Source organism: Triturus cristatus, chromosome 3_1 (genome assembly GCF_964204655.1).
Source record: "Triturus cristatus chromosome 3_1, aTriCri1.1, whole genome shotgun sequence".
Classification (NCBI taxonomy): Eukaryota; Metazoa; Chordata; class Amphibia; order Caudata; family Salamandridae; genus Triturus; species Triturus cristatus.
The window spans coordinates 883,166,909-883,238,997 of record NC_140583.1 but is presented as its reverse complement, the minus strand read 5'-3'; positions in this window follow the sequence as shown (position 1 = coordinate 883,238,997).

Sequence of the window (72,089 nt, the reverse complement as noted above, 5' to 3'; positions counted from 1 at the left end):
GTTCTGCTAATTTCACTTGTGCCCACATCATCTTCTCTTTTAACTTTTTATGTCTGGCTTCAATATCATTGCCACAATATTTGGCGTACTTCAAAATGTCGTCAATGCTTTTGCTCTGCCAGCAAAGCATATGCTGGTGAATCATTTGACTAATCTCTGGTTTCAAGCCATAACAAACCGACACACAAAATGTCCCATATCCTTATCGCCAATATTCTCAAAACTGCTGTACTGCTTGAACACCTGTAACAGCCTCTCATAATAGGCATGTACAGACTCATTTGATTATTGAGTTGTCTTGTCTATCTTTACCCAATCTGTCTCTTTTGGAGGAATTTTCACTTGGTGATACCTTTTCATCACATCATCTGAGGGTGCTCCTGTTTTAGCATCCCTTGGAAACTCCTCACTTGGCCAATCAATTGTGATTTTACACTCTGTACACAAATATGCAGGTACCACAATGTCAAACAGCCCATCCAGGTCCTTCAACAAAACCTTCAACACCTTCACGAACCTCTCAACCTGCTTGTACCACTCCACAGGTTTTTCTCTCAATTTTGGAAAATCATTTGTAAATGACAAAATATCATGTTGGCTCCATGGGACAAGAACATATCCTCCACCAGGTACTTCTCTCATGGGACACAACCTTTCTACCTTTTTTATGTCTTTCAATAAGAAAGCAGATGTTGGCGCTTCCCTATCCTTTGCTTCCTCTTTCTTTTTTGTCCACCTAGTTTTTCACTTGTCCATATCTCCCCACTTCTGCAAAATGTTCTTTAATTCTTTTACTTGTAATTTTCTACCAGATACATTCATGTTTTCCAAATCCTTATCTGTGAATTCCACTCAATAGGGCTTTTGAAACGCCTTAGATTTCCATATGTCTATTCCAATTCCTGCAGACCTTTCCATCAATTTTTCATGATACATCTTTGCGTTTTGCGTAATACTCCTACATACAAACAACAATTCTTCTTCATTGTAATCATTCAATCTTCCTAATCCCACATTTCCAGCAATCATTTCCTCTAACTCCACTTTCAACTTATAAATGTCTAAAATCTTTGGGACTGAACTACGTCTTTCTATTCCCTGTGACCACCTTTCCAAATTCTCTGGAGAGACCGCTGTTCTTCTTTTAGTGATTGGAGGTGCCACTGTCCCTCTTTCCCTCCCATGATCAGGTAAACTTCTTTTTGGAGTTCCAATTACTGGCTCTCCTATAAGGAGACCCAGTAATGAAATGATTGAACTGCACTCACTGGCTTATTCTTCCGCAATTATTATTTCTGTTCTGGAGTTGCTCAATGCGGCAGGTACAGTTTGAGAATTTTGAACATTCGCTTTATACCCGAATAATGGTATAACAGCAGCTATAGTTATAGGTACTGACAGGGCTTCTGCGGGCAAATTTAATTGATATATTTTCTGTAATAATTCTTCTCTATTTTTGTTTAAAAGCTCAATTTCTTTTTCTTGGAGTACTCTATTTATTGAATTATTATGCAAAATTTGCGGCGCTAAAGGAGTTCCTAATACTGGGGCACTTGGGGTGACTGCTCTATTGAGTCCTTCCTGATATGGGGTAGGATTTTTCGTTAAAATATCCTCTAAAATGTCATCCTCTGATTCACCATACCCTGTCACACTCATGTGCTTTGTTTTCTCTCTACACTTACTTCCTGTCTGTTCTTCAGCCGTCAACATTGGATATAAGTGACTCAGTACTCCACCCAACATGGTTGCAATATAATGCTGGAGCAAGTGCTACCACCCACTCCTGCGTGTATGTATGTTTTAAGTATGTTGGAAAGAGGTCGGAAAAAGCCGGTACAATTACAGTTTCTCCCTTTGGGCAATCCATAACAATTTCAGGCTGCCAATCTTTTTCAGCTAAAAGGATGTCATAACCGTAAGTCAGGTTCTCCCAAAATAGCCCTGTAATTTTTCTGGGTTTGTCCCCCTCCATTTGGAGTGTTATTTCATGTAACGTATGTGGGACACTTACCCTAGTATCAGGTGTCTCCACTGTGATATGTTCATTCAACTCCACTGTCACCAGAAATTCCATCAGGTTCTGGCAAGCTATTGTTACTTCTGCTGCGCTGTCATCGTCGGAGCCCATTCCCCATTCAGAAGCTGAGTCCTCAGAATTCTGGGCAAGTCTAACTTTAAGACCTGCTACTTTCTTCTTTTTAATTTGAGGTTTTGATTTTGGTTTTTCTTCTGTTTTGGAAGTATAGACTGAAGTGCGTTGCATGTCTCTGGACTTTGTACACTCTTCTTGTCTGTGTTCTGACCGTCGTTCCCTCTCTGAGTTTTTTGAAGAACCCTGAAAGGAATGAGAGGAACGTGTATCAGTATCTTGATACCTGTCAGGTTTTTTAATTTTATCACGATTCCTAAGTTTGTACCCCCGTTCGGAGGGCTCCAGTTGAGGAGACCCACCCCTGGATTGTGATCTATTCTCTCTATTCTTTTGTTTTTTATTGTTATTATAGCCTTTCTTCTTTGGAGAATCAGGTGCTTGCTTGGTGTTCTCGTTTTCAGGACCACCCATGAGTTGAGGTTTTGTTGCTCTAGCTCCCAAAGTATCTCTACCTAAATTCAGCGTAGGTGTCTTCAATAACTTTAGGTAATTCACGGTCCTGTTGTAAAGGAGTGAAATCCCTCAGGCGTATTACCGCTGTTGCTGCCTCCCCTTCTTTGTTTGCTAATATAATAGCTGATACCTGGGCAACATTTCCTGACAATTTCATCCCTAAGTTCAGAGCAGGTTCCGCTCCATACTCATTCTGTAGTTGTCTTAATACATCTGGTATTACTGCTATTGAAGGGATACCATGAGTTCTGGTATATATGGCAAAGAAAACTGTACCCCAAGAGGTGCAATCCTCTATCTGGGGAGCTATCCCCTTTGGCAAGCAGATTGGTAGCATTCTGTGTTTTTCTTGCGGGCTTGTGTGTGGAAATACTGCCTCTAGCTGTGTTATTTTTTGGGCTATCCAGAATGCCATTTGCTCACGTCTAGTGGGCATTTTAACCATAACTGCATGTAGTGTTTGTGGTGTTATTTTAGTTGTACATCCCTGAATTTGTCCTGTAGATGTAGCCCTTGCTGGCTGAATTGCGAGTGTTCTCACTGTGTCAGGTTTCTGTAGTTTTATTATTTCTTTATGAAGTGGATGTAAGTCTGCTACTGGTATTGTGTCAATGTCTGTATGCTGTGTGTAAGTCGCTAGGACCAGCCAAGTCTCTTCCTAGTGGACCGAGTCTCACTTTTTCGTTTGTGTGTGAGAGGGTGCCTTTAAACCAGTTTATGTGCTCCTGGTTGGTGAGCGGAACTTCAATGTACTCATATGGACAGTTTTCATTTGGTGTTTCATCTTCAGTGTAAGAATGAAATGTGTTTCATTGTGCATCTTCTTGTGGGAATTTAAACCATGAATAGAATACCTCTGTTCTATATGATTTGTGTGCCCAAGTCACAAATGTGACGGTCCCAATCCTAGCTGTGACTCCATAGTCTGCTAGTTTTAGAGTAAGGGCAGTTCTAACATTTTCTGAAATGTGTATTTCCCCTCCTGTTCTTCCTCCCTAGCTGCAGCATGTTGTGCTGGTGTAGCGGCGTCTTTGTCAGCCATTATTGTGAAAAAGAAGAAGTGTCAAGGAAACTGAGGAAAGGTTTGATGAACAATAGGAACCAAATGTCCTTCAAGCTTGATAAACCTACAGCCAATACATAGGATAGCTCAACCTACAGCCAATACATAGGATAGCTCTACTCAGCTGTGGCGGATAGTTCCCTTCCCACTCCACACGTCTCTGGAGAAATGTAAGTAGGGGTCTCTGAGAATAGCACGACTGAACTACTCAGATATGACCGTTAAATAAGTACAAAATGACCTAGAAGGTCAGCAACATTCTTCCACGCCAGAACTGATGCAGATCATGGTCGACTTCTTCACACATCTCTACTCCACTGCCCAGGGGACAACCCCCCAGGTCTTCAGGCTTACTTTGACGCCATCGAGTTAGTATGGGTGTCAAACTCTCATCGGGAATCCCTAGATTCCCCTATCACGGTTGAGGAAGTCCAGCAGGCAACTCCCCCAGATAAAGCTCAGGGACGGGACAGGCTTACAGCTGCCTTCTATAAAGAAAATTCAGATCTCCTAGCTCCTAAACTTCTAGACGTCTATCGTGAAGCATTGGAAATGGGCCTGCTCCCCCTTTGATGCGCGAGGAAGTAATTTTTACACTTCTCAAGGCAGATAAACCTGATCACCATTGCGAATCCTATTGGCCGCTATCGTTCATTAACATTGATAATAAAATATTTGCTAAGGTCTTAGCAAACAGGTTGGAACTTCTGCTTCCGGTGATGATTAGGCCTGATCAATTAGGATTTATACTGGGCCGTTCTACAACCCATAACCTCCGAACCATGTTTTCGGTGATACACTTTTGGAATTCCCAAACTCCTGCAGTAGATGCACTGCTCGACGCCACAAAAGCATTCGCTGGAATGGAACTATATGTTCTCGTTATTGGATAGAATAGGTCTCGGCCGCAACTTTCTCGCCCAGATCCGCCTTCTATATACCTTGCCCACTGCTCGTATTTGTCTCAGCGGTCAGATAACGGGTCCCTTTCCAGTCGACAGGAGCATGCGGCAGGGATGCCCGCTTTCCCCTTTAATTTTTGCCATCGCGATGGAGCCCCTGGCAGCACAAATCCAGCAACATCATGTGAATCGGGGACTGGGTTTTTCCACTTGTGGGCTGGTCGTGTCCCTCTATGCGGATGATATCACCTTGTACGTGAACCATCCCGAACACAATCTTCCGGAGCTTATTCACAAAATTATAAGCTTTGGAGGCATGTCGGGAATCCAAATTGACTGGGCTAAATCCACGCTGCTTCCCCTAAAGGAGGCTACAGCTCCATTCCCAATAGAGTATCCACTCCAATGTGCGAACGGCCCTGTTAAGTATTTGAGGATCTATGGGGCAGATTTACCAGCCCCATGTGCCACATTTACGCCGCCGTTGAGTCACGTTGCGCCTTATTTACAACGTGACGCATCTAGGGAGATGTGTCACGTTGTAAAGCCCTGCGCCACATGAATCAGGGTTCATGTGGGCGTTCCTGCGCAGGGTAGGCGTTCCGTCGCAGGAATTCTTCGTAAAAGTGACGCAGTGAAATCTACAAGATTTCACTGAGTCACTTTCCCGAGGGCGCTGCGACAAATCCTCATGCCTGCTTGAGGCAGGCGTAAGGAGTTGTGCACCACGTTATGTAGGGGTGGCCCCTGTGCATTGCTGGAGCCGTGTCACGCTTGCGACACGACTCCAGCAATGCTCCGCCCGTACGCCACAGGATGCTACACGCATTGCCCTATCTATGCGCCACGGTGCGCCATATTGTAAATACGACACATTCCCTGTAGTGCAAGGAGATAATTGCGTGTCGCATCTTTTCTGGTGCATCCCTGCTGATTTGCAAAGATGCGCCAGAACTTGTAAATCTGCCCCTATGTGTGTAACGACATGGAGGAAGTTTAGAAGGCCAATTTTGGCAACACAATGACTTGTCTTGAAGACCAAAGTTCCCATATGGACAAAGCTCCCACTGTCTGGCGGGACGAATCGCCATTGCAAAAATTGTGATTCTACCCAAGTTTCTTTATCTGTTTGTGAACATTCCTATACAAATCATGCAGGGTTTCTTCAAGAGACACCGGTCCAATCTTATCACATTAATCTGGGTAGAGAAGCAACCTCGTGTAAAATACGATCTCCTAACAATGCCACAGTCACAAGGCAGAATGGGTGCACCAGACTTACAGATGAACGCCCTATGCACCCAAGCACATTTTCTACACTACTGGACGCATCCCACACCCTTCCAGCCACACCTTACGGTGGAAATAGACAAAGTGTCCCCATTCCCACTCTCAACAGCACTATTTCTTCCATACAAACGTCCTGACCCCGAAAAAGACACCCCACGGTGCTTAAGGTGGGCGTGGATGGGTTTGGCACGGTGCGCGGGACAAGTGCGCCTCTATGCCACATCTATCTCAGTGGCGAAACACACAATGCTGCCGCCTGCACTCATGCCGGTAAGATTGGCATCCACACCATTCCAGATTTATACTCGAATGATCGGTTTCTTGACCCCCGGCCCAGGATCCCGCCACAAGCACCCCCTGGACACTCTCCTGTACTACCAACTATGCGCAACTTGCAGGACAGTATTTGATACATTCCCGACCCCCCGCAAACACTTACAGTGCTAGAATACACATACACGTCCAGCTCTACACGCAAGCTCATCACGTCTCTGTACATTCAAATGCAACATTCAGCTCCTGCGACAGACACAACTGCCCAGGAATCATGGGGAAAGGATCTCCTCACTTCCCTTACGGACAAGCAGTGGACATTCTGTTGTGGCCAACTTGAGTTTCTATCCCCCAATTATAGATTGCGCCTCATTATTTTCAAATTCTTACACCGCATATATCGAATCCCTTTTCAAACACATCGCAAGGGGCTATCTCCAGACCCGTACTGTACATGCTGCCACTCGCCAATGGCAGATTTCCTCCACCTTTCCCGGCAATGTCCCGCTATCGCTACCTACTGGGGATAGATATTTAATATCATTAGGAAAGTTATAGATCGTCTAATAAACCCCTCCCCGATATTTGGACTGTTGGAATATGTGGCGGATGTGGCCCGCGGCAACTGGAAACCTGTTGCTCTAATGTTGCTTCTTGCAAAACGCAGAATTGCAATGAACTGGGGGCGCCCCCGGGCACCACTGGCCCAAGATTGTCTCAAAGATATTACATACTGTCATGAACAACTGACCAACTACTGGGAGCTGCTGCCACTGAAGTCTCGCCCTCGTGATATATGGGAGCCCTTCACTGCCTATCTCCAGCTATCGGAGCCCCCCCTTTGGATCTCGATGAACAGACCACGTAGCCTCCATCTTCGAAGACAAATGGCCCATCTCGTTCACTAGGCAACATGTTTTTGATCTCCGCTATCCTTCTGACAACCCCTCAGAATTGAAATGTACTGTATCCTGGATGAGTGCTGGGGAAGGCAACGAGTGGGCCGTGGTGGGGGGAGTGGGACTCTTTTGGGATCTTGCAAATATTTTGCTTTCTCCTTGCTGTGTACCTTGATTGTAATGGTATACATTGTAGTGGTATCTATGATGTATGTGTTCTGTCACCCAACACACCGTCAAGCAGAATGTTTGTAACATTGCAAACACTTTAAATAAAAAAATTAAAAAAAATAAGTACAAAACCAACGTTGGCGGCGCCGAATAGGATCTGCACGTTTAGACAACATAGACTGTGGGATTGGTGATCAGACTGTTTTCAGACACCCCCACCGAGAAGGTTCGCCTGTATACCAGCGAGCTCACAGTGCCACTAGAAACCCCTCTTACCAAGGAGAGTATAGTTAAACATAACAACTCTGCTCCATCAGGGATCGTGGATACAGTACTTTTCGCTCAGTCACTTGTGCTCACTTTGTCTCAGAGAGATACCCAGAATAAACAGTGGGGACGTTTTCAATAAGCATTTATTGAACCAGTGTCCTTCTATTTGTAAAATAGGTGTGCTGATCAGCCATTAGACAGAAACAGATATGAATGAGTATGAGCACCAACAGGGTAAAAGGATGGTAGATTTCTACCATAGTGCTAAAATCAATGAATACAGGCAGGTATAAAAATACATGACCGTAAAATGCATACTGCTACGATGCGACCCTAATTAGTATACCCAGCATTTATGTAGGTGTAAAGCCAAGAATCCCTCTAGGATAAAGTCAACCCCATTACCTGAAGTGAGAGACTGTGGGACCCCGTCTTATATAACAGATATTATGCATATGATAACTAAATCCATATGCCACGTATCTACCTTAAACCATAAACTTGCCCTTCAAAAGGCTGCATAAGGTTTTTACTACCAATATACCATAATATTAAGTATTTGTGTCTTTCTAGCAAACTAGTGTATGATGTCCTCCTTTTCAGTCATCTAATGAGGTCATACAATGTCTGAGTTATGAGGGTTCCCTGGAAGGCTTTTGAGCCATTGACCAGGCCTAAGTGTCTGATTACACCTGCTCTTATTGGAGTGATTTATTAATATACTCTACCTATAATTTTAAACCCTCTCTTTGTCAAGCTGCATGTCTACATATTACTTCACCAACCTACTTCACAACAATGGTGAGGAAAATGGGAAAAAATCAGGTGGGACATTTTCTACAGAAGAAACAGGCAAAAGAGGACACTGAAGAAATGATGCCAAAGGGGGAAAGGCGTGGGAAGAGACTTAAACTGCACTGCATCGACTACACTAGGGCCAAGATAACAGGCATCCCAGAGATTAAATGTGTTGTGCTACATGGCATCGTTTATTGCTGTGTTCCAATATTTACTGTTCAACTGGTAGTTGCAAAGCTGTAGAAGGGTACCGAACGCGATCCGGCCGGAAAAAACTACGAGCCGTACGCGTGTTTTCCGCCCGACTCGTACAGCTGTACGAGCGAGCAAGTACGATGCGAGCTACATGAAATTCACCAACCGAGTCGTTTCCTGGTCCGAACTGCTCCGTACGTCTCGGTCGGAAGCTAACCGTGGCGTGCAATGGATGCGATTCATGACCAAGCCAGTACGATGCACGCGTCGGACAGCCTGCACGAGCCAGAGTGTCCGGCTCGCAAATCGTCCGGATGGTTGCCTTTGGGGATCCGCATCGGACCTCCTGTCACCCGCAGCCCTACGACTCGGACACAGGGGGAGACCCATGGGTCTCCCCAACACAGGCATGTACGGTGCGGATGGCACCGACGCGTACTCACTGTAGGGGGCGCACTAGTCCACGACGTACCCATTCAGTCAGTGGGAGCCCATGTACGTGTCGTACGACCGGCTTCCATTGATTTCTATGGGAGTCTGACCGAACTGAGTCCGACAGCATACGGCCGCATCGTACTCGCTCGGTCGGACTGCAGGACTCCGGCTCGGTCGGAAAACACTCCGGATCCGGCTCGGTCAGAGTGCTTTCCGACCCGGATCGGGATCGGAATCGGCCTCTCAATGATGTATTAATACTATCCATGTAGATGCCGAAGCTTAAGTTTTCTGCAAGGCCGAGAAGAGAGAACTTAGCAAAGCTATATATACAGTTGAGTCACCAAACCGCTTCACATGTATATGCTTCATTTTGAATTCTGAATACTAAAACACCCTGAAATGGGTAGGCGAAGCTGATCATGGAAGGGATTGTCACCTGGAGCTGTGCGTCTGAATTGTGGGCTCAACCAAAGCTGATACAAGTGCCTGCTGTTGGACCGTGTGTCGCACAAGAGGACTCTGTGCCCATGGCACTGCTTAAGGGAGCTGTTGGTTCAAGACCAGCTCTGAAGATCAAGAACCCACAGGAGTGCCCCTTGAGTACCACGTGAAGATTCAAGGTTGTTGCATCACGGCACTTTGCTGGGGTCACAGGATTGTTACGCTCAAGAAGAAGTGCCAACTACTCGCTGGGGTTTCGGAGGGAGCCACTCTGTGAATCAAGTACCCATCAGAGTGAGCCACAATGTGAGTTAAATAACCAGCAGAGTGCTGGGGTGAGCAGATATCTAAAGCCAGCTGGCTGAAAGAGGGCCACCAACAGAAGCCTCTCCTCCTCCTGTAGTGACCTTCCGAGACATGCATTGTGCTGCTGGCTGCTGTGCAGCTAACTGGAAGGATGCTGTGTGCTACCTGGAAGCTTTCTGCTACCAGTGAGTTTGAAGCACACCCTGATGCTATTACGAACCTGGTGAGAGACTGAGCAGGCCCAAGCCCAAGCCCAAGAGACAGAATGCTAAGAATAAGGGGTCGATTAGGATGTAGGGCGGATCGCCGCCTCCCGCATGGCGGTGGCGATCCGCCCTACATCCTTCCCCGCCTGCCACCCATTTCCCCCTTCCATATTAGTATTGCGGGGGGGACCCCGGCGGACGGAAAGACCGTCCGCCGGTTGACCAGTCGACCGGGTGGAAAAGGGTCTATATATGGTGGCGGTGTCTGCTAGACACCGCCATCCATATTAGCATGGGCAGCGGTGCATGGCTTTCCATGGCGGAGACTGCTTTCGGGGGCCCGTTGCCCCAGGGTATTGGGGGTGTGGGGGGTGCACATGGGGGGTATCTACAGTACCCCCTGCATTGTCATGGACATGGTGGCAGGCACCTCGCAGTGCCTGTCACCTTGTGCATGACAATGCACACAGTGCAGCTCACAGCACCGCCCACCACAATGCTGAGAATGGAGAATGCCACCACCACGGTGGTGGTGGCATCCTAATTGCAGGTGCGGGACCACCGCACCACAGCACCACTAGCAGCCGGTCCCAGCACCGCTAGGGTGGCGGGCGGACTAAAGTCCGCCCGCTATCCTAATTGGCCCCTTAATGTGGGGGAGCACAAACTGCACCTTTAGACCATACCACACATTTTGGTTCACTGATAGAATATCGATGCTGAAAACATCGATGTAAAAACATTTGAAAAAAATATAGAATGCAATATTATTGACTCCATATACTTAAACAGGTAAGTACAAAAATATTGAATCAAAAATATTGCAGTAAAAAATAAAGATGTAAAAAATATCGATTTGAAGATATAAATAAAATAAAATAATATATATTGAATTTATAAAATATTAATATTATGTTTAACAAAATAAAATATAAACACGCACACGTAATAATTTATACATATACAAATCTTTATTTAATTTTTAAACATTTAAATTAAATAAAAATCAAATATATACATATATCAATAATTTTTTTATTTTAAAACCATTGTATAATTAATTGAACATTAAACTATTAAAAACAATTAAAACAGATATTTCGCAACTCAATAAATAAAACAGAAGGCAAAATGTTGAATAGTGCAATAATTAATTTTACTATTCCAACTCCAGTGAGTGCAACAGTAGGGAAAGTGTTGTATAGCAGAGGGGCAAAAATTACTATTCCCATTCCAAAGAGTGCAACAGTAGGGAAACTGCTGGACAGCCGAGGGGTAAAATTATTATTCCCACTCCAGTGAGTGCAACAGTAGGGAATGTGTTGGATAGCAAAGGGGTAAAAATTACAATTGCCACTCCAGTAAGTGCAACAGTAGGGAAAGTTCTGGATAGCGGAGGGGTAAAAATGACTATTCCCACTCCAGTGAATGCAACAGTAGGGAAAGTGCTGGATAGCAGAGGGATAAAAATTACTATTCCAACTCCAGTAAGTGCAACAGTAGGGAAAGTGCTGGATAGCGGAGGGGTAATAATTACTATTCCCAACCCCGTGCGTGCAACAGTAGGGAAAGTGTTGGATAGCAGAAAAACAAAAATTACTAATAACATTCAAACAATTTAAAAAAAATCTTAAAAATAAGTAAACAATATTTTAAAAATATACGATTAAATATGTTAAACATATTCAAAGAACACATATTGTAATGTTAATTACATATAACAAAAAAGTAAAAATATTATATAAAATACATTAATAAATACATTTATAAACAATATTTATTTAAAAGGAGCAAATATTAACAAACAAAATATTTAAAGCATAAATGTATTTATTTTATTTCCTACCCTATAACACCACACTAATAAAAAAAGACTTCAACATTTTTATTTACATTTATTTCCATAATTCACATAATTAATAAAGAATTTTAAAAATATTATTAATAAAGTACACATTTTTTAAAACACTATACCATCCACAACACACAGCTAAAATTAATTACACAATTACCATAAATAATTAAAATTAATTATTTAAAATTAATTAACAACTAATTAATAATTCATCAATAAAAATGAATTACTTCCCACCCTTCCCACCATTTACACCTATAAACACAACACACATCTAAAATGAATTACACAATAACCATAATTAATTACTAATTAATTAATTTAAATTGATTAACAACTAATTATTAAATAATTAATAATAAATTAATTTACACATTTAACACTATAACATCACAATTAAACAAATATTAATAAATACAAATTATTCAATACATTTTATATAATTAAATTACTTCCCACCCTATTCCCCTATAAACCCACAGTCAGCTATGGAACTAAAAGAGCAAAATTCAAATTCAAAAAATTAATAACTACTAAAAATAATCAATACATTTTATATAAATAAATTACTTCCCACCCTATTCCGCTATAAACCCACAACTTGCTACGGAACAAAAAACGCAAAATTCTAATAAAAACAAATTAATAACTACTATAATTGTAACACATATAATAAAAATACAAACAATTCTTATGCAAAAAAAACAAACATCACACACATGTAAAATATATACTAAAATGCATACCATTAATAGAAAATTGATATTTTTAACAACTGTGGGGCCTATTAGGATGGCCGTCGGAAAACCAACCCGACCGCCATGGTAGCGCTAGTGCCGCAGCAAAACCGGCGGTCCGATTAGGATCAACTGCCACAAAATTGCGTCCACGGCGGAACGATGCCACAAAAGACTGCCAGTAGCAGGCGAAGCTGGTGAAAATCTGACCGCGGCGGTCAGATTCGCGGAGGAAACCCACAAAACCGCCAGGAGGCCAGCGGAGTGACCGCACAGAAAATCAGGATTCCATTGAGGTGACAGCGGGACGATCTGCTGTTTCTGACTGCCGCGATCGCCAACAGTGATGAATGGGAGAGCCGGTGGAAGGGCTGTTGCATTGCCACCGCCGCGGACGCTCCTGACAAATGGCAGTCGACAAAAAAACACAAAACAAGGCCACCAAGTGCACACATCAAGTCATCTCTGCCCCCAAAAGCACCTAACATACCCCAATGACACACCCCCATGGCAACTTTAAAAATACAAATCCCAGGACAACCCACACAACACACCTGACAGCAATACTCCATTGTGACACACCCACATAGGTGAGTATAAAACCAGCCCCTTCTCTGACCAGAATCCTTTGCACTACTGAAGGAACTAAACCCTGCAGCATCTTGGATAGGCAAAACACCACACATCTCACCAGCACAACAACACACACACCACCTACACCACCCCCACCACCCTCACAACTGCACCTCAAACCATTGGCACATCACACAACATGGCACAAAAGAAAATGCCCAAATTCAGGGAGAGTGAGTTGTCGGTCATGGTAGATGAGATACTTAGAGTAGAACCACAAATGTTTGGTACCCTGGTCCAACAGACACCATTAGCTACCAGAGCACAAATGTGGGAAAGGATAGTCGACAAGGTCAATGCAGTAGGGACCACCCCGCGCTCTAAGCAGGAATTCATGAAGCGGTGGCATGACCTGTAGAGGATGGTGAAATAGAAGAACAACAAGAACCGTCAGCTGGCTCAGATAACTGCCGGTGGCCCTCCCATTCCACAAAGAACATTCACTGCATGGGAGGAGAAGGTGCTTGCCATACTGCATCCAGAGAGTCTCACAGGAATACCTGGGGGAGTGCAGGCTGGTAAGTACAAACAAATGTTTACCATTACACTGCCATGTACTGTCTTACACAACTACAAAGCTACACCTCCTAGGCCCAATCCCATTCATCTGCACCACAATACCCAACACAGGTCTCACAGATGTAACATTCACCCCATCTGATTCACCCCAAAGGTAGCCAGCTACATTCCCAGGGTTGTATGTATACAGGCAGCCAGAACTACAACTCCCACCAGGCCCACTGTCCCACCCCTGAGCAGGATGGAGCACTCCCACCTACCCAGAAGCATGTGGCAGCCATTGTATTACACCAACCAAACTTACAGGTAGGTAGCCATCTTCCCAAGGAGGGCTGTTTGGGAGTGGGAGGCCTGCACTACAACTCCCACCAGCCCCCCTGTCCTACCCCTGAGCAGGATGGAGCACGCCCCCCACCCAGTAGCATGTGGCAGCTATTGTATGGTTCACCTTCACCTAACAGGTAGGTAGCCATCTTCCCAGGGAGGGGTGTTTGGGGTGAGAGGCCTGAACTACAACTCCCACCAGCCCCCTGTCCCACCCATGAGGATAGAGCACTCAACCACACCTAGAAGCATGTGGCAGCCATTGTATCTCACAAACCAAACTTACAGGTAGGTAGCCATCTTCCCAGGGAGGGCTGTTTGGGGGTGAGAAGACTGCACTACAACTCCCACCAGCCCCCCTGTTCCACCCCTGAGCAGGATGGAGCACTCCCCCCCCACCCAGAAGCATGTGGCAGCCATTGTAATGTTCACCTTCACCTAACAGGTAGGTAGCCATCTTCCCAGAGAGGGCAGTTTGGGGGGTGGGAGGCCTGCACTACAACTCCCACCAGCCCCCCTGTCTTACCCCTGACCAGGATGGAGCACTCAAACACACACCCAGAGAGATGTGTCAGAAATTCTACCCCAATGTGACAAGAGAACAGGTAAGTAGACCAGCCCTAACAACCCACCAAAATTGACACAGATCCAATATCCAATTACAGTGTGCAGACAGCTAAGCATATGTAACTGTCACAGAAACCAAAGTATGACTCACCAAATCACATGTTGAAGAAATTCAGGGCACAATCATGCACAGCACTGAATGCTATCTGTAAGTTCCATGGGGGCAGAGCTTTAATGATCATATGAAAACAAAGGAAGCATGGTCTGTAGAACAAATAAAGCAAAGCACAGGTATGCATGAAATAACAATGGCTAGTTCATGTGCAGATGTAACGCCTCCCAGCCAGAGTAATCAGCAATGTGCCGCTCGTCGTTAGATGACAACATGTCCTCGTAATCACAAAATCTGCACGTGGGGCATGGTATCCATTGACGTGTCACACCATGGACAAGTAATGTATGTTCCTCCACATCATTTCATGATGCACATTACTGTGCAGATATACAATGTGAGAACTAGTGAACTATGTGTTGCATAACCTGTAAATAAGATACATCGAACACCAAGCTTGAGGGGTGCACGTCAAGGACCATTTCCCCCTCTGTCCCACAGGTGACCAAGAACTGACTGCAGAGGATGACAACACCAACCTGCAGAGCCAGTCTCCACCCCCAGAACATGGATTCTCTGATGAGGACTCCCTGGATTTCGAGGATGCGGCGCAAGAAGCTGGCCCATCTGGCATGCCAGGGCTCAACAGGTCCCAGGACCCCACTGTCCCCCCCGCTACCACATTAGCAACAACAACAACTACGCTGACCCCTACTGTAATGACCTGTGCGGCCTCCACCACCAGTGCTGCCTGCAACACTCTTCCTGCCCCAGAGGATGACCACCCCACCCCACCAACTGAGTTGGGCAGGGAGAGTAGGCTGATACGTACAGTGGTGAGGCAACAGGTCCATGACAGCAGGGCAGGTGGGAGGGCTAGGGGGAGTCAAAGCCAACCGGACGCTGGGACCAAAGCCCTGGACAATATCACCAGAGTCCTTGGGGGCTATGAATGGGCCAAGGGACAAACGGGCCAGGCTCAGGAAGATTCCTGTGAGCACCGCCTGCTGCTGAGGTCGATAGACACCCGCATGGGCCAAATCGTGGACCTCTTGGGCCAGCCAGTGGCGATTCTGCGGCCCAAACAACACCTCCACCTCCCTCCGGTGGCCTGCAGGATAACAGTCCCACATCCTCCCCTGCAGCCACAGAGAGGGGGGACTCCTCAGACCCCACTGGTCTCACAGAAGAGGCCCCCCGCCAAATGACCAAGGGGCCATCCTAAGAAATCCAAGGGAAAATCTTGTGGCAAAGCACCTGCCAAATGCCAATCAAGGAGCCAGCCATGATGGCATACCTCTTCACCATTGCATTGACTTTGTTGACTGTCCTTCCCCACACTGCCATGTTAATGGCATCCGCCTGTTGGACTGGGTCACCACTTCAATGTGGTGACTACTCGATTGTCTCATCTTCCATCACCGACAACTCATTGATTCACTATTCACTTTTTTGTAAATATTCACTTCCCTGTCACACGTACCCATTGTAAATAAACACTCCTTACACACCTATGTAGTTGTGTCTGCTCCATGTTTATCACAGGATGTACAATGTTCACCATGATTACAATGTACCAGGAGCTCAGATTGTTTGTAGGCAAGGAGAGGCGGAAGGGACCTAGGAAAACACAACAGAACAATATTCAGTAGTCAGGCGGTGGCATCACAGTCATCACACAACACTTGTCATCAAGGTACTCCAATCTGCACACATTACAATGAGCAACAGTACCGACATAGACATCTTGTAGCTGTGCTAAACTATCCTGTCCCAGAAACTTTAGCAGCCAGCACAGAGTCAACAACAGGCTGCAGTCACAAAGCTCACCTAGACCTTTTCACCAACAACGACATGAGCAGACAATGGCCCCGTTGTACGTTGTCACTCACCTTCAAGGGAAGTAGCGTTTGATGAGCTGTTGATGCAGATCGACACCTTCCTCCTTTCCACTATCCTCGTCACTGGACATGGGTTGGTTTTCAGGCAGGGGCCTCGGCTGCTCATCAGCATCCAGGAGCAGGGAAATCTCCTTGCGCAAGGCAAGGTGTGGAGCATGAACCATGCAACTACAATTTGACACACCTTTTTGGGCGAGTATATCAGTGCACCTCCGGTCTTGTCCAGGCAGCAAAATCGTAAATTTAGGAGACCAAAAGTACGCTCCACCACATGACGTGTCCTCCCATGGGCATCATTGTTACTTGGGGTCCTGGGATTCCGCAGTGGGCTCAGCAACCAAGGACGGTTGGGATAAGCAGAGTCACCTAAGTATGAGATACACAGACCTACTTTGTAATATAACTGTGGCAGAGGACAGTATGTCACACACACAGCACGTTACTTGACTCTCCGTACTCACCCACAATCCATGCACGCCCTGGAAGCAGATTAGCCATCAGCTGTGGCACAATGCTGTTACGCATGATGTACGAGTCATGGGCAGAGCCAGGAAATTTGGCACAGACATGTGAGATGATCATATCCACCTGGCACACCACTTGCACATTGATGGAATGGAAATGTTTCCTGTTCCTGTAGATGTGCTCACGTGCCTGTGGTGGAACCAGGCCAACTTGTGTGCAGTCAATGGCGCCAACAACATTAGGGATGTACCCAAGGGCATACAAATCCACATTCACAGCCGCCAATTCATGCCTTCTGGGGAAATGGATGTATCTGTCCTTGTAGGTCATCATAGTGGACAGGACATCAGGACACAATGCTGAACATAGGTTGCGACATCCCACCTGCGCTGGACACCGTGTACTGCAATGAACCAGTAGCAAAGAAATGCAGGGCCGCCATCACCTTAAAAGTTGGTTTCAAAGCAGTCGGATAGATTCTGCGAGGCCGCAGGTGGGGTTCCAACAGAGCACATAGGTCTTGTAGGGTGGGTCGATCCAGACGGATTTTCCGTATGACGTCCTTTCCATGTCCGCCAGCACTGTGAAGGGACGATGCACATTTGATCGCCTCCTAGGTGAGATGAAAGGAGACGCATGTCATTGCAATCCACCATGTGATGTGTCCAAGATCGTACGTTTTGATTGACACAACGCCAACAATGACTGGCATCAAATCTTAGCTTACAGCACAACTTTCAGCAGCTTAGAACCACTGAAACTACCCCAGAGGGCTATAAATGTGTGGGAGAGAGCGTCACATTTCCACTGCATCCAGACAATGCTGCCTGACACTCCTCACCACCAACTGCTGCTGCTCCTGTCTCCAGACACTGCTGCCTCACACTCCTCATAACCAACTGCTGCTGCTCCTGTCTCCTGCCTCCATGCACTGCTGCCTGACACCCCTCACCACCAACTGCTGCTGCTCCTGTCTCCTGTCTCCAGTCACTGCTGCCTGACACCCCTCACCACCAACTGCTGCTGCTACTGTCTCCTGTCTCCAGACACTGCTGCCTGACACCCCTCAGCACCAACTGCTGCTGCTCCTGTCTCCTGGACCCAGTGATGGTGAGGACCGAGAACATCAGGGCCCGTCCCTTTACCACAGAGGAGCTGGAGGTCCTGGTGGACGAGGTGCTCACACAGTATGGGAGGCTATATGGTGCTCCAGATGTCATGGTAAGTGGAAGTGAGGGCACAGGGAGTGCACACATGAAGTTAATCTGCTGCAGTATGTGCCTGAGAGTGTGGGTTTGTGTCATACACTGCCTAGCATGCTGACTCCAGGGGAAAGGGGTTTGTAGCCTATTTTACACATTTCCCTGGCGGCACATCAGGATGGGAGGGACATGCATTTTTTTTGCAGCCATACAGTGACACAGCAAGTTTGTTAAGCTGGAGTCAGGACAGAAATTGCCTGTGTGAATGGATATGTGGGTTCATGATGTTCTTCACAGGCTCAGCTGTGACATTACCAAGGGGTTACGTCCAGAGGGTACTAATGGAAGTGTGTCTGACTTAATATTGCCACCATGTATAGGTCAGCATTATGCACAAGAATGAAATGCCAGAGGGTGCCACTCTTGGTGGAAATTCACCAATGACACAGCAGATTGTTATACTATTGAACCGACCCCCTTCCATTTTCATCATCATGTGTACTGACTCACATGTGTAGGCACTGTTTGTCCTCTCTTATTGTCCCTGCATGTGACATTTCCGATGCCTCTCGTTGAACCTCAGTGTGAGCCCCCCTGGCCTGCACGTGACTGCCCAATTTGACAAGGACACATCACTGAATGTACAGAGTGAGACATATGGGTTGTCTGCTAGACTATCCATCAAAGAGCTATCTCAGCCCTGTAGGTTGCACACAACAGGCCTTGTGAGAAGGGTGTGAGATTGTACGATCATGTCCCTAAATGTGACCTCCATGACACAGTGAGCCATTCACAGGGTAAGGACATTGAGGGCTGTGCAGTATTGGACACAGTGATTCTGCCCGACACATCATTTCCAATGTAATGTATGTCTTGCTCACCCACGAACTGGATAGCAGATGTGGGTCTCCTACACATAGCTTTCTGTGCTGGCATCCTGCATGTGCATGAGAAGGGCAGGTACTGTGTCCACCCTCATACCTGCATGCATTTTGGTATGATTATCCCATGCTTATGTACTACGTGTCATGCTGTATTGTCTCTGCTAATCATATCTGTGAAGTAGTGCTGAGTTAGTATCATGCTTCTGTACTGAGAGGTGGTGGTACATAACCCAGTGTTACTGAAATGTCCCCCTCTTGTCTCCCATGCCTGCAGCTCAAAGTCCACCAGCATAAGGCCATGTGGAGGGCCATTGCACGCAAGGTGCAGGCTCTGGGTGTCTCCAACCGATGGCACACACACTGTCACAAGAGGTGGGATGACATGTGCCGGCTGAGCAAAAACGTGGCAGAGATGACACTGGGGCTGCTCCCTCGGATTGGCAGGTTGGGGCGCAGGAGTATGCCACCACTACTGGCCCGTATCTTAGCTGTGACACAGCCTGAGCTGTATGCACATTTGAAGGACCATCAGCAGCAAGCTGGGGGTGAGTATTCTGGGAAGGGTTACTTTGGTTGTGAGTGACTGCATGTATTCCAAGCCAGTGCTGAGCTTTGTTATGTTGCTAGTGTGATGCAATGGCTTGTAAGTGGCCTCTGTGTTGGGTGCAGCTGTCATGCATTTTCCCTACCTGTACTTCCTCATGTCATTGAAGTAATGGCCCTTAACATTGCATTCTGAGTTGGGACTTCATGGCATCGGCTGTATTGGGATAGTCAGGGACATCCCATGGAAGTGAACGGCAGTGTGCCTCATTTGAGTGTGCTTTCATCAATGTGTGCAGCAGTGTCTGACCTCAAAATTGTAGGAACTACACATCTGACACCAATGTGCAACTGTAGTTGTGCCCCAAAGTACGACATGATGGATGGCATGAGCTCATGGCCATTGTGAACTGATATTTTGGAGTCTGTATCTGTGTTGTCCCCTTATGCTGACTCCAGATGTGACTGTGACAACATGTTGGGAGGTACATCTTTTCCTCCCTCAGGGCCCTAGGTATGCTCAGAGGGATCTGTATGGCTGGTTATACGGAGGTACGGGCAGGCTATTTGGCTGTGTGGGCATCACATTGGTCACTTATGCCAAGTTTGCATGATAAAATGCAATTTTTGACTTTGGAATTCAGGTTGCACAATGTTACTGCACAGGGTGGTGTGCAACATGGGGGTATCATCATCTTGTTTTGTGCTTTGCTTGCATATTATGTTTGTGTGAATGGCACTAAACTGAACCTATGTCTCTGTCTCTTGCAGCATCTACAGTGGGCACAGAAGGACAGGGGACGGACACCAGAGGTGAGGCATCAGGCATGACAGCTACACACATGCACACTGACACTGATGTGACCAGCGCCTCGGAGGGGGACAGGAGTCTGCTTGAGGAATCACAGCCAGAGACACCAACCTCAACGTCATCTGATGCCAGCGGGACACCTCTATGTTGGCGGGAACTCTGCCTCCTCTTCCACCACACAGCGCCTAGTGCCCACCCTCCCACCTACTTCAACTAGTGCTGCACGTGCTCGCCACAGTAAGAAGGGAAGAGTGTCCTTCACCCCAGGCACCACTGCCCCTGTCCCCCTGCTGCCCTCAGCGTTGAGGCTGTGGACCTTTTGCGCCAGCTTTGTGTGGGTCAGACAACTCTCCTTAATGCCTTCCTAGACCATGACAAGAAGTTGGCACAGGTAGTTGCCTTCATGGAGGGCATTCATTCAGACGTTGGTGGGCTACACAGGACTGTCCAGTCTTTGTCCTCCACAGTGACAACAGCCATTCAGCTGTCGCAGGCTCAGAGTCCAGCTCCTTTCCCTTTGGCCACCACCCTGCCAGTGGCTACATCTGATGAGAGTTACCACACACCACAGACCTCAGGCTCAAGATACACCACTCGCAGCACACAACAGCAGCAGTCCAATCAGGCCAGAGGACAGACACCATCCCCCAAACAAACCAAAGCCACCCCAGAGTGCAAAGACAAAAGCCCTTCAGGTGACACTCAGGGGCATCAAGCCAAGAAGCAGGCCTCATGGTCACATGCCTCAAAGGCATCCCCAGGCAAGGATACTCCTGTCCCAAAAATTTCTCGCAAAGAAAAGCAGTCATTTCCCATGCCTGCTGTGAAGCTGGTGCCTGCTAAGTGTCCACAGAAAAAGCCAGGTAAGGCAGATTCACCCACAACCTCTACTCCCATACAGACCCCTGTGAAGCAGGTAAAGGAGGTCACTGTAGGGGGTTCACCTGGTCAACAGGTGATGGAGGGGAAAAGGCAAGGCCAGGCCAAGCGTACCTCTGGATCCAGCAGGTCCCCAGAGGGAGGCCCACTGGCTGCACCTGATGCAGCTTTGGTAGAGAGTGTGCCTGCTGTGCCTGCCCCACTTACCACTCCACCCAAGACAATCATTCCCTATCGAGTCCCCAAGAAGTGGAAAGGCACCCCTCCACATTCTCCCTCCCATACTGTGTCTCACGGTAGCATGACTCCACCTCCACGTGCCACCACACCACCCGGTACAAGCAGCTCTCTGGCTCCCAAAGCCACTGATGCCTCTACCTCAGCTGGTCCTCTCTCTTCTAGGTCCAGTCCTCCACCTGGCCCCGGCACTCAGCCACCTCCCAGTTCGACTGACAGCCAAGTCTGAGTCAAAGCCCCCCTCACACACCTGTCTCTCCCACAGCGGTGCCTGGACTGCCCATTGTTAGCCTCCTAACTGTGTTGCCGACCATGGCAGTGTACAGTCTACAGTCTCACCCATTCCCTGTGCAGCCTCTCATGCACACATGACTACTTGGAACTGTGGACTGGCCACTGGCCTTGCTGTTCATTACTGTGTTTGCCCATTCCCTGTGCAGGATATCATGTCCCTACTCTGCACTTTGGACTGGCCACTGGCCTTGCTGTTCATTACTGTGTTTGCCCATTCCCTGTGCTGTTTATCATGTACCTACTCTGCACTTTGGACTGGTCACTGGCCTTGCTGTTCATTACTGTGTTTGCCCATTCCCTGTGCAGGATCTCATGTACCTACTCTGCACTTTGGACTGGCCACTGACCTTGCTGTTCATTACTGTGTTTGCCCATTCCCTGTGCAGGATCTCATGTTCCTACTCTGCACATTGGCCTGGCCACTGGCCTTGCTGTTCATTACTGTGTTTGCCCATTCCCTGTGCAGGATCTCATATACCTACTTTGCACTTTGTACTGGCCACTGGTCTTGCTCTTGCCTAGTTTTGATGCCTATCTGTGTAATATGTAATAAAGATAGTTAGTCCTGTTGTCTGCTTTGTTAGTGTCCTTGCTAAATAAAGGGTTTTCTGTGTGGGTGTGGTTTAATGTGACACATGCTCTGTATGCCACTTTAACATTGCCAATGGCTTGTTTCACTTTTCAGGGTTTTGCAGAGGTGTCATGTACTTCAGTTCTTCTTGACTCTGAGGCTTGGGGGTGCAATAATGGTTGTTTGTGATGACTTACTGTTATAATCATTTTATGGTCAGGTTAGCTAAATTGTACACATGTCATGTTTGGATACACTGCCAGCACAGAGTGGGATTCTATCCACAGGATTGCAGGCAGGCTAGCCAGGGTCCATCATGTCTGTGTGATCTTTCTTGATGTGTGAACAGCAGTGTTGGTGTGTGGTCATCTTGTGATGGCCAGTCATCCTAGTCACATGGGTAAATTTCAATGTGTGCACTTGGGTAGTCATGAAGTGTGCAGTGTGAAGGGAGTGACTTTTTCAGTAGTGTTGATGTGTGTGTACCCCTGCGATGGCAACTGCTCACATGTGTCACCTGGGAGTTGAGTGCCTCGTAGTTTGATTAGTCAACCCTGTGCTTGTGATTGTGTGCACATGTGGGAATTGTAGGTTGTGCACTGTGCAGTGTGGTGGTGTGTCCTTGCACTTCTAGGAGACACCTACTTGTTGTTGTTGCCAATTGTGAGTATGCAGAGTGTGTGACTGGCAAGTCAGCGTTGTGATTTTTTGATCAGCCATATGTCTTGATACTGTTTGTGCTCACTGTGCAGACCTGCTCAGCCACACTGACATTGTGGGTGTGTTTTCTCAGGCATTGCTGTTACTTGAGGCATTTTTGGCTCCAGTATGGCATGTGGGATGTGGAGTTATACCATCCCCTATCTGTGCTTCTGATGCCTACCCATTGTGAGTGAGCACTCCATCTATTTGTGTATGATGCACTCCTGACATGTCCACTACTGACGTACACACCACTTCACTCTCATGTCAGCTATCCCGTTGGGTTGCCAGTGTGTGAGTCTCCCCACCACTTCATTTGTTACACTATGCTTTGTGGTGCTGATCTGTGCACATGACTAATGTGCCACTCAGGACAGTTTCCCAATTGGTTATGTGTGATTTTCTTGTGCTGTTTTGCAGCCAGGGTTGCTCATATGCAGTGCAACTGTTTGTGCTGCACAGTCCTCTGGTCATGTTGTTTGCACCTGGGTGTCCCAGACTTGTGCATCTGTGAGTGATAGGTGAGCTGTATGTGTGTTTGCTGAGATACTGCTACCCTTCCTTAGTGTGATTTTGTCTGTGTGCTGTGGTGATTTGTGTGTGGGGGCTCATGTGGTGGCACTCAGATATATGTGCTACTGGTTTGGATGGTGTGCACACACTGCTTGTTGTGCATACAGTGCTGTGAGTGTATGTTGCCTTGTAGTTGCCTGGTGTGCATTCCCTGATGTACAGCTGTGTTTGCAATGTGATTGATTGGCATGTGTGTCTGTTGTGTGTTTGATGTGGATGTGTGCAGTGTTTGGCCTGTGTTGTCTCTTTCAGCTGACAGATGCTCTCTGTATGATGTTCTATTTGCATGTCATTGTGTGTGAGTTGTTTGTGCATTGTGATACATTCAGATGTGTGTTGCAAGTGTAGTGTGCTGCACTTGTGTTTCTTTCACATGCACGTAGGAGTATTCTTGTTCCTGAGCTAGTTTTGAGTGCACCATGGTGGTTTTTCCTCTTATATTTGACCTGTCACTTGTCAGGATTGTGCATGTGCATACATGTGGTACAATGTTACACCATGTTGACTTGATGGGTGGTGTGGTAAATCTGTCTGTGTTTTCTTATTGGACCATTGCTCCCAGTTTGTGTCCATGATTGTTTTGAGATGATGCACTTCTTGTCTGTGTTGGGGTATGGTGTTTGTGCATTGGTCCTGAGTGATGATGTTGTGTACTCCTGTTCTGTCTGGGCTCCCATTGCCTTTCCACTGTTTGTCTGCACATGTCTGGGCTTGTTGTACTTCTGTGTATGTTGTTTGTGAAGTTTGTGTTTGGCTATTGTTTTTGTGCCGGCATTGGTTCAGGTATCCCTGAGTGTGCGTGTGATGTTTGTGGATGCACCCCAGGGAGTGTGATTGTTTGTCAGTGTATTCACAGGACATTATTTGCACCATTCTGTGTGTTTAACACTAGTGTTGAGTGGTGCAGGTGTGAGGTGGGTGGAGGACAGGTATGTGTGAAGGATCCAACTTGTGTTTGACAGTCATGGAGTGTTTCAATGGGCCCTGTGTCTTGTGGTGATGACATACACATGTCAAGTAAGTAGATACAGATGTGTGGCTGATCACTGTTTGACTTCAGACACTTCCTATCATCCCTGTGCCTATGCATGGCTTGCCTTGCTGTCTCCCTGAGTTGTTGCATGGGGGTCACTTTGGTTTAATTTCACTCACTGTGCCAGCCATGTGTGATTTGTTGGCCTAAGCGTGTTGTGATATGTTCCTTCTCTTGCATGTGATGTACACATGCTTTGTGGCTAGCTCCTTGTCTTCCCATCACTGTCCACCTCACTTTTGTCTTGCCCATTTATTGTCCTCCATTGGTGCTGACATCTGGTATGTGTATGTGGCTGTGTGTCAGTGTAGGGTGTCTGGGTGACTTGACAGGCAGTGTGTAAACTTAGGTGATTGTTCATATTCAGTGTGAGAGTCCTCGGATCCACCCCCTCGGCCTGGGACGACTCCTGGTGGCTGACTGCACTAGGAGCACCCCCTACACCCACCGACCACGCACGCAACCTAGGGGTCATCCTCGACTCCACCCTCTCCATGACGAAGCAGGTCAACTCCGTCTCCTCCTCCTGCTTCAACACCCTCCGCATGCTTCGCAGGATCTTCAAGTGGATCCCCACCGAAACTTGGAGGATGGTCACCCAGGCCCTCGTCAGTAGTAGACTGGACTACGGCAACGCACTCTACGCAGGAGCCCCGGCCAAAGTCCTGAAACGGCTCCAACGCATCCAGAACACCTCCACACGCCTGATCCTCAACATCCCTCGCCGCAGTCACATCACACCCCACCTGAGAGACCTGCACTGGCTCCCAATCAACAAGAGGATAACCTTAAAACTCCTCACCCACGCACACAAGGCACTCCACAACACCGGTCCAGCGTACCTCAACAGCTGCCTCAGCCTCTACACCGCCACCTGCCATCTCAACTCCACAGACCATGCCCTCGCCACCGTCCCCCGTATCCGAAGGCAGATCATTCTCCCACCTCGCCGCCAAGACATGGAACACCCTCCCTATCCGCCTGCAGCAGACTGAAGACCTCCTAACCTTCAGGAGACTCCTCAAGACCTAGCTCTTCGAACAGTAGCAGCGTCCCTCCCCTAGCGCCTTGAGACCCTCACGGGTATGTAGTGCACTTTATAAATGCTATGATTGATTGATTGAGTGTTCATTTTGGGTTTGAACTCAGTTTGCTTCACATGAGTGGAGTGTGGGTGTGGGGAGGAGGGTTGCCCTGGCCCTGAGCTTCTGTGCTGTGTGCTCCTCTTCAGCCCCACCTGCTGAGACTGGCTCCCAGGTTGTTTGGTGTGTGTGGTGCAGGATCTGGGTTCACCTGGCTGGTTAATAGTGGGAGCACAGGAGGGGTGCACAGCATGTCCCCTAATGGGTGTGGGGGGACTAGTGTGTGAAGGGTGTAGTTGTGGCCCTGTGAATCTTTGTAGACTGTCCATGCCGGGCGCTGGCCCTGCCTACTACATTGTGTGCATGTTTTCCCACGTCTTCACCGCTGCAGTGATGTGACCGGGAGATTGCATTGATTTCGCAGTTAATGGGTGACCTGGAAGTGGAGGGGTGATTTTGTGACAGGTAGGACATGTGTCGGTACACTTGTGGATGTGTTCCTGTCCCCACCAGAGTGTCAGGTGTGAACAGGAACCGTTTATCAGCCTAGGAGTTGTGTGTTGTGTGCGGGTTGTATCATTGCGTACCAGCGGCGTTGTCCGCGACGGTGCATTACTTGCTGGTAGTGTATCAGGTACAGCACCGGGAAGATGTGTGGAGCTAGATCCATTGTGGTCGGGACCGGGTGGAGGGGACCTGGAGTCTTGTTTCGCTCTCGGCTGTTGTGCTTCTGCCATCTCTGGTTGGGTGGTTTCTCCGCAGTGGTGTGACAGGCTGTTTGGAGCATCCTGATTTGTACAGTGGTTGGGACATCATTCCGCATGCCGGTGAGTCTCTATTTGCTCCCACCACTGCAGTGGCAGGCGCATTTTTATGGCGGTTCACGTCGCACATGGGATATGTTTGCCCATTGTAATATGGCGGGCGTGAGGACCACTACTGGCATGCGGAAAATTACATTTTCCGTCGGCACTGTGGTGGGGCCTCCGCCTGCCATCCTAATGGGCCCCCAAATTTATGCAAACTATAAAAAACACTTAGATATTTTTTAAATCTATAGTACTTAACTAAAATATATATTCTTGGCCACAAGACTTTGTCTGTCAATATTCCTGACCCACGATATTTTAGCCACGATATTTGTGCAATTCGATATTATTTACTCAATATTCTGTCTCTGCACCACCAATTTTGACCCTGAAGAGGGAAACCCATAGAAAGAGGGGCACCACAAATGGACAGCTGGAGGGATAATTGGAATAGTTGGCAGCGGTCCCTGAAAGCATAAAGACGTGTACCCATAGATCGGGTATTCATGCTTTATTGAATGTGTAGTGAAATTGAAGTTTTCAGTGTAATAAAGTACTTGTTGCTACAAAGAGAAGCATTGGTCTGGACATTGATCTGGTTGCGCTGCTGAGAGGTGGTATTGGGTCCTAAGCCTGAGTACCATCACACTAAACTTCCTGAGAAGCCTATGAATGCAAGTCCCCACATGCAGAGAGAGTCAAGTGCAGAAATGGTTCTACTTGGTCCAGGTTGCAGAGCAATATTGCAAACACAAGGAGATGATGGACTGAGCGCTGAAACTTTTCAGACACTCACCCCCAGTCACAGATCTGGGTTGAATCCATCATCGTTCTTTAGCTCACTTCACCACCCCAGTTCAGACACAGCTATATGCAAATCAGTCTTGACCCTGTGCCTCACGGGAACAGTCCAGCCCGAACTGCTAAGCAATATTAACACAGGACATGAGTGGCAAAAGGCCTCACACTCCATAGTAGTGTCTTAACAAATGACTTGCAGGTACAGTGAGCTTCCATGTTCATATCATATCAGAGAAGTGCAAATAATTCTTCATAAATATTTAAACCATTCAGCTCCTTAGTATCAAGCTCAATTATCCATATATCTTAATTCCAATCTCATCAGAGTGTCCTACATATCCCCACCCCTAGCAATGAATGGCACTGCATCTATAACACTGTATCTTAAATCTATTGGCCTCCCTGTTTATCGTAGTATCTTTGTAACCCCTTGCTTCAAAACTGAGATTAATTTCTGCACTGACTTCTTCATATGGGTAAATTGGCAAAAGAATACTTCAACACATATGGGCAATGCGTTATGGTTACTTTAGATCTCAAGCCGGTGAATTTCTGAATTTCAGTGTTCATGTTTTAAAATGGTATGTTTTAACTGACATATTCACATAACTGTAACATTCCCTTAACATTCGTTTTTTAGTGGAAATTATTTATCTGGAGCAGTGATATGGCAGAATGGACAGCTAGAATCAATATATGGTTGCGATACATCGATGATGTTTCCTTTGTGTGGGAGGGAAATAAAAGAGATTTAGTAGGTTTTATACAGAAGCTGAACATCAATTATGTGAATATGAAGTTTGTGATGCACTATAGCCAGCAAACTATTTAATATCTAGATACAAAAATAAGCATTGCAGACAGAAACTTGCAAACTGAGCTTTTTACCAGAGCTACATACATACAAGAACAGAGATGATAGAAAGATTTTCTGCTAGGGACTGTCCTCAAGGTAAACTTGATTTGTCCAAAAAGAAAGCTGATAAAACCCCCAGAACGCAGGCCTTATTTTGCACCACAACAGATGAAGATTCAGAAAAGAGTGATGTAGTATGTTTTATTACTCGATACACTAATTGGTTAGGTAAACTGAGAGGTATCCTCAAGAAAAGATGAGGAAATTTGTCTCAGGACCCAGTGAAGTCTATGAAAAGTTATGAAACAGCTATTTGTGACAATAATATCTGTCTTTTGTGTCTGCTATTTATCACGCATATTTGTGTTGCATCCTTATTATGTATTCCCTAGTGCTTCTAATTGTGTTTACTGTTTCAAAGGATGGTGGACTTATGTTTAGAGTAAAAAATTGTTTTGAGGATATAGAATATAAATTAATGATGAACCAAATATAGATTGGTAGCATAAGTTAACTTTTTAGGTAATTTTGTCTATTTTTAGATTCTTTACTTGACCATGTTTGCATGGAGGAACACCACAGACTCAGGAATAAATTGCACAAAGAAGAACCACCATTGTGGAACCTCTTCTTTGGAATGTCTGGCTACTACAGCCAAATTCATTAAGAGTTATTTAGTTGATATGATTTGTGACTATCTCGTGCTTATTCACATGACGGATTAACATGATTTATTCATTCCCAGATAATGAAGTATTTTAACATTTAGGGGGTTATTAGGATGCCGCCACCCTAGCGGTGGTGGGACCATCCGCCAGATATGCGGCGGTCTTGCACCACTGATTAGGATGTGAGCGCCACCCTGGCGATTGCATTCTGCAATCTTGACATTGGGGCGGGTGCTGCTGTGAGCTGCCGCAATGCCATAATGATGTGGTGCCTGCCACCTTGTGCATGGCAATGTAGGGGTTACCATAGGTATCCACCAAGTGCATCCCCCCACACCCCTGCAACGGGCCCCAAAAAGCTATTCCCCACCAGCCTTTCCCGCCATGGAAAGGCCTTTGCAAACACATATCTTAATAAGGTTGGCGGTGCCTGCTAGGCACCTGCAACTAAATAAAGGCCCCAGTCCGTTCGGCAGGCAATTAGAACAATTGCCGATCGGCAGAAAAGCGGCACGATGCCCCCGGCAATAATAATATGGCAGGGGTAAATCAAGTTGAGATGGTGGGCGGATCACCACCGCCGAGTCGGCAGTGGCGATCTGCCCGCCATCATAATGACCCCACGCCTGGGTCGCATCGATAGCCCCGTTGTGTAAGCAGTCCTGTTGTTGCGCCGACGGGCGTGACAGCATAAGGACAGGAGCCGGTAATGGAGGTTGGAATATGCAGTGTGGGTTTGGACTGTTGCCAAGCAACCCATTGAGGATTAATTTTCGAGTTATGAAGCGGTGGCACGGCGACTCACTTGAGTAATAGAGGCACTGCAATTACCATTAAGCCAGAGTTTTGGCCACGCCCACATGGGCGGAGACTGTGATTCATATCAGGTGCCGTAACAACTGCCGTTACCTACCTGCATTCCGGAAGCCAAAAGCCCATGACTAAGTGCTGGGAAGCACGAAACGCGTCGGGCTGGACTTTATACTTTACTGCTTGGCTTGCAAGCTCTGTACCCACGCTGCAACCTTTATTAAAATTGTGGCAACAGACCTACCTGTGGTGGCCTCTCCTTTGCGGGCAAACTTTGTTGTGGATATATTTATATATATATATAAATGTGTGGGAGACCACGCTTGTTTTTTTAGAATTGGATTTGCGATATATATATATATATATATATATATATATATATATATATATATATAGGTTATATATATATATCGCAAATCCAATTCTAAAAAAACAAGCGTGGTCTCCCACACATGTTTTTAATAAAGCTCACAGGTTGGACAGGTCCTGGGGGCATGCTGATATTTATAAAAAATGGAGGGGGGCACATGAGACCCCCCTCCAAAGGCATATTTAAGCCCCAGTGCCCACCATCTCCCCAGGGCTTTTTAAATTATAATCGGGGGACCTTGCGGACCCCCCTGGACTCCCGGGACCAACACCTCCTCAGGCTTTTAAAAAAATGTAAGGGGGGTCTGTGCTTTTAGAAGCCTGTTAACCACCACTTCCCCAGGGCTATTAAACAATATGAATGGGATCCACATGGACATGCGGTCCTGGGGACCACCACCTCCCTGGGGTCACATTCAAAATTGACATATGGAGGGGAGTAACGTGGCCTCCATCCGTGACCATATGCAGCCCTGGGGACCACGAACTCCCCTTGCAGATCAATGGCCCTGGGGGCTGCCATCCAAAAGGCTGGCTACTGCTATGCCCCAGAGTGCCTATTGAGAGACATAGCTGTTTGCTTTAGCTTGTGAAAGCTGTAACAGCTCCTGTCAACTTAAAGCAAACCCTTTGGTTCCAGCGGGCGGGAGCTCTGAAAGTACTTCTGCATTATGAAAACGGAGATTTCATCTCTTTCTCTGCCCACAGCCATGCGGGCAGGGACAGAGATGAAACTGATTGCTCCTGCCAGGAGGCAGCTGCCTTTCCAGCCGCAGGAAAAAGAGAAGGAAGAGGCAAAATAAAGGTCAAACGAACAGAAAGAGGCAGAATAAAGCTGAGAAATTAGCAGAAAGTGCAAGATAAAGGTGAGAAGTGAGCAGAAAGGGGTAAAATAAAGGTCAGTAATAAAAATAAATAAGCAAAATAGAGATCAGAAATGAGGAAAAAGAAGCAAAATAAGGGTAAAAAATGAGCAGAGAGAGGAAGAATAGAAGTCAGAAATGAGTAGAAAGAGGCAAAATATAGACAGGAATGAGCAGAGAGAGGCAGAATGAAGGTTAGAAATGAGCAGAAAGAGGCCAAATAGAGATTAGAAACAAGCAGAAAGAGGCAAAATGCAGGTCAGGAAGAAGCAGGAAGAGGCAAAATAAAGGTCAGCAATTGGCAGAAAGAGGCAGAATAAAGGTCAGCAACAAGCAGAAAAATGCAGAAAAAGGTGCAAAACGAGAAGAAAGAGGCAGAATAAAGGTAAGCAAAAAGCAGAAAGAGGCAAACTAAAGGTCAGCAACTAGAAAAAAGAGGCCAAATAGAGAGCAGAAATGACTAGAAAGAGGCATAACAGAAATCAGAAAAAAACAGGAAGAGGCAAAAGAAATCTCAGAATAATGCAGAAAGAGGCAAAATAGAGGATAGAACCAAGCAGGAAAAAAAATAAGAGTCAGCAATGAGCAGAAAGAGGCAAAATAAAGGTCATAAGTGAGCAGAGAAAAAGCAGAAATTAGCACAACCCACTCAAGCACTTGTGCACCCACTCACAGAACAACTTACAGGATGTTATAGTTAGGAAATGAACTTTTAAAAACTGTAGGAATTTACAGAAAAAAACAAAGGCTACATGGACATTATAGTTAGGATCAGATTTCACACACACAATAACCATAGCAATTCAGCAGTTATAGTTACCTGAGCTAACTATAACTTGTGCCCCCACAACGCACTGATTATGACCTCATATATTACATCACTCATGACATGGACAGTGACATCACTGATGACATCATCAACAGAATCTCTGACTCATCCACTCACACCCCCACATATCCATTCATACACCCACTCCAACTTCCACACAACCATTCTCAAAACCATTGACATACCCATACCAGTACTTACTGACCCACTCACTGATTTATAGGTCTACACACACATCCACTCAGTTACCCATACAGCTACTCATACACCAACTCACCCACTAATACAGCCACTGCTATATCCACTGTAACACCCATACAGCGACTTACTGATATCTCAAATTACATCACTGATGACATTATCCACAGAACCACTCACAGCCCCACTCATACTCCCATGCAACATGTCATAGACCCCCCTCATGCACCAACACATGCATTCACATACCCATTCAAAAACCCATACAATTTCTCATGCACACACTCACTCATGCACAGAGCCAATTATACACCCACTCACTGACTCATACTGACACTAACACAAGTACTCAGTCAACTAAACATTCACTGAGACAACCATATAGTCTCCATAGAGCCTCTCTCACACTTACATATTCACCGTCTTTTCATCAGCCCATGGCCTCAGGGTCAAGGAAACGCTTCCTTTAACTTGGTCAGATCACTCATTAATTAAGTTTACTCTCCCTTTTTCTAGGGAGGGAGAGGGTGATACCATTAAACGTCCAGCCTTCATTGGGAAAGCTTGGAATAAAGTAGACAATCTATCCCTTGATACATTCCTAGAAACCTCTCGTCCTTCTCCTCAAGGCCAGGTAGACCTAGCTGTTACTAATTATACGAATTGGATGCTTTGCGCAGTTAATGCCTCAGTCCCTTTAAAGACTTTCTCAGCTAATAGGTCTATACCATCCGCTCCCTGGTTTTCTGAATGTCTTCGGATAGAAAAACAGCGGTGTCGCTGTCTAGAACGACGCTGGCGTTCAAATTATGACGAGCCGGAAAAATTAGCCTACAAAAATTATAAAAAACTACTTATATCAGAAAAGAAAAATATTTTGCGTCTCAGATTGACTCAGCCGTTAATTCCCCCAAGGAACTGTTTGCAGTGATTAATAAGCTGCCTACATCTAACAGCACAGCTAGGCAGGTAAACCAGAAATTCTGCAACGATATCGCTGACGTTTTTAAATCTAAGGTCTTAGACATTTTCCAAGCATTTACAGAGGTTTCTGACTCTGGCCTGCGACCACTTTTAGGCGGTCTAGGTTCTACCAACCATGTGCCATTTGTGTTTTCTCCGATTTCTTCAGACGTAGTCAGAAATCATGTTCTTCAAGCCAAGTCTGGCTCACCGTCTGATCCCTGCCCACCGAGTCTTCTCAAAGGATTGGCAAATCTGGTGAGCCCATGTCTCACCAATATTTTTAATTTGATGTTTTCCTCCGTTGTCTTTCCCATTAGCTGGAAGGAGACATCTATTTTGCCTCTTTTAAAAAAAAAACACCCTTGACGCTGCTAATCCTATCAACTATCGACCCATTGCTAGACTGCCCTTGCCAGCAAAGATAGTGGACAAAATCATGAATAATCAATTGTCACTATTCATTAATGCGAATGGTCTGCTGGATCATACCCAGTTTGGCTTCTGCAAGGACCATAGCACGGAGTCAGCATTGATCAAAGCCTCTGAGGAGATCAGAGCAGTTATGGACGGAGGAGGCGCGGCGGCTCTGGTGCTCCTTGATCTTTCCGCTGCTTTCGATACGGTGGATCACCTCCTCCTGCAAGGGTGTTTGGAGAGACTAGGAGTAGGAGAGTCGGCACGAGCACTTTTAGCCTCTTTTCTCACTGATCGTAAATCCACAGTATCTATCGATGGCTTCAATTCAGATCCTTACATTCTTCCATGTGGTGTTCCTCAGGGCAGTTCATTGAGCCCCACATTGTTTAATATTTATGTCTCTGAACTAGCGCCCCTTATTCGGGAATTCGGTTTTAATTTGACCACCTATGCCGACGATACCCAGATTGTGGTAGCGGCTCTTAAATCTCAACAGTCCCCGGCCTCGCAGTTTAGATGCTGCATGAGTGCAATTAATAAATGGATGACAACACACTGCCTAAAGCTTAATTCCAGTAAAACGGAAGTTTTGATTTTCGGCAGGATACAGCCTCCCTGGAACGATCTGTGGTGGCCTGCAGAGCTGGGTCCTCCACCCAAACCAGTGGTTAAGGCAAAGAATTTGGGTGTGCTAATGGACAACAGACTGACTCTCCACCATCACACAAATGCCGTGGTATCGGCCTCTTACTTCCTTATTAAAAAAATAAGGAACATTTTTCCTTACATTCCCGATAACACCAGGAAAACAGTAGTTTCATCTCTTATTTTATCTAAGCTGGACTACTGTAATGGCTTATACCTCAACGCCCAGAAGCAGTGTCTGAGTAAACTTCAGATGATTCAGAACTCAGCAGCTCGCCTGCTAGCGGACATCCCCAGACACTGCTCAGTCTCCAATGAAATTCGTAATCTTCATTGGCTCCCTGTATCTCGGCGTATTGAATTTAAAACTTTATGTATTGTATTTAAAGCTCTGCATCATATAGGTCCATCTTTTCTGCAGGATCTTTTAACGTGGTACCAACCCACAAAACAGATCTAGAGGGTCGCTGGTGTTGAGAGTGCTCTATACAAGAGCTGCTTTCCACCTAAACTTGAGAACTACCCAGAGTTCTCTGCTTTTTTTTGCATAATGTATTCGTCACTATATGCCTGAAAGGGTATATTTTTTACTTATACTGGGTGCTCCATTGTGTCTGGACAAAGCTATACCTCTCTGAAGAGCTCTAATTAGAGCGAAACACTGTGGCAGGGGTTGCTTTTACTCATTTCAGGTTGGCTTGGTTGGTATTTTACCAATTCAAAGCTGTAATACTGTGCCTGGAGTGGTAGATGGCTTTTGTCATTTTACAGCTCTGCAAGGGCAGCACTGTGCTAGTCATATGCTTAAAGAATTTGCTGTAGAAATGGCAAAAGACTTTGTCCATTTCTATCTCGGCGTGGATAGCACTGTGCTAATCCTATGCTTAAAGACTTTGATAGAAAAGCAGACATTTGAGGTGAGCAGATCTAGAATGTCGCTAGTGTTGAGATTGATCTATACAGGAGTTGCTTTCCACCTAAACTTGAGAAATACCCAGAGTTCTCTGCTTCTTTTTTGCATAATTTATTCGTCACTCTATGCCTGAAAGTGTATTTTTTTTAGAGAGATATGTATATATATATTTCGCTCCAATGGAATGCATTGTGTTTCAGACATACGAGCCTTTTATATATATATATATATATATATATATATATATATATATATATATATATATATATATATATATTTTTTTTTTTTTTTCACTGAAAAAACCATAGGTTTTAGGGGCGTTATAGTTAGCTGGACATTTCCCTCATACAAAACCCTAGAAATTCCCCCGTTATAGTTAGTTCAGCTAACTATAACTCGCACCCCCGCAATGCACTGCTGATGAAGTCACATATTACATCACTCATGACATGGTCAGTGACATCACTCATGACATCGCTGATGGCATCTCAAATGACATCACTGATGACATCACAGATGACATCATCCAGTGTCTGTGTGTTTATGTTTATTATATATAGGGAAAGGCATATTGAAGAATGAGTGACTGTATAAGTGTGTGAATGGATGATTTTGAGGTGTGTGACTTATAAGTGAGTCATTAAACGTATCTTACTGAATGCATGGGTTAATGACTAAACTGTGTGAATGACTGTATGCGTCTGTCTATTGGTGTGTAAGCGGATGCATGGTTTTGTGAATATGTACATGAATGTCTATATAAGTTATTGATTGGTTGTCTTAGTGTCTGAGTATCTGTATGGGTACCTGAGTGTTTGTGTGGGTGGGATGTGTGTGACTCTATGCATAGATGTGTCAGTGGGTGGTTCACTGGGTGCATGGTTTCAACACTAGGTCTGTAATGGACTGTATGGGTGGGTGAATATCTGTATGGTTGTGTCAGTGTGTGAATATATATTTAATTAGTACATATGTAATTTACTACATATGTAAACGGCAGCATATATGTATGTTGGAGTACAGAAATGACTATAACTGAGAGTGTGTGATAGTGTGAGTGGCTGTATGGATGAGTTTATGCTTGTATCATTGATTGTATAAGACCATAAGAATGTGCTAGTATTTGTATGAGTAATTGAGCTTGTGTGTATAACTGTATAGGTGAGTAAATGGCAGTGTGATTAATTATTTGCATGACTGAGTATGTGTGTGAGTAACTCTATGGATGAGTAGCGGTGTGGGAGTGTCTATGTAGGTGTATGAGTGCATATGATAGTCCTGTACTGTCCATGACCATAGGTATGAGTGACTGTACGATTTAGTGAGTGGATGGGTGTTTAGATGTAAGACTCTGTGATGGGGTATGTACTTTTTGGTGTTGGAGTGTCTATGGTTTTGAGAGTGGCAGTATGTAATTTAGAGTGGGTGTATCAAAGGTTATATTAGGGTGTGACAAGAAGCATCAAATGATCACATGAATGACGTCATCAGTGATGTCATTTGAGATGTCATCAGTGATGTCATCAGTGATGTCACTGACCATGTCATGAGTGATGTAATATGTGACGTCATCAGCAGTGCATTGCGGGGGCGCGAGTTATAGTTAGCTGAACTAACTATAACAGGGGAATTACTAGGGTTTTGTATGAGGGAAAAGTCCAGCTAACTATAACTCCCTGAAACCTATATTTTTTCCAGTGAATTTCTAAGGTTTTTTAAAATGCTAATTCCTAACTATAACGTGCCTGAAACCTATGTTTTTTTCAGTGAATTTCAAAGGTTTTTTAAATGTTATTTCCTAACTATAACATACCTGGTACCTTTGGTTTTTTAAGTGAATTTCAAAGGTTTTTTAAATGCTGATTCCTATCTATAACTTATCTCTAAAGCTATGATGTTTAATGATTTTCATAGGATTTCTAAATCTTTATATTTCAGTGTATCAATTCCTTTAATTATTTTTTTATATTGTTTTTCACCATTTCTTAAAGTTTTTCTCCAATTAATTCTTTTACATTTAAAAAATATTCTTTGTTTTTCATGATTTAAAAAAAAAAATATTTGTAAATTTGTTAAAAAAAATTTAAAAAATATTTTTTAAACTATATTTTTAATACTCTGTTATTTTTTTACAATTTTGGGGGGATTCACACACCCTATGCACACCTTTCTCGATCCCTGCGCGGAACATAGCCACCATTTTACGATTGTAGTGTAGGATCCACGCGCGGTATGCGTTGGGTACGTATTTTCTTGCGCGATTGCTATGTGACCGGTACGCGACTCCAAGCCCATACGTGACACGTACGAAGTACGTTACGCGACGTTCGCGCGCTGCCGCGAAACGTCATGTGTGTGTTTGACGCGGTGGGTGCGCGAATCCCGCGAAATATTTTAAATGTCAAAAACATATATATATGTATTTCATGTAAATATTAATTAAAGACATAATCTAAACTACTCATAAAATTAATATATTTTTACTTCTAATCCTATATTCCTTTTAAATGCAATTTCGCGGATTCGCGCTCGGTGCGTGCTGCCTATGCGCACGGTGCGCGGATCCCATGTGACCTGAAAAAAAGAGATTTGATTGGTTCATTACACTTCCTATTCTAACTATTGAAAGACCCCACCCATTTCAATCATTCTTCTTTGACCTTCTTTGGAGGAGCATCTCTGCGCTGAGAACAACTGTTTTTGGCTAAGTTTGCACCACGCCAACCAAGATACATATCTGTGGTTTGGAAATTTTTCACTTTTCCTGAGGGGCAAATCAAAACCAATGCCACCTTAGTGACATGTAAGATCTGCCAGCGAGTGCTCTCCCGTGGGGACCCCAACAAAAAATATTCCTGTGGTATAGCCATCATGATGAAGCATCTGAAGACCCTGCATCCGGTGAACCTTGCTCGAGAGGAATGCCGAAAAATGCGAGTTCTTCCAGCTCCATCAAACGCGTTGCAGCCGAGTACTTCAAGGGTGGAACCATCTGTGCAAAACTTGGACATCCGTCCACAGTTTGCAAGCTTAAAAGTGCTCTGCATAAAATGCAATGCTGTACTTTGTTACGGAGAGCAGTCGATTGACCTTATTTGTCAAAAGCAAGAGAACAATCATTGCTAGTTTTATTTTTTCCTTTTTCCTGAAGTTCATTGTTTTGTTCCTACAGTTATGTTTTTTCCTTTTTTTTTCCAGAAAAACCGAAAAAAAATTAAAATTGTTCAAAACACAAGAAAAAAAATGTGAAAGAAGAAAAAAAAAAGTTCTTCTAAGAACTAACTTTCCTGGTTTAAAAAAAGAGCTATATTTGTTTGTTAGTGTGTGAAAGTTTAGATGAATGTATGTGTAGTATGTAATTGACTGAACAAATGCATTAGTAGCGTATGGTGAATGTATATGTGCAGAACTATGAGGAAGTGCTGCAGCATCACACAGTAACCTCTTTAACTGCAGTGTGCTGTAGTACTTCAAAAGCACAGGGATGCAACATATGTACATAAACATGTTGCAAATCTATGCTTCTCTCTGCACGGCTGCTTAAACTGCAGCCATATGGTGACACAGGCACCCTTGCACCATGGTGCAAGGATATCTGTGTCATGTGGTGTTTGTTTTTTGTGCAGGAAGACACACCTTCCTGCACAAAAAACAATCAGTAAACACATTTTTCTCCTTCAATGTATGCTGAATATTTTAGCATGCATTGAAGGTTAAAAAATGAGGAGAAATGAAAACAATCCTCCTTGTTGTGCTTTGCTACACCAATTGGAGAATGGTGCAGAATTCACACACATGTCGAGATTTATTATTTTTGACAAATCTGGAGATGTCTCTTCTTCTATAACGATTCTGTGCAATCACGCACAACAACACTTATAGAACACCCTTTCAACGCAAGTGGAGTGTATGATGAGGTCGTATTTACATTGAGAACAAAAAGGTACACAGAGTGCTTTTTCCTGTATTTGTAAATATAAAAGACTGTCTTGCGGTATAACTATGTTACAAAAAGTAACATATTTCTGCTTGGAAAATTATTTGTATAATAGGAGGTAAGCACCAATGTTTGTCTGCAAAGATGCTCAAAGAAGAATGATTGAAAAGATTGCAGTCCTTCAATACGTAGAATGGGAAATATTATGAACCACTCAAATCTGTTTTTTTGGAGGTCATATGATATCCTATGACAGAGAGATTCCAAAACTACATAGGTATAAACAGGGTGTTTTGAAAAACGTATTAAAACTTTGTACCTTCCTGCAGGTGTGCCCATTGTCCATATTAATACTTAGTTAAACTTACCTTCACAGTATTAGAAATTAAAAATGGTACACATTTTTTTCAGGTTTTTTTTGTAATGTAAATTGTAGTAAATTGCTTATTTTAGAATTAGGATCTGTGAAATAAAAGAAAAAATAGTTATAAGATGTAATAATACATTTTTAACAACACAGCATAATTTAAACAAAATCATTTGTTTGCCTTTTTTGCTGTTCTCAGAATATATTGAATTTCACTAGAAATAGTGATTTCAATCGTACTCATCAGATAACAGCGGGCAAAAAAAAAAACAATCAAAAAGATTGTTTAAAAAAAACAACATGCTATTCTCAGTAAAATACCAGAAAATACAAATCACACGTATGTGAAATGCTTATGGCTAACAAAATTTTATAACTTTAACTTATAAAAACTGTAAATGTTGTCGCTTTAAAATATTCACCAAGTCAATGAGTAAGAAAAAGTCCATAATTCAAACATATACCTTTCCTTGAGACCAAATGGTATTTTTGCATTGTTTTTTATATAAATTGTCCAATGGTAATCCTAATAAATTATAATAATAAATTCCTCAGAGAGTGAATTATCTTCCTAAAACTTTGGCTTTAAAAATATTAGGTAGGAATTTGGTAATTCACTAGGCAAACGTTGTTTGAAAACCAACTGGGCATCATTACAAAGTGTCCAGCCTTTGTCACATTTTAAATAGGCAGTGTAATGCCCAGATGTTGTGGAAGGACCATCATGGAAAATTATTGCAATTTTTACAAAAGTCCTTCCTGATATTGATAGTTGTGTTGCTACAAATTGCTTTATTACAGTATTAAATGTTCTTCCATCAGCTGTACAACGTTGCATCATTAAAATTATATATTGTCCACATTTTTTTCAAAATAATGTGGATAACATTTCTGATTTACATTTACTATACTCCATGTTTTGATTTGCACCTTTAACTAATTTATTGAAAGACACTGATTTACAGTCCGGTAATGTTAAATATAGAAATCTTTCAGTGTCTACATTAGTGCTAGTTGTATACATGCAATTTTCACAATGATGTTCCCATTTGTAACAAAGGCCAAAAATATTTTCTATTTCTACACCTTCATTTTCAAAAATGGTAAGCATATACATTAAAAATTCCTGAGCATCTTGTTGGAAATTTTGTGTAAATTGTGTAGAACCAGAACACACATCCAAAAGATTACGAACATCTGAAACAGTTTGTATTTTACTTGTATCTGTTGTAAATTTTTCATAAACAGAATGCACCAAGGAACAAAATCTTTTTTGCCGATTCTGCATAATTTGTTCTTGCAAACCTTCAAGATAAAAAACAACATTGACCACTACATTAGCATAGCAGTTGACACCTGAACTATTTTCAAACTGATAACCAACAATCTCTTCAATAGTGTCCTTTTTCTTATTACTTGCAATCACAACATTATCTTGTTCTTTTCCCTTCCATACACCTTCAGTACAGATATTCTCAAACCTTCTTTTTCGACGAACCAACCGCTTTTCAAATACAGGATATTGACCTAAATTGGGTGCATACGCCCTTCTTAACCTATTATACTCTTTTACACAGTTTGCATCTGCAGTAACCTTTGTGTCATCAAAATCAATCAAAAACAAACCAGATAATGTTCTGACTTGCGACAAAGCAACGTATGCCATACACTCTTTAAACACAGTAGATCAAATGTTCACCAATGCACTGTCTACACTTAATCCTTGAGATTTATTAATAGTCACTGCATATGCCAGAGAAAATGGAAATTGTTTCCTACGGACATATAAATCTTTAACAAGCAAAAAACAAACTGAACAACGACCAATTTCTTTAACTTCTTCAATTTGATCAAATTAAATATTTAAACATTAAATTCTTCTTTTTTCTGATAATTAACAAAATCCACCACTTTACCTATTGCTCCATTAACTAAACCTTTTTCTACATCCAAATTACACCTTAAAATTACCCGACAGTTTACACATGCATATAGAGTCTTTTCTAAACCAGCCGTTTTAGATATCTTTTTTTCTTAAGAATCCAGTTTTGTTTTCAATTTTCCCGGCAAAATAATAGTGATTCCTTCATGCTCTATTTTATCGATGGCTTCCATTTTTATAATTTCTTCATTTTCCAGTTTCAATAGTTCTTCGTTGAATATAGAACACTCGCGCAGTGTTGGCAGTAAGCAGATCACTGATTTATTTTCTGCAATTTTCATGTACACTTTCTCAGGAACTACATTTTCATTTGGAAACAAATTGGAAAGTAATCGACTCTGCAAAGCTTGTTTGCCATGTTCTGTCAGAAGTCCAATTCTTATATCTTGAAGAATACTTCCATATTCAGCATCGTTTGCCTGTCGCATATTTGTTGTCAGTTCTTTGTATTCAAAATATGTCCAAATGTTCACGTTACCAACACTTCCGAGAGACTTTCTGGTATCTTCATGTGCAAGTGTTTTAAATACCGGTTGTCCTTTTACCGGAGTCAGTTGCAGTAGATCTCCAAAAACTATGACGTGTTTTCCTCCAAATAAAACGTCATACTCTGTTTTAAGAATTTGCTGAATTCTTAAATGCACAAGGGCAAGCATCAAGTTTGAGACCATGCTTACCTCATCAAAAATGAGAAGTTTCATTTTCTACAGGACTCTTGAAACTTCACAACAAGCTTCTCCAGATAACTTGTGGTATTCCAATTTGTTCTCATGCTCTACTGGTAGCATTAGTAAACAATGTAAATTAATTCCTTTAATGTTATGTGCTGCCAACCCAGTTGGAGCAGTGACAACACAAAACAAATGCGACTCAGTTGTTGTCTGCAGATAACTTGAAATTACTTTAATTAAGAAACTTTTTCCTGTTCCAGCTTGACCACTCACATACATTCGGATAGGTTGAAATGATGTACATGAGCACCCTTTCTTTTCATGAAGTAATCCATGGTCAATCTGTTCTTTCACTTGTTGATATATTTGTTTCTGCTCAACATCTAGTTGTTCTTCCAAGTTTTCTAACTGCATTACATCTTCTTGAGCTTGATGCATTGCTGTTTCCACCTCATTCATAGCAATTGCTGCTTCATTTTCAACAATTGGTTGTCTTAGTGGATCTTGACCCAGTGCAGCAGAACTTTGACTGTCTTGAGAACTGTCTCTAGCAATCTCAGCTGCAATTATAGCTTCTTGATCAATTTCATCATTCAACATTTTCACATAATTTGCAAAAGCACTGCATTGTATGCTATCTTTACAAGCATTAAATGAATCTTCATAGTTCTGAAAATCTCCAAGTAATTCCAGTTCTGAACGCCATGGTTTGAACATTTGCAAAAGGGCTAAATAGTAAAATTCCCTTTTATCAGCAGTGTCGCAACTCAGTTTCCTGTGATTAATTAAATTTCCTTTACTTTGTTTCACCAAACATCCTTCGGAACCAATCACTGCATATTTTCCATCATTGATGTTCTCTGTAGTATTCTGTTTAAAAGTGTAGTTTTGCAGCACTTCATAGAGACACATGTTCTCAAGAGGATGACTTCTGTTTGGGTAATATGTGTCCAACATATTCATTTTCAAAATATCTGTACTTTCTGGTTCTTTTTCTGCTAAATATTCAATTTCTTGAACAGATTTCAGTACCCGATTTCGCATTGCTGCAAGACCTAGACTCACCCAAATGATTCTTCTACTTTTGGAGTATAGACTTGCAGATGATAACCGATCTGAGCATTCATATGCTCCAATTTCACGATGCGATAACATCTTCAAACTGAAACTGTATAATTTCTTACTTAGAGTCTTCTCGTGAGAAATCTCTTTCCACATTTCTTTCAATTCCGTCTTTTCTGATTTAGTAATGTATGACGTTACATATAGAGCAACAGCAATTGAATTGTCCGCAACATACTGAATATCCATGTTAGCGTTCCACATGGATAAAATAACTGGATTGTAGTCATTTATGTATTTTGACTCTTCGCTTCTTCTTAAGTTGTAGGTATTTTTCGGAGACTTTCTTGTGATGGTAGGTCGCATAGCTGACATAAAACTGTTCACTCTTCCTTTGGATAATACAGGACGTGGAAATCCAAAACGACATTTGGTATAGAACTTATCCTTTGACTTGTACTTTCGTCGACAGTATTTTCCACACCTATGGCTTTGGAATCGTAAGACTTGTTGTTTTAAGTTTTTATCTTCTCTGCTATTGGGTACAGCACATGTGGCATACTCTTCAATGAAAGACAAAACAGTATCATCTGAATCTGTTCCAAATTTGGGGGCGTCCTTGATCCATAACAACATATGTATATGAGGAGCACCTCTTCCTTGATACTCCTTTCTCCAAAAGAAATCCACAACTTCTCCAAGAGGAGGATTTTTTTTATTGCAGATGAAAGACATCATAGCTTCAAATCTATGATTGAAATATCTGCATACATTAACAGGATCCAAAGAGCACAATTCTCCAGGTGTCTTGTATTCAATATTTTTTATATTGGAATTTGCCTCTCGAAGAAATTCAAGTAAATCATCCCAAGCATACTCAGCACAGCTTAGTGTAACGAACCATGTAGGAGTTCCTAAGTTCCGTAGCATACATTTCAGTTCTCCATGATGACGGTACCAATATTCATTAGTCCCATGCTGACATGCCATCAGATTAATCAACTGAGATTCTAAATGTTCATCTCTCTCATGCACTTTATCCATAAAATCCTTTGCAGTTACATTTTGCAGATGCATTCCAGTTTTTAAAATGTGATTTACTGCATATGAAAGTCCAGACAAGTCACTTTCAAACAGAAGATGAAACATATAAGGGATACATTGTCGAAATCTTGGATCTTCTGCATATAATCTTGTTGTCCGATATTCAGATGCAGGAATCTGCACAGGACGTTCATCATATCGTCCTCCTTTTCCTGTCGGAAACAACTGCGGGAAACAACGAGCTTCCAAGCTCTCTTCCCATATACTCATGGGACTTCCTCTTGCTTTTTTCATTTGGAACAACTCAATCTTATTCCCCATCAACTCTTTGGAATGAAGTGGATGTACACTGTAATGTTCATAGATTTCTTCACATCTGGACATATCCACTTTTATCTCCTTCTAAATCTATTTCTTCTTCTCCTACAAACACATTTCTACAGTACTCATTATTTTTTATCAGATACAATGATGCCTTTTGCACTTTTCTAACATCCACTAACTCTTGCCAGATTTTCTTATTCTTAGTAGGAATACCATTAACTAGAATAACTAGTGGTTCATTTTCTGCATGGTCTACACCAATAGTTTCAATGTTTTTCTTGAAATCTAACGGTAAATACACAACTCTTCCTTTCAATCCTCTTTGTAACTCTGATGGAGGCAATTTACCTGTTTTAGGCTCCAGACGAACAATAGCCTGAAACGGGTGCACACATTGAATGAGAATAGACTCATAGGTATTTAAATCTATCAGCTCTGGTGGAATAGCAATCAACTCTAGATTATTATGAACAGCTATAGCAGACATTTTATTCTCATCTAATTTGTTATAACAATATTTGCAAATACGCTGCTCAGATCCCAAATAAAAACAATCCCCTACCTACAAATAAGTTTCAAATTCCTTCCACTTATCATTATTTTCTGTTTCACTTTTTAAATACAGATTGACACTCCTAGTCTGATTTTTATAGTGACTTCGCTGACAACAAATACAAGAAATATTTGGTCTTTCACCTGAAATTACCTTAAACTTTGTGATTTGATCTTCAACATTTTTTGTAATCATGGGTTCTACATTGTCTTCAACATTTTGTTCTACTAATGTGTCAGTTTCTGCACTCTCTTGCTGAGGACCAAAGTAACAAAACTCAATATCATCACAAACCTTCTTCACATCTGATACTGACCCACGCAAAAGAGCACTGTTCAACTCATTTAGCTTTAGTGCTGGACTTTTAGCATAATACAATCTTCTCACTAACTTCCACAGGGGTCTAGTCCTTGCAACACCTTAATCTTTTGTTTAACACTTTTTTTTACTATATGCTCGTAAGAAACTACATAATTTATCAACAGATTCTTGTCGTACACTACAAATACTACTGCAATCCCAAGTGTGCACAGCGTGTTTAGGACGTCTCCCTAGAACTTCATCAGCTATCACTTCTTTCAACCATTTTCTCTTTGTCAATTGGACAACCATTTCTAACCTCATAACCTCGACCACTGGTGTCAACTGCATGCAATAAATTATTGCTCTGTAAATAACTCTCTTCATTAAAGAAAGGCTCTGAACTTGAACTGTGTTTCCATTCTCCCCAAAAAAATCACAAAACTTTGTTCTATTAATTACTATTTTCCTCCTACTTTTGGCCTTCATTAAATGGATTGGTTTATCTAGTGATCGAATTCTGTTTAATACTAAAATAAATAGTTTCCTTTTTACTTCAAAAGCCTTTTCAACAATGGTTTCAATATGCTTCTTCTTTTTATAAAATAGAGCTCTCTTTTTATATTTCTTCACATCTTTCAGCAAATTATGTACTACTCTCTTGTAAAATATTTTTTTGCGTATTTCCTTATACTGATTTTGCCTTCTTTTACCATACTTCGTCTCCTTTGACTGTCCATTTGCTTTTTTGCTTTTCCTATTATTTTGAATATTTTTTCTAGTTGAAGCATTCTCAGAGGTTTCAGTATTCTGTACATTATGTCTGGTCCTACAAACATTTTTAATAAATGGCTTTGTGATCTTACCAGAAGATTTTTTCTTTTTAGCCACATTATGGTGCCGATTCCGATCCTTTAAAAACATTCCCCGTACGAATCGTATCCAAATTGTTTTACGTACGAATCGTACAAGTCCTGTACAAACTGACAAGTATGACGTAGGTAAAAAGATCCATACGAATCGCAGTGGGAAAATTCCCCGACACGTCCTCGGGTCAGAAAAAGTGTCCGACACGTCCCAGGACACTTTTACGTACGAGTCGGGAAACTGAAGTCCGAGCGCGCAAGTACGATCCGTCCCGTCCGTCCGAATGCACAACCGTATGGAAAAAACACCGTACAGTGCGAACTCCCATAGCAACCATGGAGACGTCCAAACATGGGGGTGGGGGTATGCTCCGTACCTATGGGGGTGGGGGTCCGCACCGTACCTATGGTGGTGGGAGTCTGCACCGTACCTATGGGGGTGGGGGTACGCACCGTACCTACGGGGATGGGGGTCTGCACCGTACCTACGGGGGGGTGGGCTGGGGGTACGCTTCGGACGTACGGAGGGGCTGGGGGTACGGTGCAGACGTGTAGGGATGGGGGTACGGTACGTACCGGGCACCCTTTTCGTCGTGCATCGTGGCGTAGTTAGATTTTCTGGCACTTTTTGGGTCCCGTAAAAATTTTGCCGTGCGAAGTGCTGTGGGTACGAATCGTACTTGCTGATCCGTAAAACGCTGCCTGACTCCGTGCGAATGTCGCGTACGCGGTGTCCTGGATCCGATTTGTATGTATTTTTTTGCCGGTCGGTGTTTTTTACGATTCGTACGGAAATGGTGTTTCCGTACGAATCGTACTTGCTTGTTTGTAAGGTATTTTTCCCGGGTACGAGTCGGACGGAGAAAATGCTTCGTACCCGGTTTTTCCAGGATCGGAATCGGCCCCTATGTTGTCCATTCAATACTTGTGGTTGATTTTTCTTCAAGTAACTGTCCTTTCTCTGTTCTTTTCTTTTTCTTTTTTTTATCCGGCATGATTTCTCTATTTTAATGGTGAAAAACAGTATCTGTAAAAAATAATCACAAATAAATGTATATTAATAACTTTATAATTTATACTTTTCTATTACTATACAAACACATTTTATATAAATACTGACTAAGAAATGATAGCCCTGAAACACAAGCGTGACGATGGTTAAAACACTACATTCATAGTGCATACTACTTTGAGGCAGTTCATGCCCTAAAGCCTGCCTCTCTGAAAGACTACATGCTAACTGACTGAATGATTACAGTACTATAAGGAGAGACACTGAGTGAAATCACAGTTGTGTTGAATTTTACTTCATTGAATAGATCACTACATGCTACTAAAAGACTCACTATGGGTTTGCAACAGCAGTCACAGTGTGTTGGCTGGAGTGTATGCATAGTAACTGTGGAAAAGTAGGCCTGATGCACAAGTGTAAAACTGGTTAGACCACTATATACATAGTGGATAGTTACTTCAAACAGTCCTTGTCAAAAGGCATGCTTCACTGCATGAGTACTTGAATACTGACTGAAACATTAAAGTAATGCAAGGATAGTACCTGAATGAATCTTTTAGGGGTTTGGGTTTTTGTGCAGTAAAGATTACTACATGGTGCCGGATGAGTGACTAGAGGAGAGCAAGGGGATTGACAGGGTGTCTGCTGGAAGTGTATGGATACTGACTGGCGAATTGAAGGTGTGAAAGACAATTGTGTAGGTGGTTAGAGGCCTACATGCATATTGGATAGGCGTTTTAATCAATCCATGTGCTAAGGCCTGCCTCACTCCATTAGTACTTGGGTACTGACTGAATGTTTCGAGTATTGCAAGGAGAGTGCCTGGATGAATTTATAAGTATTTGCTTTTTGGCGCAGTAAATACATTAGTACATGGTGCTGAATGAGTCACTGGAGAAATATAAGGGGAGTGACAGGGTGTTTGCTGGAACTTTATGGATACTGACTGGGGAATTGAAGGTGTGAAAGACAAGTGTGTAGGTGGCTAGAGACCTGCATGCATAGTGGATAGACGTTTGAAACAGTCCATGGACTAACACCTGGATCACTGCATAACTACCTGGGTACTGACTGAATCATTAGAGTACTGCAAGGAGAGTGCCTGGGTGAATCTTTTTAAGTTTTTGGGTTTTGGCGCAGTGAATAGATTAGTACATAGTGCCAAATGAGTCAGTGGAGGTGTGCAATTGGAGTGACAGGGTGTTTATTGGAGTTTGCAGATACTGACTGGGAAATTTAAGGTCTGAAAGACAATTGTGTTGGTGGTTAGAGGCCTCCATGCATAGTGGAAACACGTTTGAATCAATCCATGTGCTAAAACCTGCCTCTCTCCATTAGTACTTGGGTACTGACTGAAAGATTAGAGTATTGCAAGAAGAGTGCCTGGGTGAATTCATAAGTGTTTCGGTTTTGGCGCAGTGAATGCATTACTACATGGTGCTGAATAAGTCACTGGAAGAGTGCAAAGGGAGTGACATGGTGTTTGCTGGAAGTACATGGATACTGACTGGGGAATTCAAGCTGTTAAAGACAAGTGTATAGTAGGTTAGAAGCCTGCATGCATACTGGATAGACATTTGAAGCAGTCCATGTGGTAATACATGGTTCACTGCATGAGTACCTGGGTACTGACTGAATCATTAGACTACTGCTAGGAGACTGCCTGGGTGAAACTTTTAAGTTTTTCGGTTTTGGCGCAGTGAATAGATTAGTTCATGGTACTGGATCAGTCACTGGAGGAGTGCAAGATGAGTGGCAGGGTGTTTATTGAAGTATATAGATACTGACTAGTTAATTGAAGAAGTGAAAGACAAATGTGTAGGTGACTAGAGGCCTGCATGCATAGTGGATAGATGTTTAAACAGTTCATGAGCTAAGACCTCGGACACTGCATAATTACCTGGGTACTGACTGAATCATTACAGTACTGCAAGGCGAGTGCTTGGGTTAATCTTTTTAAGTTGTTGTGTTTTGGTGCAGAGAATAGATTACTACATAGTGCCAGATGAGTCACTAGAGGTGTGCAAGTGGACTGAAAGAGTGTTTACTGGAGTTTTTAGATACTGCTGGGAAATTGAAGGTCTGATAGACAATTATGTAGGTGGTTAGAGGCCTCCATGCATAGTGGATACGCATTTGAATCAATCCATGTGCTAAGGCCTGCCTAACTCCATTACTACTTGCATATTAACTAAATGTATACATTATTGCACGGAGAGTTCCTGGGTGAATTTATAAGTGTTTAGGTTTTGGCACAGTAAATGGATTACTACATGATGCTGAATGAGTCACTAAAAGAGTGTAAGAGGAGTGATCTGGTGTTTGTAGGAACTGTATGAATACTGTCTGGGGTATTGAAGATGTGAAAGACAAATGTGTAGGTGGTTAGAGGACTGCATGCATAATGGATTTGCGTTTGAATCAATCCATGTGCTAAAGCCTGCCTCACTCCATTACTACTTGGATATTAACTAAGTGTGATTCTAGACAAGCAACACTATCCCTTGGAGTTTACCAAAACTCATTCACTACTCTGGAAGGGGTAAGGGGACTGCACACAATCTACATATTTCAGTTCTGCACTTTAGTGTGAAAGCCTGACTCATTTTGTGAATACATAAGCAATCACTAGTTTATAATAGTACTAAAACTTGAGAACATGAAAGGATTTTAAGCCATTATCTATCAGCAAATACATGATGTAACCAAATACTTCTCTCACAATGGTTGCCCAAATGCACACAGACTCACAGTGTCATTCTAGACAAGCAACACTATCCCTTGGACTTTACCAAAACACATTCACTACTCTGGAAGGAGTAAGGGGACTGCACACAATCTACAGATTTCAGTACTGTACTTTAGTGTGAAAGCCTGACTCATTTTATCAATGCATAAGCAAAAACTGGCTTCTAATGCTACTTAAACTTGACAACATGACAGGTTTTAAAACAGTTATCTGTCAGCAAATACACGATGTTACCAAATGCTTCTCTCACAATGGTTACCCAAATGCACACAGACTCACAGTGTGATTCCAGACAAGCAACACTATCCCTTGCAGTTTACGAAAAGTCATTCACTACTCAGGAAGGGTAAGGGGACTGCACACAATCTACATATTTCAGTACTGCACTTTAGTGTCAAAGCCTGACCCATTTTATGAATGCATTAGCAAAACTGGCTTCTAATACTACTAAAACTTGACAACATGACAGGTTTTAAAACAGTTATCTGTCAGCAAATACATGATATAACCAAATGCTTCTCTCACAATGGTTGCCCAAATGCACACAGACTCACAGTGTGATTCTAGACAAACAACACTATCCCTTGGACTTTACCAAAACACATTCACTACTCTGGAAGGAGTAAGGGGACTGCACACAATCTACATATTTCAGTACTGCACTTTAGTGTCAAAGCCTGACTCATTTTACCAAAGCATAAGCAATGACTGACTTCTAATGCTTCTAAAACTTGACAACATAACACGTTTTAAAACAGTTATCTGTCAGAAAATACAAGATGTTACCAAATGCTTCTCTCACAATGGTTACCCAAATGCACACAGACTCACAGTGTGATTCTAGTCAAGCAACACTATACCTTGGACTTTACCAAAACACATTCACTACTCTGGAAGGAGTAAGGGGACTGCACATAATCTACATATTTCAGTACTGCACTTTAGTATCAAAGCCTGGCTCATTTTATCAATGCATAAGCAATGACTGGTTTCTAATGCTACTAAAACTTGACAACATGACAGGTTTTAAAACAGTTATCTGTCAGCAAATACACGATGTTACCAAATGCTTCTCTCACAATGGTTACTCAAATGCACACAGACTCAAAGTGTGATTCTAGACAAGCAAAACTATCCCTAGGAGTTTACCAAAAGTCATTCACTACTCTGGAAGGGGTAAGGTGACTGCACACATTCTACATATTTCAATACTGCACACTACTGTGAAAGCCTGACTCATTTTGCAATTGCATAAGAAATGACTTGCCTCTAATGCTACTCTAACTTGACAACAAACCAAATTTTAAAGCAGTAATCTACAAGCAAATACATGATGTTACCAAATGCTTTTCTCACAATAATTGCCCAAATGCACACAGACTCACAGTGTGATTGTAGACAGCCAACTATCCCTTGTACAAAATACATTTACTAGTCTACAAGATGTAAGGTGACTGCACACACTGCAGAAAATCTTGTACTATACATTAGTACCAACATGTTTCTCTCAAAATGATTCCTAAATGCACACAGACTCACTGTGTGATCTTAGACAAACAACACTATCCCTTGCACTGTTCCAAAACACATTTCTTAATCTAGAAGGAGTACTACATTTTAGTGTAGAAACGTGACTCATTTTGCAAATACCTAAACAATGACTGGTTTCTAATTCTACCCAAAAAAACAGCCCAGTTATTTGTATGCAAACACATGAAAAACACAAATGCTTATCACAGAATGGTTTATACATGCACACACACTGACAATAAGTTTTGTAGACAAAAACAAGTACTCGATGCACTTTAGCAAGAGAAATACATTACTCTGATTAAAATCAAAATACACCACATACATCCCCTCACAATTAAATAACTCACCTTTCAAGTTGTTTTGTAGATTAAGAAGTATGTCAGTCACACACCCGATTTTCTTATACTGAATCTCTGCACTGTGCACCTGTCAGCAAAACCAAAGAATGGCAAAGTTTCCCTCTCATTTTGCACACATATAAATGTAAACATCAAATCACATTCCTTCCCACATTAATTCAAAAGCTAACACACATTTCTATTGGTTAAACAATTCAACCCTTTCCAAATGACATAAATTTGAACCCTACCCCCAATCTACCTTCTGCCTGTTACCATAGAAACAGTTCATGGAACACTGAACTGGGCACACAGGTCACAAGTTCAGCACACAATGTTGCTAATCAAAACAGCAAGTGTGCTTGACTTTTCAACATATCAGCTTATCATATATAATGTTCCTTTCAATCAGTTTTTGTTAACCAATAACAATCATGCATTTAAAAAACAGAAACATGCACCCTAGTTTTCAGTGTAGAAGGTTGTCAAACAACCAATGATTTCTTGTCTTTTTTCAAAACTGCATCTTAGCCACCATTTTAGAAAAATCTTACTTTTCAAACTGCCATTTCATTTACAGAGATCATCTGAGTGCATCCAGACCTCCCTTCAAGATGCTTAGAGTGTGGATTGTGGGACACAGCTATATTTTCTGGAGCCAAAGGTATGCAGAAAACAAAGGCATTCACAAAGACCTAGGTTTGCCAAATGTAGACATTAAATGGATTGGACAGAGATGGTTAAAGTGGCACCAATTGATGCCATTGGTAATATCCTTTATGCATCCCCAACATCATGACCTCATAATAGTGCACTGTGGTGGCAATGACCTAGGCACTTTGACTGGGGTAGGTCTGGAAATGCTTATGAAGGACACCTTTGCAGAATTGATTTCACTTTTTCCCAAAACTGCCTTTGTGTATTCTAACATATGCCAAAGGCAGAAGTGGAACTGGTCCAATCATTTCTGTCCACAGATTGAGAAAGCTAGGAAACATGTGAATAAATCTGTTTCTGCTTTTCTCCGAGACTATAGAATGGGGTCCACTTACAATAACAATCTGCGCTTTCATATGCAAGAGATGTATAGGAGAGATGGAGTACACTTTACTGATGAAGGAAACAGAGTCTTCCTCAACAACTTTAGACTCTGTATAGGTACTTACTTATAAGTACCAAAAACTCTCAATGAACACAACAGTTTGAAGAGACAGCGTTGAGTGACGGGGAGCCAGTGAAGGCTTTTAAGCAAAGGTTTAACTTCGTGGGATTTAGGCTGGCCATAAACAAGCCTGGCTGCTTGGTTCTGCACTAGTTGGTAGGCTGGAATACAAGGAGTTAGCGTAATCGAAGCGAGATATAACAAGGACAAGGATCACTTGAGTCAGCGCCTCCGTGGAAAGAAATCTGCTGATTTTGCGAATTTGTCTCGAATGGAAGAAGCAGGCGGACACCACAGAATTTATCTGAGCCTTCATGGTAAGATCACTGCTGATTATGATCCCAAGACTTTTAACCAAGCTAACTGGAGAGGGGGGACATCCTAGTGATTTGGGCCAAAAGTTGGAGTTCCAAGGGTTGTCAGAGGCCCCAGTGAGAACTAGCTCGGCTTTATCGGGATTGAGGTTGAGCTGATTTAAGTTCATCCAGTTGCTGATAAAATTCATGGCGGATTGAAAATTTTCCATTGAGGAGGGAGATGAGTCGATGGTGAAGACTAGCTGGAGGTCGTCAGCATAATTAAAAGTGACAACTTTTCTCTGGCAGGGGGCCAGGATCAGGGGAAAGATGTACAGATTGAAAAGGAGAGGGGAAAGAGAGGAGCCCTGCGGGGCTCCACAGGACGATCTTCTCTTCTCCAAAGTGAAGTTAACAAGGCGAACTGCTTGATAGCGGTCGCTAAGGAAAGATTAGATCCACTTTAGAGGCAGCCCCTGGATCCCGTCACTATCGACCCGGTCGACCAGTAGTTCGTGGTCGACGGTGTCGAAAGCCGCCGACAGATCCAGGAGCACGAGGGCCTGCGAGATGTTGTGATCTGCCCCCTTCCTAAGTTCATCGAGAACTGCCAGGACGATAGACTCAGTTGAGTGTTCCAGTCTGAAGTCCGCTTGATGTGAGTCAAGGTAGTGGGTGTGCTCAACAAAAGTACTCAAGCACTTGGTGACATGGGCCTCCATAATTTTACCAAGGAAAGGTAATAGCGATATAGGACGGAAGTTGCTGAGTGTTAGAGGGTCAGAGCCTGGTTTCTTTAGGATAGGCACAACTTCTGCACTCTTGAAGAGGTTGGGGACAATACCCTCCGTGAGGGATTTATTAAGAAGTGATAGGGGGTGCTCGGGGAAGTGAAGGAAGGCTTCCCGAATGTTGTGAGGGGCACAGCTGTCCGTAGGGGAGCCAGAACGGACCTGAGTAAGAAGGGAGAAAAAGATCTCCTGAGTAATAGGTGAAATTTGGTCTAGGTGATGGGGATTACGGTAAGGGCAGCCAGGATCTGGAGGTAGGGTAACCTTGGGAATGCTGGCTTTGATGATATTGATTTTATCAGTAAAGTAAAGTAAGAGTTAAGGGAGTCACATAGGAGCTGTGAGGGAATGGGTTTAGCGGTGACACGGTCATCCACAATGGGAAAAATGTCTTTAGCTTTGTTCGTGGAAGCAAGGATTTTAGAAGAGAAGTATTCAAATTTGGCTAGGAGGATGGCGTTTTTATTGTCTTTCAGGGCCATAGTGAAAGTTGCCTTTTTCAAAGGGCAGCAATCCTGTCTCCACTTACGTTCAAATTGGCGTAGGACTAGTTTTTTTCCATCAGGTCATTAGTAAACCAACGTTGGGCATCATGAGACCTCATGTTTCTGATCTTTTTCAGGGGGGCTTCCCGGGATTTGGCACCCCGGGGGCTAATTATTAAGGAAGCGCAAAAGCCCGCGCTTCATTTTTTTTTTTTACGGCCAGATCCGTGCACCCTGCACGCATTTTGTCATTTAAAAAAAAAAGAAAAGGGGCACTGGGAGTCCTTCTGGGACCCCCTAAGCAACTCTAGAGTGTCAGAGTATTTCTACCCTGCCCCCTTTATATCTTCACACACTTATTTCCCTTACTTCTTCAGCCTCGCTTCTACCGAGGCACAAAAGGGCTGCCAACAGTTCCTGGTTTCGAATGTTGACAGACACTTGACAGCCAATTAGCATTCAGCGTGCGCGCACGGTTCGCAGAGGGTGCGCTCAGGGTGCGCATAGGGTTCGCGGATCCTCTGAGGCCATAGATATATATGTACTTTTAACTCTAATTTTTTCAGGAGCTACTGAACGGATTTACACCATTTAAGCAAAAGGCATGAGTCTGAACTGAGGACTACCATTTTGCCAAATTCGGTGTAATTCCGTTCAGCAGTTCGGGCTGTAGCTGCGTCAAAATGTCCTATGGGAAAATGCATGGGGAAAACACATTTTGGGACCCCTCTTTTTTCTCGGCCCCCGCTTGATGAATAACCCCGAAACTTTCAGGATAGGAGCGGACCAGAGCTGGCCAACAGTTTGGAAAGTTTTGCGAAGATTCGTCAACCGGCACCAGACTTATTGGTCGCCAATAGATAGTTATTGTTAGGACCTAGTTTCCATTGGCAACTCATTTTTTTAATGCAATAACTTTTGCGCCTGTTGACGAATCTTCGCGAAATTTTCAAAACTTATGGCCCGTTACGGTCAGCTCCTATCCTGAAAGTTTCGGGGTGATTCACCAAGCGGGAGGTGAGAAAAAAGGGGGGTCCCAAAACGTGTTTTCTCCATGTTATTTTCTGTAGGAAACTTTAGACACAGCTCCAGCCCGAACTGCTGAACGGAATTACGCCAAATTTGGCAAAAATGTAGCCCTTGTATCAGAAAGAACTCTTTTTGTTCAATGGTGTAAATCTGTTCAGTAGTTCCTGAGAAATTCAAGAAAAAGAGGTCAAAAAATCAATTTCCCATAGGAAACTTTAGACACGGCTACAGCTTGAAATGCTGAACGGAAAAACCCAAATTTGGCAAAAAGGTAGTACTTGGTTCAGAAATCTGTTCAGTAGTTGCTGAGAAAATCAAAAAATAAAGGTTTCAATATCTATGGCCGCGGTGGATCCGCGGACCCTGCCGACCACGAGCTGCTTTCTAATTGGCTGTCAACACTTCAAACCAGGAAGTGTTGGCAGCCATCTTATGCTTCGGTAGAACCGAGGCACAAGAAAACAGTAAAACAAACGTGCAAATGAAGAAAAGGGGGCAGGGTAGAAACACCCTGACCCCCTAGGCCTGCTCAGGGGGTTCCACAAGGACCCCCAGGGCCCAAAAAAGCATTAAAAAACAAAATCTGCAGAATTCACGCTAGGTGCGCGAATCCAGCTGAGAAAATAAAACAAACAGAAGCACGGGCTTCCACGCTTCATTTAATTGAAGCCCCCGCTTGGGCCAGGTCCTGGGGGTAGTAAAAAAATGTGTGGGGGGCCCCAATCCTCCCCACACTGCCCGGGGGACCGCCACCTCCCTGGGGCACTAATATTTAAATTTGGGGGTCCATAATGGACTCCCGAGCCCCGGGGACCACCACCTCCCCGGGGCTGTTCAGATGTTGGGAGGGGGCCGTATGGGCCCCCCTCCTGAAGCCTGTGATGGCCCTGGGGACCGCCACCCACCCACGGCCAGCTCCTGCAGTGTCCCGGGGTACCCACCACCGGGACACTGCAGTTTGCTACGGCAGGGCGCCTCACGGCTCCTGCCCTGCCGTAGAAAACTGTGGTTTGGATTTTAGAAGAGAGAGCAGGAAACCTGCTCTCTCTTTCAAAATTCAAACCAGATTGCTTTTCCACACGGGGAACTACATGTTAGCAGCTCCCCATGTGGAAAAGCAGTGCCGGCTCCTGCAGGACGCGGGTAGCCGGCAGGGACCGTGGGGGCATTGGGGTTCCGTCCACGGTCCCCAATGAAGTGGCCAGGCCCCGAGGGATGGGGTCCCCAGGGCCAGAAGTGGCCCAGGAGCAGTGGCGTAGCTGGGGGGGGGGGGCGGTCAACCCCAGGCGGCACTATTTTGGGGGCAGCGGCCTTTGTAGTTTACTTGGGGACACTCACTGACACTACTGTCAGTCAGTCTAGCTACGCTTCTGTCTTTACTGCAGCTAAACAGGAAATGAATTTGAAATAATAATGAAGGAATGCTGACTAGGGGGCCCAGGATTTAATCCGGATGTGAACGCCATAGTGCCTCGTCAAGTCCTGAAGGAAGAGGAAGTGAGGTAGGTCAGATTCGGCGGGGAACTTAAATCTGAGTCTGAGTCAACTCAAGTGACAGTCCTCGGTGCGCTGCTGACTGTCTGCGCAATAGAATACATTTATGAAAACCCCCGGCGCTGCCGGAAGGGCGGCCAGATCATGACCAGTGTCAGTGACTGATTAATTTCTGTCACAAAGACACTCACGGCCGCCACGCATCAGAGGCATCAACATCGTGGTGATGATAATCGCGGGCACAAAGTGGGCTGCCGGGCGGGGGACGAGTCAGTGACTCAGTCTGGGAGAAGACTGGCGAGTGCATCATGCAGTGTGCTGCAGCTGTGCAGCCACGATTCGAAGCCCTGTGCGGCATTCCGCGGCCACCGGACGGACCAGGAGGAACCAGCAGACAGTCTGAACAATACATTAAGTGTGTGTTACTTTTGCCAATGCGTGCAGCGTGAAGAGCCGTTACTGACTTTGCTGTACACAGTTTATTATAACTTGTGTCAGCGCCGTCGCAAGGGGCACGCACAGTGTCTGATCTGATGACATTGGGCTGGTGCTAGTAACTCGCTCCACGTCTCTTATTTATATGCCATTCCTTGCCGTTTTTATTATATGTTTCACAGACGCATGTTTTAAACATGCTAATTATGTGATTGGCAAATGTCAACCACATGTTCCAGAGACTAGTAATGACACACATAATATATACACAAAAAGCAAGCCCTGCACATGCTAGTGACGTACTGAACAGTACAGTTGCCATCAGCATATTGCACTGATACTAGTGAAGTATTGTGCACTACATGCGTTAGTGATGTGCTCTCCAGACACTAGTGCTGTACTGCACTCGGCAGACACCAGCATGGTGTTGTGGGGTGTCAGTAACAATTTTAGCTCATTCTAGTTATATAGCTTATGGATGCTAGTGACGAAGCAGGCCTGGCTTGATTTCACACAGACAACATGTGGCTGGCTGGACTGAGCTCTGCACCAGACACCAACGTTGCAGGCTATCAGCAGTTTGTGCTGCGCACTCTGACTCCTTTGCCCCAGGGTCAAGAGAGCCTTTCCCTGTAGCACCACTGAGGCCAATAACTTGGGAACACCTGACTAATGTTTGCCTTGCGGCTGGTCGCCTTGCCACTGCCTTGTGCCCCGAGAGAGAGCCCCTTCCGGTGCCCCTGCCTTGCTATGGACGCCAGCAGCACTAAATTGAGACAACACGGAGAGCAGTACTGGAGCAATTCTGGCACATTCAGCGTTTCCAACTCTCTTGTAAGGTTGCTAAATATTGGCATACTGGTCATTTGTTCATGTTGATTTAAAGCTTAAGCATGACAAAATTATAAAAAAAACATTGTCTTCATAAAGTTTATACATTTTACAATGGGCTTTGTCTTTATTTACTTTAATTATGAGACAGTTATCTTTAACTTTGCAGCTTCAGAACACTGCAAAGTATGCTCTGATGAGGGAAAAAATCTCGGCTTTTTGTATGACCCCGAGCCAGGACAATACAATACTGATCATGCCAGTAAAAACAACAGATTAGTGGTAACCCTATAGTGACTGGTACAGTAGGACCTACCTGGGATCTACTGCAGTAACAGTGAGCAATAGTGAAGGCAATAATCCAAACAGGCCAGTCCAACCCTGGTCAGGCTCAGGTTCTTCTTAATGGCGGGAGGGTGAATGTGCACACTGAGCAGCATTTGCTGCTGCTTTTGGGCCTGTCCAAGCCTGGTTGGAGCTTGTATTATTATTGTGGTGGAGAGTAGGCTTTAAATTACATGTATGTCAGAGGGTGTCTCTGAGTGTCACTTAACACCAAGTACGATAATGTGGCCCATCCATAGCTGCTTCCTGTTGTGTGTTTCATGTGAATTGTAACACTGTGAAACCTGACTTGTTAATCCTGAACACTTTGCATGCTGAGATTAATAGTTTTCTCTTTTCCTATCAGAATGAAGGCACATACAATTTCCACAGTACAAAATGCTCCTAGTTATGAAAAGCAGATGTGTTATGATCAATAGGAAGTGCTCTGCAGCAGTTTAAAGATCTTTTTCGAGTTTCTCACAGCTCAAAAGGGTATAATTTGTAATGTTTATCCATTTCCATGGACTTCATTGCTAGGGTTTGCTTGCGAGAAATTGTCACTCATAGTGGTTAAAATGTCACTCATAATTGCACTGCAATTTAAAAAATGTCACACATAGCAATCTGAAACCTCAGCTGCTATGCCAACGTGGCTGCCACGCAGTGACACACTTGCTGGTATAGGGGAGCAGCTGAGACTCGGACCGATGTGTGGGAAGGGGACACATTGCATTGGGTGTGTTGAATGCTGTGGTGAGCAGGATTTGAGGGTGGTTGTGCCCACCTGTGGAATTGTTCTGTGCGGGTGGTGGGGTGGGACATAGGCCTTTCGACACATGGGTCGGGCGGTGAGAGATGGGCCCAGACTTTGGTGGGATGTGGGAGTACCTGGCACGGATCTCGATTGCCTCTGACCTATACCGTGGATTCATTGGAGTCAGCTGACTCGCGGACTCCGGTTGCCGCGGTGAGCATGTGCGTGATGGCATGGTTGGTGGGCGGGCCTCGGAGAGCCTGTGGGACGCGCGTGCCGACCACAGTCAGGCAGGCTGATGGATATGTTTGGAGGTATTAGGAAGAATCACACCGGTATGGGCGAGGGGCCCCGGAGTGCTGTGCGTGGCCCTCTGCAGCTGCGAGTTCAGATGGTTGGCACTTGCTTGCACTGGTTGGTGGACCGGTGTGGAGCTGGCATTCCAGTAATACATGTGAGAAATATTTGTGCCCGAGGTTTGACAGTGGGGTGAGATTCAAAATTTGAGTCGAGACTTGGCCTCGCACGGTCATGGGGCTGTGGATGCCATTGGCGGCAGTCTGTGGGATGGCCCTGGGCGCCACAGGCTCTAGCTACGCCTCTGCTAAGGAGGGGGGCCACACGGCCCCCATCCCCAATATTATTTTTTTTTTAACTTAAAAAATCACGCAAAGGCTGGCCACGGGGGATGGGGTCCCCGGGGCCATAAATGGCCTGAGGAGGGGGGCCATGAGGCCCCCCTCCATAAACATAAAAAAAATATTGGGCCATGCCCCGGGGATGGGGTCCCCGGAGCCTGGAATTGGCCATGGGAGAGGGGCCCATGCAGCCCCCTTCCCGTTATTATATATATATATATATATATATATTTTAAATGGGGGTCAGGCCCTGGGGGTTGGGGTCCCCAGGGCCCAAAAAAAGAAGGGGGGCCACACAGCCCCCCTTCCAAGACTTTTTTATTTAAAAAACTCAGGATCGTGTCGGAGGCACCACCCCCTACCAGCAACACTCTGCAAACGCGCCCTGTGGTGTGTTTTATGTTGGAGAATTAATTCCCCTTCAATATTGGGGGTCCCTTGGGGCCAACTAGCCCACCAGGTACCTCCAGTAAGCGCCACAGGGCTGCCTTGCAGAGAGGTGGTCCAGGCCATGCCCCTTTTTACACCTCTCTGCAACGCAGCTCTGTGACGCTTACTGGAGGTACCTGGTGGACTAGTTGGACCCCAGGGATCCTCAGAATTCAATGGGACTTAATCTCCCAACTTAAAACATGCCACAGGGCGCGTTTGCATAGTGGTGAAGGGAGGGGGCGGGGCCTGAGGTGACATGTGTGCAAATTAATTCCTCTTCAATCCTGAGGGTCTCTGGGGTCCAACTAGCCCACCACGTACCTCCAGTAAGCGCCACAGAGCTGCGTTGCAGAGTGGTGTAAAAAGGGGCGTGGCCTGGGCCACCTCTTTGCAACGTAGCGCAGTGGCGCTTACTGGAGGTACCTGGTGGGCTAGTTGGCCGCCAGGGACCCTCAGGATTGAAGAGGAATTCATTTCCCAACTTAAAACTCGCCACAGGGCGTGTTTGCACACATGTCACCTCAGGCCCTGCCCCTCCCTTCACCACTGTGCAAACGCGCCCCTGGCGCATTGTAAGTTTGGGAATTATTTCCCCTTGAATACTGAGGGTCCCTGGGGGCCAACTAGCCCACCAGGTACCTCCAGTATGCACCAGGGAGCTGTGTTGCAGAGAGGTGTTCAGAGGCCATGCCCCTTTTTACACCTCTCTGCAACGCAGCTCTGTGGAGCTTACTGGAGGTACCTCGTGGGCTAGTTGGACCCCAGGGACCCTCAGGATTCAAGGGGACATAATCTCCCAATTTAAAATGCGCCACGGGGCGCGTTTGCATAATGGTGCAGGGAGGGGGCGGGGCCTGAGGTGACATGTTTGGAAACATGCCCTGTGGTGCGTTTTAAGTTGGGGAATTAATTCCCTTTCAATCCTGAGGGCCCCTGGGGGCCAACTAGCCCAACAGGTACCTCCAGTAAGCTCCACTGCGCTGCGTTGCAGAGAGGTGGTCCAGGCCTCGTCCCTTTTTACACCTCTCTGCAACGTAACTCTGTGGCGCTTACTGGAGGTACCTGGTAGGCTAGTTGGCCCCCAGGCACCCTCAGGATTCAATGGGACTTAATCCCCCAACTTAAAACGCACCACAGGGCATGTTTGCACAGTGGTGAAGGGAGGGGGTGGGGCCTGCAGTGACATGTGTGCAAACACGCCCTGTGGTGCATCTTAAGTTGGGGAATTAATTCCTCTTCAATCCTGAGGGTCTCTGGGGGCCAACCACCCCACCACGTACCTCCAGTAAGCGCCACTGTGCTGCATTGCAGAGAGGTGGGCAAGGCCACGCCCCTTTTTTACACCTCTCTCCAACACAGCTCTGTGGCACTTACTGGAGGTACCTGGTTGGCTAGTTGGACCCCAGGGACCGTCAGGATTCAAGGGGACTTAATCTCCCAACTTAAAATGGCCACAGGTGGTGTTTGCACACATGTCACCTCAGGCCCCCCCTTCACTACTGTGCAAACGCGCCCATAGCATGTTTTTAGAGGTAGTTTTAATCCCCCTGCCCTATTGTGTACTAGGGCCTTACAGAGGAGGTCATGCTAATCACAGTGGTACCCCAAAGCATAGTGTTCTCTAGTGTATGTAGGTGTTTTCACTGTATTCTAAGTGTGTTTTAGCATAGCACTGGCTCTAGGCCTGGGCAGTCAGAGTCAGTTACCACCGGTAGCCGTCTGAAAAAGTTGTTGGCACAGGATGATTTTGCAACAAGGCCTCTTTCTGCTCTTCTGTTGGTTCTTTCTGCACGTCTTGCTTCTTCCTGCACTTTTCTTCGTCTTTGTGGCCTTCTGTTGCTTCTTTCTGCATTTCTTTTGCTTCTTTCTGTGCGTTTTTTCTTCTTTCTTCACATGTCTTACCTCTGTAGGCATAGTTAGAAACTAGCATTTGAAAAACCTTTGCACTTCACTGAAAAACCATAGGTTTCAGGCACGTTATAGTTAGAAATTAGCATTTAAAAAACCTTAGAAATTCACTGAAAAAAACATAGGTTTCAGGCACGTTGTAGTTAGAAATTAGCATTTAAAAAACCTTAGCAATTCACTGATAAAACCATAGGTTTTAGGGAAAGTTATAGTTAGTTGGACATTTCACTCGTACAAAACCAGAGAAATTCCCCTGTTATAGTTAGTTCAGCTAACTATATCTCACGCCCCTGCAATGCTCTGGTTTAGTATGAGTGAAATGTCCAACTAACTATAACTTTCCCTAAAACCTATGGTTTTTTTAGTGAATATATATATATATATATTATCTACTGGCGGTCGCCAGTAGATAGTTATAGTTAGGACCTATTTTCCATAGGAAATCCACAACATTCTATTCCCAGTAAGTCTGGCGGCGATTGACAAATCTTCGCAAAATTTTCCAAACTTTTGGCCAGCTCCACTCCTACCCTGAAAGTTTCGTGGTGATTCGTCAAGCAGGGGCTGAGAAAAAAGGGGGGTCCCAAAACGCGTTTTCCCCATGCAATTTCCCATAGGATCTGTTGTCGCAGCTACAGCCCGAACTGCTGAACGGAATTACACCAAATTTGGCAAAGAGGTAATTCTCAGTTCAGACCCGTGCCTTTTGCTTAAATGGTGTAAATCCGTTCAGTAGTTCCTGAGAAAATGAGGGTAAAAAAGTTAGTGATATCTATGGCCGGGGAGGATCCGTGCACCCTCCCCGCACCCAGCGCACACCCTGCCGTGCACGAGTTGTATTCTAATTGGCTGCCAACACTCCAGATCAGGAAGTGTTGGCAGCCATCTTGTGCCTCGGTAGATCCGAGGCACAAGAAACCTAAAGAAACAAACGTGCAAAACGCGACAAGGGGGCAGGGTAGAAACACCGTGACCCCCTAGGCCTGCTCAGGGGGTCCCACAAGGACCCCCAGGGCCCAAAAAAAAAAAATTTGTTTTTAAAAATCGGCAAGATTCGCGCACCCAGCGCGAATTTCGGCCAAAAAAAAAACAAAATCAGCGCGGTCTCCCACGCTGAATATTCTAATTTGCCCCGGGGGCCAAATCCCGGGGGCTTAATTAAAAAAAAAAGTGTGGGGGGTCCCAATCCCCCCCACACTGCCCCGGGGACCACCACCACCCCGGGGCTCCGAGATTGTATATGCGGGGGGCTCACAGCCCCCCCGCAGCCCGGGGGACTGCCACCCCCCGGGGCTTCGTTATCATAGGTGGGGGGCTCGCAGCCCGCCCAGCCCCGGGGACCGCCACCACCCGGGGCTTAAAACTATTTGATGTGGGGGGGCTCTCAGGCCCCCCAGCCCTGGGGCAACTTATACATGTTGGAGGGGGGCCTTGCGGCCCCCCTCCTGGTGCCTTGTATTGGCCTTGGGGACCGCCACCCCCCCAGGGCCGGCTCCTGCAGTGTCCTGGGGTACCCACCCCCTGGGACACTGCTGTTTGAAATGGCAGGGCGGGAGCCGCGGCTCCCACCCTGCCATTGCAAACTGCTTTGCTTCATTGAATCGAGAGCAGGGAAACCTGCTCTTGCTTCAATGAAGCAAAGCAGATTGCTTTTCCACATGGGGAGCAGCATGTTCGCTTCTCCCCATGTGGAAAAGCAATGCCGGCTCCCGCGGGAGGCGGGGAGCCGGCTGGGACCGTGGGGGGATTGGGGATCCCCCACGGCCTCCAACGAGAGGCCAGACCCTGGGGGATGGGGTCCCCGGGGCCAGAAGTGGCCCGGGAGGGGGGCAACGCGGCCCCCCTCCCAAATTAAATAAAAAAATAAATAATAATAAAAAAAACAATGGCCAACCCCTGGGGATGGGGTCCCCGAGGCCTTAAAGTGGCCAGAGGAGGGGGGCTATGCAGCCCCCCTCCATAACATTTTTTTTAAAAGGCCCATGCCCCGGGGGATGGAGTCCCCGGGGCAAATTATGGCCTCGGGAGGGAGGCCATGCGGCCCTCTTCCCGATTTCTTTTTTTTCAGAAATAAAAATTGGGGTCAGGGCCTGCAGGATGGGGTCCCGAGGACCAAAAAAAATAGAAAAAAAGCCCCCCTTCTAAAAAACAAGAAAGAAAAAAAAACGGGATCGGGCCGGAGGCCACGCCCCCTCCTTACACCACTCTGCAAACGCGCCCCTTGGCGCGTTTGCAGAGGGGGAACTAATTCCCCTTGAATACTGGGGGTCCTTGGGGGCCAAGTAGCCCACCAGGAACCTCCAGTACGCGCCAGGGTGCTGCGTTGCAGAGAGGTGTAATGAGGTCACGCCCCTTTTTACACCTCTCTGCAATGCAGCTCTGTGGCGCTTACTGGAGGTACCTGGTGGCCTAGTTGGCCGCAAGGGGACCTCAGGATTCAAGAGGACTTAATCCCCCAACTTGAAATGCGCCACGGGGCACGTTTGCACAGTGGTGAAGATAGGGGGTGGGGCCTGAGGTGATACTGTGCAAACACGCCCTGTGGCGCGTTTTAAGTTGGGGAATTCATTCCTCTTCAATCGAGAGGTCCCCTAGGGGCCAACTAGCCCACCAGGTACCTCCAGTAAGAGTGCCACAGAGCTGCGTTGCAGTGTTGTAAAAAGGGGCGTGGCCTCTGAACACCTCTCTGCAACACAGCTCCCTGGCGCATACTGGAGGTACCTGGTGGGCAAGTTGGCCACCAGGGGACCTCAGGATTCAAGGGGACTTAATCCCCCAACTTAAAACATGCCACGGGGCGCGTTTGCACAGTGGTGAGGTTGGGGGGCGGGGCCTGAGGTGATATGTGTGCAAACACGCCCTGTGGCGCGTTTTAAGTTGGAGAATTAATTCCTCTTCAATCCAGAGGTCCCCTAGGGGCCAACTAGCCCACCAGGTACCTCAAGGAAGCGCCTCGGAGTTGCGTTGCAGAGTGCTGTAAAAAGGGGCGTGGCCTCTGAATATCTCTCTGCAACGCAGCTCCCTGACGCATACTGGAGGTATCTGGTGGTACCTGGTGGGCTAGTTGGCCCCCAGGGGACCACAGGATTGAAGAGGAATTAAGTCCCCAACTTAAAACGCGCCACAGGGCGTGTTTGCACACGTCACCTCAGGCCCCACCCACTTCCTTTACCATTGTACAAATATTCCTCTAAAATCAGCCGAACTACGAATTCCGATTTACTCACCTGTTATCAGGAGAGAACCCAGGGCTGCATCTTTTAGCCCAGCACTGACCCAGAAAAGTCATTCTAAGCGTACTTACCAGTAACTTGTATTTCCTTCCATAGGAATCCATTGTGTGGTTTTCACCAGAAAATTTTCAGTGTCCATTTTTGAAACGTACAAATATTCCTCTAAAATCAGCCGAACTACGAATTCCGATTTACTCACCTGTTAGCAGGAGAGAACCCAGGGTTGCATCTTTTAGCCCAGCACTGACCCTGAAAAGTAATTCTAAGCGTACTTACCAGTAACTTGTATTCCCTTCCATAGGAATCCATTGTGTGGTTTTCACCAGAAAAGTTTCTAAGTGTCTATTTTCACAAACAAAAAATATTCCTAAAAAATCATCTGTATGACTTAAACACATTCTTTCAACTGTTTACATGAGGTTGGCCAGTGCTGGATCCAGGATCCACCACTGAGTAAGAAAAAGTAACGATCACACTACTTACCTGCTAAGTGAATTTTCTGCCATAGGATAACATTGGTGATTCTATGGAAAAAAGTTTCTAAGTGTCAACTTTTAAAATACAATAATATTCCTTAATACTGTAACCAAAGCACTTTTACTCAACTATTTACAGGAGTTGTCCAAGGACTGAATCTAGGATCCAGTCCTGTGGTTAGAAAAGTAATCCATAAAGTAACTAATTGCATTTAATTAGAAATTCACATTGAGCTCAATGTTGCTTTGTGTTTGAAATTGTGTTGCCCATTGCAACAACTGTAACTACTGTACTTAAAAGTCTGTTGCCTATTTGCCAAGTATTTAAACTAAAGTAATTCATTCTGAGAAAGTATATTTTGTATTGTAATGTATAATGTAATTATAATGTAATTATAAAAAATATATCTAAAATTAAATAGTTTTAAAAATTTAGTAAATCAGTATCATACAAATCAGTATAACAATGAATACATTAACAATTGTCATTTACAAAACCTTTGAAATTCACTGAAAAAAAACATAGGTTTCAGGCCTGATATAGTTAGGAATTAACATTTAAAAAACCTTTGAAATTCACTGAAAAAACCATAGGTTTCAGGGGCGTTATAGTTAGGAATTGGCATTTAAAAAACCTTAGAAATTCACTGAAAAAACCATAGGTTTCAGGGGCGTTATAGTTAGCTGGACATTTCCCTCGTACAAAACCCTAGAAATTCCCCCGTTATAGTTAGTTCAGCTAACTATAACTCACGCCCTCGCAATGCACTGCTGATGACGTCACATATTACATCACTCATAACATGGTCAGTGACATCACTGATGACATCACTGATGACATCTCAAATGACATCACTGATCAAGGCCTCCATGTTGAGGCCGAAACGCGTCATGGTGGTACGTGGTGCACCTATGGTTAAATAAAATGACCTTGCACTGAATTGATCTGGGTCCGTTTTCGTCCTTCCAGTAAATGCGGCAGCAGTTGACGAAGTTCTCCTCCCATATATATATATATTAGGTAGTTATAGTTAGGACCTATTTTCCATAGGAAATCCACAACATTCTATTCCCAATAAGTCTGGTGCCGGTTGACGTATCTTCGCGAAATTTTCCAAACTTTTGGCCAGCTCCGATCCGCTCCTATCCTGAAAGTTTCGTGGTGATTTGTCAAGCGGGGGCTGAGAAAAAAGGGGTTCCCAAAACACGTTTTCCCCATGCAATTTCCCATAGGACCTGTTGACGCAGCTACAGCCCGAACTGCTGAACGGAATTACACCAAATTTGGCAGAAAGGTAGACCTTGGTTCAGAGTCGTGCCTTTTGCTTAAATGGTGTAAATCCGTTCAGCAGTTCCTGAGAAAATCAAAATTAAAATCACATATATATCTGGGCGGAGCCTAACCACACATCTCATCGTGAGATCTGATTGGCTGTCAGCACTTCATCCAAGAAGTGTTGGCAGCCATCTTGGGACCAATATACATGATAGCACCTCATTAAAAAGCATTGCAGTTGATAGAAGGTTTTAAGACTTTAGTTACATTATAAATCATTTGTTGATGGTACTATACTCATTTTAGGAATTGTGGTATGTTCTAAGGTGATTTTACCATGTGAAAAAGTCTTCTGCTGGGATATCATGAATCATGTTTGAGAGAAAACTATTTTCACATGCTTTTCCCACAGAGGTTTGGAAGGTGATCTATAAGCTAAACTGAGAGCATATTTTCTGTAAATTCACATTATCTTTCTTAGTCATGTGGGAATGAAGTCTGACATTCTCAGTAAAATATGTACATCCAACAAGGGCAGAGACTGTCAGTTGATTCCTTTGTGTTCTACTGCAGCTTCCCAGAGTGTTCCAAAGAACAACTAGAGCACTAACACTCCTACTTATGATAAACGTATGGCACACCTGAAGCCATCTTGATTGGAATAAAGTGGTAACTCTTAAAACATTTAATTTAAAAAGGAACAAAATTTGCCATAGAATGTATGATTAGTGCTACAGAAAGAAAAACAAGGGCACATTTTGAGTGACTTCTCAAATCCTCTTCTATTTCATTAAAGCATTCTGACATGCAGACTGAAACATGCACTTTCAATATCAGCAGCAGACTTCCCTGGTGAGCAGTAGCTTTACAACAGTGATCTAATGAGCAACTAGAGTGCTAACATTCTGAATTTATGGCAAATGTGTGACACATCTGAATGCCTTCTTCATTGAATCAAAGTAAAAAACTGAAAGTATGCCTACTGAGGAGACTGTAGTAAATGAGGAAATTAGGAAACTTCATAACAAGTCTCCCAAGATGGCCACCAGAGACAAAAGAGCCCAAATGTAGCACAAATATCACCGAGATGTAGCCCAAGTATAGCCCAATGACAGAATGTCCCAGAGTGTTTTAAAGAACAACTAGAGCGCTAACAGTCTTACTTATGACAAAAGTATGGCCCACCTGAAGCCATCTGGATTGGAATAAAGTGGTAACACTTAAATCATTTAATTTGCAAAGGAACAAAATGAGGGGGGTCATTTTTCCATAGAAATTATGATTAGTGCTGCAGAAAGAAAAATTAGGGCACATTTTGACTTCTCAAATCCTCTTCTATTTCATTAAAAAGTTCTGACATGCAGACTGAAACCTGCACTTTGAATACCAGCAGCAGACTTCCCTAGTGAGCAGTAGCTTTACTACAGTGATCTAATGTGGAACTAGAGTGCTACCATTCAGAATTTATGGCAAATGTGTCACATCTGAATGCCTTCTTGATGGAACCAAAGTAAACAAGCATTGAAAATGCAATAGGTCTCGCACTCGTTTAAGTTAAAGCAATTCTGTTTGTAATTAGGTGGCTTTTTAGCTTTGCTTTTATTAGTGTTTTTCAAAATTTCATGTACATAACATGCATATATGTATATGTATGCATGCATTTATATAGATATGCAGATTATATATATTTTTATATATGTATGTATCTATATACACATACATATATATAAATGCATATATGTGCATATGTGTGCGTGTAGAGAGAGGTAGAGAGAGGTAGAGAGGTAGAGGTGTAGAGGTAGAGACGTAGAGGTAGAGAGGTAGAGGTAGAGAGGTAGAGAGTAGTAGAGAGAGAGGTAGAGAGAGGTAGAGAGTAGAGGATGAGTAATAGAGAGTAGAGAGTAGAGAGAGAGTAGGAGAGAGTAGTAGAGAGAGTAGCAGAGAGTGAGTAGGAGAGAGTTGCAGAGTGAGTAGTAGAGAGTGAGTAGTAGAGAGTAGTAGAGAGTGAGAAATAGAGAGTAGTAGAGAGTAGTGAAGAGTGTGTAGTAGAGTGAGTAGTAGAGAGTAGTAAAGGTTACAGAGCATTGCAACAAGCTAATTTTGCAAGAGAGCGATGTGCTGAACCGGCGTTGATTAGTTCCACACCTCAGCCTCTTTGGATACAAGATGGTGCTCTGCTCCACGGCAGGGCGGCCATGTGAATATTTGGAAACAAAGGTGCCCAAAGCATTTGAGCAGGCACTCAACGTCGCTCCTGGCCATACGGCATTAGATTGCAGCTTGTGCCAATGTTCCGCTGTTCAGTACATTTGCCGACGCGTTTCAAGGATGAATTCCTTTTCTTCAGGACTGCAGACACAAACAACACATCGAAGGCTTGCAGTATTTTGGGCATTATTTATTTCTATTACCCATAGTGGGCGTATGCTGAGTGCAATATCTTCATGATGCCTGATGGGACATTGAGTCCATACTGCGATCATAATTATGTCCTTAAGTAAGATCAATGTGTGTCCGTGATTTAAAAGCGTTGTCCATATCCTAAGTAGGTTACAGAGCATTGCAACAAGCTAATTTTGCAAGAGAGCGATGTGCTGAACCGGCGTTGATTAGTTCCACACCTCAGCCTCTTTGGATACAAGATGGTGCTCCGCTCCACGGTAGGGCGGCCGTGTGAATATTTGGAAACAAAGGTGCCCAAGGCATTTGAGCAGGCACTCAACGTCGCTCCTGGCCATACGGCATTAGATTGCAGCTTGTGCCAATGTTCCGCTGTTCAGTACATTTGCCGACGCGTTTCAAGGATGAATTCCTTTTCTTCAGGGCTGCTGATACAAACAACACATCGAAGGCTTGCAGTATTTTGGGCATTATTTATTTCTATTACCCATAGTGGGCATATGCTGAGTGCAATATCTTCATGATGCCTGATGGGACATTGAGTCCATACTGCGATCAAAATTATGTCCTTAAGTAAGGTCAATGTGTGTCGGTGATTTAAAAGCGTTGTCCATATCCTAAGTAGGTTACAGAGCATTGCAACAAGCTAATTTTGCAAGAGAGGGATGTGCTGAACCGGCTTTGATTAGTTCCACACCTCAGCCTCTTTGGATACAAGTTGGTGCTCCGCTCCACGGCAGGGCGGCCGTGTGAATATTTGGAAACAAAGGTGCCCAAAGCATTTGAGCAGGCACTCAACGTCGCTCCTGGCCATACGGCATTAGATTGCAGCTTGTGCCAATGTTCCGCTGTTCAGTACATTTGCCGACGCATTTCAAGGATGAATTCCTTTTCTTCAGGGCTGCTGATACAAACAACACATCGAAGGCTTGCAGTATTTTGGGCATTATTTATTTCTATTACCCATTGTGGGCGTATGCTGAGTGCAATATCTTCATGATGCCTGATGGGACATTGAGTCCATACTGCGATCATAATTATGTCCTTAAGTAAGGTCAATGTGTGTCCGTGATTTAAAAGCATTGTCCATATCCTAAGTAGGTTACAGAGCATTGCAACAAGCTAATTTTGCAAGAGAGCGAAGTGCTGAACCGGCGTTGATTAGTTCCACACCTCAGCCTCTTCGGATACAAGATGGTGCTCCGCTCCACGGCAGGGCGGCCGTGTGAATATTTGGAAACAAAGGTGCCTAAAGCATTTGAGCAGGCACTCAACGTCGCTCCTGGCCATATGGCATTAGATTGCATATATACACACATACACTTATATAAATGCATATGCATATATATGTGTGCATGTACAGAGAGGTAGAGAGGTAGAAGTGTATAGGTAGAGGTGTAGAGGTAGAGAGGTAGAGGTAGAGAGTAGTAGAGAGAGAGGTAGAGAGAGGTAGAGAGGTAGAGAGTAGAGAGCGAGTAATAGAGAGTAGAGAGTGAGTAGTAGAGAGTAGTAGAGAGTAGTAGAGAAAGTATCAGAGAGTGAGTAGTAGAGAGTAGTAGAGTGAGTAGTAGAGAGTGAGTAGTAGAGAGTTAGTATTAGAGAGTGAGTAGTAGAGAGTAGTAGAGAGTGAGTAGTAGAGTGAGTAGTAGAGGGTAGTAGAGAGTAGTAGAGAGTGAGTAGTAGAGAGTAGTAGAGAGTGAGTAGTAGAGAGTGAGTAGTAGAGAGTGAGTAGTAGAGAGTGAGTAGCAGAGAGAGAGTATTAGAGAGTAGTAGAGAGTGAGTAGTAGAGAGTAGTAGAGAGAGAATAGTAGAGAGTGAGTAGTAGAGTGTAGTAGAGAGTGAGTAGAAGAGAGTAGTAGAGAGAGAGTAGTAGAGAGTGAGTAGTAGAGAGTAAGTAGTAGAGAGTAGTAGAGAGTACTAGAGTAGTAGAGAGTGAGTAGTAGAGAGTAGTGGAGTAGTAGAGAGTGAGTAGTAGAGAGTAGTAGAGAGTGAGTAGTAGAGTGAGTACTAGAGAGTAGTAGAGAGCGAGTAGCAGAGAGCAAGTAGTAGAGAGTGTGTAATAGAGAGTGAGTAGTAGAGAGTAGTAGAGAGTGAGTAGTAGAGAGAGAGTAGTAGAGAGTGAGAAGTAGAGAGAGTAGTAGAGAGTGAGTAGTAGAGTGAGTAGTAGAGAGTAGTTGAGAGCGAGTAGTAGAGAATGAGTAGTGGAGAGTGAGCAGTAGAGAGTAGTAGAGAGTGTGTAGTAGAGAGTGAGTAGTACAGAGTGAGTAGTAGAGAGTAGTAGAGAGTGAGTAGTAGAGAGTAGTAGAGTGAGTTGTAGAGAGTGAGTAGTAGAGAGAGAGTAGTAGAGAGTGAGTAGTAGAGAGTAGTAGAGAGTGAGTAGAAGAGAGTAGTAGAGAGAGATTAGTAGAGAGTGAGTAGTAGAGAGTAGTAGAGAGTGAGTAGTAGAGAGTAGTAGAGAGTGAGTAGTAGAGAGTGAGTAGTAGAGAGTGAGTAGTA